General features: G+C 40.2%; 1 protein-coding gene across 4 annotated transcripts; it reads right to left on the reverse strand.

Annotated features, from left to right (window-relative positions):
* Positions 1 to 7724: 7724 nt before the first annotated feature.
* Positions 7725 to 48359, reverse strand: LOC120108582 (ABC transporter C family member 2-like). Of its 4 annotated transcripts, XM_039122226.1 has the most exons (20): positions 48091 to 48359; positions 47309 to 47770; positions 46533 to 46711; positions 46038 to 46077; positions 45656 to 45815; positions 45413 to 45527; positions 45244 to 45324; positions 45084 to 45108; positions 43790 to 43846; positions 42887 to 42952; positions 38353 to 38427; positions 35274 to 35381; positions 34647 to 34781; positions 33040 to 33146; positions 32862 to 32955; positions 32529 to 32696; positions 15935 to 16075; positions 9120 to 9326; positions 8938 to 9036; positions 7725 to 8755 (listed from the first exon to the last, which is right to left on the reverse strand). In XM_039122226.1, the coding sequence occupies exons 2-20, from the start codon at positions 47639 to 47641 to the stop codon at positions 8519 to 8521; spliced, it is 2427 nt and encodes an 808-aa protein (XP_038978154.1). In that variant the 5' UTR covers positions 47642 to 47770; positions 48091 to 48359; the 3' UTR covers positions 7725 to 8518. The 4 variants fall into 4 exon arrangements, with proteins under 4 accessions (XP_038978154.1, XP_038978155.1, XP_038978156.1 ...); XM_039122227.1 differs by lacking the exon at positions 38353 to 38427; XM_039122228.1 differs by lacking the exons at positions 7725 to 8755; positions 8938 to 9036; positions 9120 to 9326; positions 15935 to 16075 and adding an exon at positions 21756 to 22295.
* Between the last annotated feature and the right edge of the window lie 23730 nt (positions 48360 to 72089).

Consider the following 72089-nt stretch of genomic DNA (forward strand, 5'->3'; position numbering starts at 1 on the left):
TCTTGAACAGCCGCTATCTAGATACCATCGTTTTTCCACTTTGTTAGCTGCAAGACACCCCTGCAATCAAGATCAAGAATGAGCTTTAGGTACCCAAACTATGTTGGGTCCTTTAGGATTAGTACTTGATGTTCCTTTTGGAACCCAAACTTTCTTGAATTTAAGCTTATGATTATTACTCAATTTGTTTTGACTGGACTTTCTATAGTTACATTCATATGCTTTATGTCCTAATTTATTGCAGCAATGACAAGTAATATTTTCATTTTTAGCTTTTACAAAAATGTTCTTTAAGTATTTTTGTTTCCTATTTGTTTTATATCCTAATCCAGCCTTATCATATACAGCTTTTTGACTATCAAGAATCATATTTAATTTGGTTGAACTAAGTGTAAACTTATCTACTAAGGATTTATATTTTTCAGCATCTTCTTTTAACTTGATATTTTCAGCAATTAGATTCTTGGTTTCATTTGTGAGTTTCCTACTTAATGTTTCATAGTTATGAGATAGTTTTAATTTATCTTTGATAAGAGATTGATTTTCTTCTTTTAGAACTTTATTTTTATTGATTAGTTTTTTATGTTCTTCCATGAGTTCTAAAAATGCATCATGTAATTCATCAACAGTAAAATCACATTCAAGTTCAGAATCTACCTCATCGTCATTGGCCATATGGTATATTTGGGCCGTCTCTTGATGATCTTCCTCTTCCGAACTTGACTCCTCACTTTCACTCCATTCAGCCATGAAGTTCTTCTTTTTAAGTTTTCTTGCCATCCACTTTAATTCCGGGCAATCTATCTTATAATGCCCGGGTTTGTTACACTCATAACAAATAGGTGTTTCTTTTTCCTTTTCTTTGTCCTTACCCTTTTCTTTGCTTGAGCTACCTTTGAAGAAGGGTTTCTTCTTACGAAATCTATTCTTACCTCTCATAAATTTTCTGAATTTTCTTCCAAGCATAGCCATTCCTTCTTCATCAAATTCATCATCATCATCAGAATCTTCCGACTCAGTTTGTTGTTTTGCAGTGGTAGACTTTAAGGCAATGGTCTTTCTTCTCTTGACCTCATCTTCTGAATTTTGCCTCATGGTCAACTCATGGGTCATGAGTGATCCTAGAAGTTCCTCTAATTGCAGTGTATTGAGGTCCTTTGCTTCCTGAATTGCAGTTATCTTGGCCTCCCAAACTCTTGGTAGAGACCTGAGAATTTTTCGCACCAATTCAGAATTAGTATAAGACTTTCCTAAACTCTTTAGTCCATTTATAATTTCAGTAAAACGAGTAAACATATCAGTTATGGACTCAGTGGATTCCATTTTAAACAATTCATACTTATGTACTAATATGTTTATTTTTGACTCCTTAACTTGATTAGTTCCTTCATGTGTGACCTCAAGTTTGTTCCAAATTTCTTTTGCAGAGATGCATGTAGATATTCTATTGAATTCACTTACATCTAATGAACAGTAAAGTACATTAATCGCTTTAGCATTTAATTGTGCTAATCTTCTATCACTTTCATTCCAATCCATTTCTAGTTTGGGTATGATAGTGCCCTCTATACTAATTGTGGGTGTGTGAGGTCCTCTAGTTATAATATACCACAATTCATAGTCTAGAGCTTGAATGAATATCCTCATCCTAGCTTTCCAGTATGTGTAATTTGTGCCATTAAATAGAGGAGGTCTATTTGTGGATTGCCCCACTCATAGAACATCCCACTTGGGTTGTCATGATCTTTAACTCTTGATTGTGAGATCAATAAATACTATTGGAGCACCTTGCTCTGATACCACTTGTTGCCCAAGGTGACAAGCCAAGAGGAAGGGGGTGAATTGGTTTTTTTTAATTTTTACTATATTACTTATGTCAATTGATGAGTTAGTGGAATTTAACAAAGCACAATACAAACACATAAGAAGTATAGTGGTTCGGTGCTCTCCTAAGCACCTACGTCCACTCCCCAAGCGACCCCTTGGGAATTCACTATAATTCCGCGGATTACAGTTGGATTGTTTTCCGGGCTCACAATCCAAAAATCTTTATACTTTGGTTTTCCGGGTTCACCAAAAACCTATGTTGGTTTTATGGGCTCACCAACGAACCTATGTTGGTTTTCCGGGCTCACTAACGAACCTTTACAATTGGTTTTACGGGTTCACCAATCAACCTACACCGTTGGTTTTGCGGGCTTACCAACAAACCTTTACAAGGTGATTAATAAAAGAAGTAAGAAGATTTAAGCTCCTAGATGAGCAAATATAACAATATAATCTACAAAGAAGAGTTTAGAGAATAGTTATCGCTTGATGAGACTTCTCTCTTCTTTGTCAAGGATGCTTCACTCTTCAAGGGTTGGTGAAGCTCTTAATGACTCTTGGAATCTGCTCAACCACTTTCTTTTTACTCTTGAATGAAGCACTTGGATGAAGAAAAATTAGGGCACTTGTCTTTCTTGTGTACTCTTTGATATTTTGCAAAAGAATGTTTTCTCTGATGAATAGTGCCACTTTAAATAGTTTCCTTCATCCATTGGACAAGCCCCAATGGTTAGAATTCAAAAACTAGCCGTTACTCACTGTTGGAAGGACAAAAAGTACTTCTGCAGAACTAGCCGTTATGCTTCTGCCCGTGCTTGGGTCAACTCAACTTTTACTGGGGTCGACCCAACTTTCACTTGGGTCGACTCAACCTTTCCTTGGGTCGACCCTCTCATAACCACAGAACCTTGCAATTCAGCCTTCCTTCACTTGGGTCGACTCAACATCTTTTTGGGTCGACTCAAGGTTCAGTTGAGTCAACTCAACTTCCACTTGGGTCGACCCTCTTAGGGTTTCCAGAGAACCTATTTTGAATGTCATTGCCTTTGGGTCGACCCTCTCAGTGTTTGGGTCGACTCAAGTTTGGGTCGACTCAACTTCCTCTTGGGTCGACCCTCAGTGTTTCCAGAGAACTGCTTTCTTGAGGCTTGAGAGGCTTGAGGTTTGGGTCGACTCATGCTTTCCTTGGGTCGACCCAACTACTGTTCATCCGTGCCATTTTTGCAGAAGTGTGCCAGATGCTTTCTTGATGTGCCGGGGTCGACCCAATCAACCTTGGGGTCGACTCAATCCACACTTTGCTGCAACTCAAGGTTAGATTCATCCATATAAACAATGAAATGCATCTTTATCTTATTATACGAATATACTGAGAGTAACAGACTCATAAATGAAGTATCGAATTAACTTGTAACATACTCTTGATTATTGTATTAATCATCAAAATACCACTATCATCCTCAGTCTTGCTTTGCTTGAGGAGAGTGCAAAGAATTTAATTCAAATAGTAAAAAAATAAATAATTAACGAATGAAATAAGTCATGCAATATCAAAGGTTCACAACACATGCTCAAAGAATTTAATATTAACAGGGCTATATTCGGTAAATTTTCAATATACTATACTTGATTAGCAAATTTAAGTAGTATTAGTTAAAATGAAGGTCAAAGAAAGTCATAAGTGATGATGTGACAACAAAACTTTAATAATACCAATTATTTTTATTCTTTGATGATAAATATAAGCGGATGTTAAAGTAAGAAAATATTAATAACTGAAATACTATTACTTGCTTGAAGATTTCTTTGCAAAAATTTGGTGAGAGCGACCATAAAATGCGTCTAGGATGATTATTTCACAGAAAACAGCTATTATATCAAGATTTAGCTGGTATTTAGATAGTTTTTTCTCACAGAAATACAAATACAATTGAATTTTTTTTATACCAAAAACTCTTTTTTCTACCTTAGTTGAGGGGAGTGGTCGAATATTCAATTCTATTTTCCAATTTGAGGCCATAGGGGAGATCTTGCCTAGCAACAAGAAAGGAAAAAAATCCAGAGAGATACTGGCAGAGGCTACCATTCATGATGTAGATCCAATTGCCTTTTCTAGCAAAAGTTTAAAGTAGCAGAGGATTTGACGTGCATTGAAGAGGAAATGGAGATGAAATACAGTGATCCACTTCACAATGACTTTGTACATGACAAGGATTCGATGATTGGTTGGCTTGAAGGCTAGCAATCATTGTCTGTTGTGCCGGTACTGGGCACCGGGCTAGTTGCCAGGTGGGACAGGTCGGTACAGGCCCGTGTCGTGCCGTGTTGAGCCTGTACCGGCACAGTAAAGGCGGGGGGGGAGAGAAAAAGAGAGAGGAAGGCGGAGAGTCGCAGAGGCCGGCAGAGGGCCGATAGAGAGCCGTCGATGGCCGACGACCCGGGCAGGAGGTGGAGAAAAACTCCACGGCCGAAAAACAAGCTGGATTTCCAATTTTGTTTGAAACAGAGGTCTAGCCCCATTTTTTATTTTGCAATTTTTATGTGAAGTCGGCAAATGAAACGAGGTACCCAACCTATTTTTCAGCCGCAGAGCCCAGAGCGGCCTCCGTGCGGCTCGTCAGCCTCCACCTTCCTCTCTCTTCCTTCCTCTCCCTCTCCCTTCCTCTCCGTTCACTCTCTTTTCCTTACTTTCCTTCTCCCCCTCCAGCAACGGATTTCGTTTTCATTGCCGAAACCGTCCCGATCCGCCACCGGAGCAACTTGGTACGACCAAAACCGCCTGGTTCGGAACGGTTCCGCCTGTTAGATTTATGCCCTAGAAGCCAATCTGACTGACACATTATTAATTCTGGAACATAGTTTTGTACTTGACTTTATTATTATTGAATAATAAATGAGCATCTTTTTCATTCATATTGTTTATATGTCTATGAATCGTCCAAGAAATTAATAAGATGATGCATATTCTCAAAAGTTGAGAATTTGAGCCATGTATCATTGGAGATTAATTTATAAATGCTCCTGATCAATGGATCATCACGAGGACAGTGATCGATCCGATGAGATTAGTGCACATATCGCTTTCCTTATGGATGGACGAGTCTCGAGTCCACAATATAGGGACACTGAAGTGCTAGTGCAGGTACTTGTTAGAGAACAAGGGTACTGAGTGTGACCAATACAAGAAGTCACTTGGATGTCTATCCACTCGTCAGTGACTTGCTTTATGTTGCAGTAGTGTAACTAGTCCTTTGACCTGCGGTGCTTCGGCTATTCACAGTGAGTTACTGTAGTTTGACTGTACGTATACATGGTCTCTAGCCATATGAGTCCTTGTGGTGTAGACTGACTGCAGTAGACTCACTGTAGTAAGATATGCACCTACATGAAATCTATCGACCTTGGTAGATGAAGAGTGATCCTATGTAATTTATAAGACTAAGTTCGTAAGACCTCAGCCGGGGCAGTACATACAGTGGAGAAAGTTTTCCACTCACGAATTTAAGTCGAATAAATTTAGTCATATGACAGACGATGGAGTTTGACGAGTTATCCATGACCTCCATTCTGTAGAGATCCATGATAGAAGGACTGTATCACACGATAACTGCACCTAAAGGTTCATCATTCCATTCTGCTGGGTTGCCACTACATGCTGCTAGGTATCACTGGTAGATGGTGAAACTCACAGGGACTATCTGGATGGTCGATAATCCCTGATGAGTTGAGTTGAAATTGTTCCAACCCATTGAAAAAAAAATTTCAATGATATTGTGATAGAGATCGCAATATATCTCACTACCAGACAGAATAGAACCTATGGGATCACGCACATTAGAGGTATTGACCAATCTGATGGTTGAATCGTGATTATGAATCACAAATAATTTGTAATTATCAATTTGATTGATAATTGGTGAAACCTACTAAGAGTTAGTGAGTTGAAGAAGGAATAATTGCAATTGAATTGTAATTTAATTGAATTAATTGGATTTAATGAATTGGGCTTGATTATAATACGAGTCCTACTTGGAGTAGGATTCCTAGAGTGCTAATTGGATTAGGACTTCAAATTGAATTAGAGCCCTACTTGGAGTAGAATTTCTAAAGTCCTAATTTGATTAGGACTGAAATTAAATAAATCCTAATTGGATTAGGATTTCTAAAAGTCCTAATTAATTTTGACCTAATAAATTAAGATGACTCCTAATTGAATTAAGATTGAACAGTTCAATTGAGTCATGATTTAATTGGGTCCTAATTAGATTAGGATTTATAGGGATAAGTCTTGTAGGCCACCTAATCCTCTTTAGAAGAGGATAAACCACCCAAGATAAAAGTGGACCCCACACCCCTCATGAGATGAGGACTTGTGCATGGGCATGAGAGGAAAAGAGGGTACACCCCTCCCTTGGCCCATTACGTGAGGAAAAGGAGGGGCGTACACCCCTCCTCTTGCCTTATAGATAAGTATGGAGCTCCTAATTTTTAGGAGCTCCACACGTCAAGATAGAGGAAAAACAGAGGCGGCTGAAAATAGGCCCTAATGACCCTCTTTTATGTGAGAAAGAGGGGCCTCCTCTCTTAGAGAGCCGTACAAAACAAGAGAAAAAGTCTCTCTTACCGCCGACCTTACCAGCAATAGTAGCTATAGCTAGATGAACCACGATCGCCTCCTCGACCAGCCAATTTTTAGCTAGGAAAGCTAGGATAGATGGAGAAGAATGGGCAAAATGACATATGCCATGCTCATCCAATCCACCAGCCACAAAGGTCAAGAGGGAGCCGATTGTCACAAGGTTCCATATCCAAGACATGTTCCCAGTATTTTGATTGAGAGCTACTGAGAACAAGCCACCACAGTATCCAGTCTAGTCAGGGTGAAGGGCACAGTCGATCCACCCAACAAAGCCTGATAAAGAAGGGCATCCAAAAAAAGAAGGCAGTTGCTCAGGTCAGCAAGAAAGAAAAAGAAAAGGCAGTTGCACATCTATTAGAGAGTCGAGAAGTAACCTGTTCACTCGGATTTTGAGCCTAGATCATCCCATGATAGCAGCAATGTCAATAGCTCGAGCGTTGATGCGTCTAGAGGCCAAGAATGGCACGACAGTTTGACTCAGTCCTAGGATAGTTTATGATTCATTTGTAAGTCCCAATTCATTCATGCCATATAGGATAAGGATCATGGTGCATTACCTACTAGAGCCAGCGAGTATACTATTGCATACAGGAGATAGGCCCATCATGGTCATTCAAGACATGACAATGTTGCTGCAAATGACCTGGTACATTGAGTAGGATCCCTAAACGTATCTAGATTCGAGTCATACACTGGATTCTATTCCACGTTGGTAAGCTATGATCCATATAGATAGTGTCTGAGAAATCGTATTCAAGTATGTACCATCCTTTACAGCCTCAAGCATCTTATGGGTAGGATTTCACTGATGGGGTCTCTGGTTAACCAATCCAGTATCGAACAAATGACTCCTCTCGATGTACCAATCCAGGGTGCATAGATTACTCCTCTTAGGATAACCATCCAACGGGCACAGATTATGGGAGGATACAAATGCCAGACTATGCCGCAATGTTGGAGTCCATATGCCTACCCCAAACTACGAATGCGATTCCAACATCTATAAGGAACATCGACATTCCATGAGATTTTAGATGTAGGTAAATATTTTGTAGTTTAAATACAATAAAGTACTCCATTTGCTGTATTGTACACATTTATTTATAAATACATTAACGGCTCTACTTCATTTCCATTTCATGATAAAAAAATCAAAACAATGATAAAATTACAAATTAGACAACAATAACTATCAAAATTAAGTGAAAATAAAAAAAATGGAAAACAAAAATTTGAAAAAACAAAAGAAAATAAGAAAATGGCATACTGGTCAGCAGATCAGCACACAGGATGTACGATGTGTCACTACGGTACTAAACAGACACAATACCGCATTGGTGGCCAATTGGTATGGGCTCCGTTACTAGTTCGGCAATCATTACCTGATATTGCTACATCTTTTAGAAAATGTGGTCCTAAATAGAGTAGAATGGAGGAAAAGTATTCATGTAGCCAACCCCAACTAGTTTAGGATTAAGCCTTAGTTGAGTTGAGTTGACTTATCAAAGGTGATTTAAAGGATTATGTAACAATTGCTGTAAAGACCAAGCAATAGTTAGAAAAGCAAAAAGAATTTTGTTTCACATAATTATTAAATTGGGCAGAGCATACTATTTTATTCTTTGGAAGCACTATATACTTTTAAGAATGAGTGGAATCAGTTTGCTCACATCAATCTACAGCACTTTGAATGTTAAAGTTCAATTCTAACAAAATTTTGCAATTGCCCCATCCATTTGGGGTTAGCTTTATGGAACAAGGTTTGGCCAATGATGCTCCGGCAAGTTTGGTTTCCAGTTCTCAACTTGATATCAGCCAACTAAATTGGGGCCTAGTTCCTACAGCAACTCCAAGTGAGAGACTGGTTTGCCATGAAACCTGATAAACCAGTTGGCTGGTAGGAAGAATTGGCAATGATGTTTTTGTGACCCAAGCAGGGGCATCAAGGTGGCCTAAAAGCTAAGTCGCACTTTTGGCACTAGTCGCCACCAATAGCATAGGTCGATCTACTTTGGTAATGGAACACTGAGATGGAATTGAGCCATGTTTCTCTCATACCGGCAAGGAACAATACATGGAAAAAGTAATCAGACATGATAAATATAATTCGTATCCCAATTTTTTGACTAGTATTACCTGTCGACCAACATGAGCATCAAGTGCACTCAAAGGATCATCAAATATATATACATCTGAGTCCGAATATACTGCCCTTGCCATGGAAACTCTTTGCTTTTGCCCACCACTAATATTCACTCCCCTTTCTCCAATCTCTGTGAGATCACCTCCCTGATAACACAAGAGAAAGATGTGAAATTCAACAGTGAAAGATGTGAAATTCAACAGTCAACAAAAAACAGACATGGATTACCACTGAAGCATACATAGTAAGAGGATCACACTAGATAAATTTAAGAAGCAGATAGGTTGTTCAGGTTTTTGTATACATGGATTGCAACTTGTATACTCACTGGAAGCAAGTCAATGTCATGCTGTAATGCAGTCACTTCAATTGCCCTCTCATAGCGTAATGCTTGAAAAGGAGATCCAAACAATATGTTGTCACGTACCTATGTTGCACAGAAAAAAGTGTCAACAATAATTTTTTATCATTACTTCAATGAAGAAGACACTTAAAGACACCCGAACTCACAGTAGCATTGAAAATCCATGAAACTTGAGGTACATAAGCAATAGTTCCCCTAACATCAACAGATGTGTTTGTTTCTGGCAGTGGTGGTAATTCGCCAAGCATCGCCGATATTAGAGATGTTTTTCCTTCTCCAGTACTTCCAACAATTGCTACTAACCTACCAACAGGTATATCCAAATTGATATTTGATAATGTGGGCCTCTCTGCCTGCAATGGCTTGCTACATCACATATCGAGTAGTTTCTTGTAAAAGAAAAGATGTACATCTTAAAAGGCAGGTATTCAAGCACAGGAATGATGGATGAAAACCTGCTCATATAAAACTAGCAAGGAATTATTCTAACACACAGAATATGTATTTTTAACAACACAAAATGTTGAATCCAATCATTTTATTTTCATTTGGAATGCTTGTGAAGGATAGACCTTGCATACAAGCAGAAGAGACATACCTACAACAAACACAGAAGACTTGTATGGAGTTGAATCAATCTCATGAGTCAGCATCACAAAAGGTTCAACACTAATGCATATTAGGTGGGGAGGGAGAGGAATATTCTTTTATTATTTTATGTTTCTTCGTTTTCCTAGAAGAAATTTGTAGGAAAAAAAGGCATTGTAAGTGTTATGTGACAAAGCTTTATCAGCCTGATAGAAATACTGAGGATTGAACCCACACCGACTAAGGGTGGGTTAGGTTCGTGCCGAAGCAAGGATCACACCGATAAAGGCTAGTCACGGATATGCATAAATACGCCCCAGATATCCTCGGAACAGCCTTTTTTTGGCCTCCCAAACTTATGTCTTTGTATTTCTTATCATATTTTCTCATCCAAATTCTATGTTTTTGCAAGGTGTTTGTATCACCTTAACCCTAGTAATGATTTTCTCTATGCTAAGGTTCGCCATTTCAATACCAGACCCCATACTAGTACCATCCTATTACAGTATCTGTGAGACCCTGGAACTGGGCCCGGTCCATTTGACCGGCCCAGTCCCAGAGTTCAGCCTCACGTGCGGCGCACGTGAGGCAGCGTGATGGAGAGATCCATCCCGAAGAAGGGGGAGCCCCTGTTTTAGGGCTTCTCCTCTTTCTCCTCTTGTGAGGCCAACCAAGAAGAGCCGCCAGACGCCCCCCCTCCTGGTTTGGGTTCTTCTTCCTTGGGCTACCGGCTGAAAGAGAAGGAGAGAGCCGCTGAAGCCCGCTCCTCTTCGATTCGAGGGGTCTTCCTTTTTCTCCATTGCCGCCGAAAAGAAGCCGCCGGATCTTCGCCGGGGCTGAGGTAAGGGTTTCTACCCTTCATTTCTTTGCTATACCATTTGAAAAAAAAAAAGAAAAAGAAAGAAAGAAGAAGAGAGGGAAGAGGGGACTTACCCGTGTGCGGCCGCGAGCGTCGCCGACGTCGCTGGTCCCCCGCCGCGGGCTCTTCCTCTCTTGAGCTCTCCCTCTCCTCTAGGGGAAGAACAGAGGGTCGGTTGCTGTCCTCCCGAGCCCTCTCTTCTCCACGGGACGGAGAGAGGGTCGGCCACCGCGAGTCGCAGGCACCGCCTACCGGCCTCAGGCCGCCGCCCCTTCCGAGCCTCGGCATGGGGTCACGCCTTCCCCTCCATGGTCACGAGAGAAGAGGGGAAGAGAAGAAGAAGAAAACGAAAAAAAGGAAGGAGAGGAAGCTTCGGGAGAAAGAAAAAGAAAAGGAAAGAAAAGAGAAGAGAAGAAAAAAAAGAAAAGAAAAAGAAAAGAAAAGAAAAAGAAAAGAAAAGAAAAGAAAGAAAGGAAAAAAAATAATAATAATAATAAAAGGAGGGTGGTTTACGGGTATGAACCCGAATCCAAACCCGAACCTGGGGTGCTAGACACTTCGGCAGGGTCGGCCCTGGGAGAATGTTAAAATTTAAGTTTTATATATATTGTGATGAATTTTAAAAGAAAATATGATTTTTGGATATTAGGTTCTGCGAGGAATTTGTGAGATTAATTGGCTTTTTTGTGGATCGCGTTCAATGTAAGTAATGAACTGCCTTTTCTAGACTCTTCATTTATATAATATTATTTTTGCATCGAATAAATTGTTAATGAATTTATATGTGATTTATGAATTTTACGAGATGATGATTTGAATGAAAGATAGATGAATTGGAACAATATTTTTCGGATATATTTACTGTTCTTGCATCGCATATGCATATTTAGATCGGATTATGATATATTTATTATGTTACAAAAGAATTTTGATGTGCATCAGATTTGGAACTCTCAGCTTAACTATGTTCTGGACCCTGCCAATTGGGGGTTATGCATTGGCAATTCTGGCCACTCCGCAGGGTATAAGTGCGGTTCTGTTTCTGGCCTAGCCACAGGGTATAAGTGTGGTCGTAGTTAAAAGCTGTTGAGATGAATGTGATTTGTTTTGAATCAGATTTACGATTATGTATATAAATATTTGAAAGATACAGATTTCAATAAATTTGTGTTTGAAAAATGAATTGATTATGTTATTATATTGATTCATCGTAATTTGTATTTATATTTTATGTTATTATATGAATTGACTAGTTAAGGTGTTTATTACTTACTGGGTTGTCTAGCTCATTATATAATTTCTTATTGTTTTACAGATTCCGAGAACTAACCTATCGGGGTTTCAAAAATGGAAGAGCGACTAGAACTGTGGCACAAGTTATCTTAGATTAGGGTTTATTTAAATTGATGTTTTATCTTAGACTATTGTTAGAAGTGTGAGACATTGCAAAGTTTTGTTATTTAAAGAACCAAGTTTTACATGCTAGAAATTTATTGTTCCGCTGCGTATCTAAAACTGTGAGACTTTATAATTTGTGTCAGTCAACGAAATAAGATTGCATTTATTTCAGCTGAATTATTTTGGATTTATATAATTGAGATGTTTGGTTTAGATGCCTTGCATGCTGGTAGGGAGAGTTTCCTACGGGTGTGCGGCGGTTGGCGTGACCCCCGGCTCGCGATCTCGGGCCGGAGGCGTGACAGTATCGGTATGCGGTATAGTACGAGATGACGAGGCGAACCAAGTATTAGCACGGTACAAGATTGCGTACCGGTTTGATAATAATATGGTATAGTAGCATGGTACGGTACAGTACTAGCTAGTACGGCAAACCTTGCTCTATGCTAAAGTTGGGAACATGCATATTTATCACAAATAATATATCATGTGCTACTTGTATTACATAAAGAACATATATGTAATAAATTTACAATTCTAAGATTAGCATTCAACAAGCAATTAGATTACTATAGATCATAAATCTAGATAGAAGGGGCCTACAGACAATTACAACTAATGGATCGATATATGCTTAAAAAGTCTTGAAATTTTAAATATTTTATAAAAAAGGTAAGAGTGCAAGCAAACCCATGCTCAAAATAATAAATTTTATCGAGTGCGGATTTTTGTCGGTAAAGAGGAAGCAAATGATTCAAGTGGAGTTTCTTGTATGTATCAATAAGATAGTCCCATGCTACAGGTTGTTTCATGTCACAAACAATCATAGACACAATCTATTGGGCAGGCAGATTCACATCTAACTTCAAGTACATTTTTGGAAATTATAAAATTTCCAATATATTTATAAATAATAAAATCAAAAATTGCTATTAAAATTCCAAGAACTATAGAAAATTTTAATTGCAAACATGCTATCAAATTATTTTCTAAAGTTTTACATGTTTATTATCTCTAAAAAATATTTTTAATAAAATTAATATTTAAAATAAACAATAGCTCAAAAAAAAACCAGTTTAGGCCTGTAGAATACACCATTACCTACATCACTTCAAAAAATCAATCTGAACAAACATCACTTGATTGGATTAACTCTGGAATATAGGTATTGGGGCCACCCCAAAAACCCAAAAAAATCACGTTGGAGATCATATTCAAGCTTTAAAGCATGAATCCAAGCACTGCATCACATTTCCATGAAATTCTGATAGTTTCTTCTGTACATTCAGCAATTTTTTGTGATTTCACCCAGGATTTTTTTGAAAAATAAACAAAAAGGAGGGAATAAGCCACATACATTGGGCCTTTGATTGTTTGATCCAAAAAATCCTTGTTGCTTGATGAAAAAGACCTAGGTTTGAAGCCTCCCACCTTGCTTTCTCTCCCTCACTGTTTTTTCTAGCAAAAGAAGGGGAGAATGAAGGAGAAATAAGGCCCAAAAGGGGTCCCAAGTACTACCGCCCATCCCACCATTGAACCGACCTAGTTCGAGAGCAAACCACTCAATCCTAGAGCAGTTTGGTTGATTCGGGTATGATTTGGTTGGTTCCCCCCAACCGTAGGTTGTAAGAACCAAGATGCCCTAATTACACTTGAACCAAGCGGCTTCTGCCGAACCAAGCAGTTCTTGCATCCTTGCTTCAGAGACAGATTGTTAGATGTATTAGACAACTCGGCTAAACATAGATAATCGCGCCCTTGTTCAAATTTGATAGAGACTGCAGGGATCTCTTAAAGTTTTGAGGTATACCTACCAAATTCCATTGTAAGTTACAAAGTCTTTACTGGAGATGATTGGCTGCCCCAACATAAAGTCAAGGATGCTGCAAACAGCATGATTAATCACCCTTTCAAACATGTTGCAGAAAGAATGTCCATCATAACTACTGGATTTTTTAAAATCTTATGGCAGGATGCGCTTTGGCGCTACAAGCATAGACAAAAAGATTGTAGTTTAGTTTCTTCTAGTCATGGTTCTTAATAAATGTAAGGTGATTCTTCTAGTTCTCATTGTTCCTAAATTTGAATTAGAAGATCTCCAACTGATGTAGTAGGAAGAGAAGGAATTTCTCCGTTCAACCTGCTCAAATCAAATCTCACACCAAACAAAAAAGTGAACAAAATGAATTTTATATGAAAATTAAAAGTAGGAATTCTACTTTACTATCTTCAAATCAATATACAAATCTACAGTACATGGCCTCTATTTATACTAGTAAGATCTGAATTCCCTACCATGGTTCACGATTACTCTCCTTGGAGAAAAGATTGAATTTCCTAAAAATAAAAATATACAAAATTGGCGAAATTTTCTACAAAGGTAAATCTCGACTCCTATATCAAATTTGACTATGCATGGTCAAATTCTTCACAAAATCAGGAGATATGCCCCAATCAGCTTTGACTAAAAAGAGTTTTGGTTAAACAGCCTTGAATCGAGGTCATTTCAAACCCAACGAGCTTCGAATGCTTGCCATGTTGTAGATCTTAAGAAGGTATCCAATTTTATTAAGAAAAAGAAAAGATTGCCAAAAATGGATACAATATGTGAAAGTCATTCTCTATAGAAATTATCCTATATGACGAAACCTTGATATGGCTCCCAAACCCTGTCCAAGCCTACCCCCCTACCCAAAGTGGCCAAGATGGCATAGAGTGAGTCTAGTGATCCTCCTGGATCACCTAGGAGGTAAGACCTCACATATGAACATATGGGTACATCAATGCACAAAATCCATTCTTGTAAAAGGTAGGGCCTAACAGGCTGTAACAATATAAATCTGGTAACCACAATGCAACATAACAAGTTCAACTGTCACCTTAAGAATAATTTGGATAGTTTACAATCCTATTGGCAGATTGCTCTGACAATGGAAAACATAATGCCCAAAAGAGGATCCAATCATTTTCAAATTCACCCTCACAACTAGTAGGGAAATATATGGTCTGCACTCTGCACATTTAAATGATCAAGCAATTTTCGATAACAAGAGTGACCTCTAATGTAGAAGTTAGGAGTTCAAGGTGTACTGTTCATTAAAGTCAGGTCATATGCAGTTCATAGGTCAGAGTAATTTGGGGAAAAGAAAAGCTTAAAGGTCAAATTTAGTGAAGAAATAAGCAAGAACCATGCATAAGTGGTATGTTCGATGAATACTAATTAGAAAATTTAGGAAATAAATAGATGATGTTATAGAGTTGTTAAACCTGAGATAACACTAAGAGTTTGTTTTGATGATTGAGCTGAAGATCCTACTAGATTCATAGATTGGCCAGTACAACTAGCAAAATCATAGGATTACAGGCTAGGCTAGGCCTATATTCATAAGGACCCAGGAGCAGCTTTAAAAGAGGGCCGGCCCAAATCCCATAGAGAGAAAAAAAGACCTCAATAAAAGCTATTCCCAGGTACTCATGAATCTAGGCCTGTAATCCTCTGATTTACTAATTGTACTGGCCCAATCCACAAGCCCACTAGGATTTTCAGCCTAATCATCCAAACAGGCCCTAAAGGGTAAATGCAATACGGAAGATGAAAATAAGTAGGGAACTTTAGTAACTCTAAAGCAGAATGCAAAGATGAAAAAAACATACAGAATGGTGAAACATAGACAACTAACAGATTGGCATATTTCATAACAGGTTTATATACATACATGTGGCAGTATGACTTTGTTTATGCTGATTTATACAAGCACAATTAAATTTTCAGCCTACTAGTAAATATGAAAGATGAGTAAATATTTTGTGTTACACCAGATATATGAGCATGATTACGCATATAAAAAATACACCAAATAAGTTACCACAGAGGCACCATACAGAAAATTGAGTATAACTGCACACAAATGTATTAGGTATGATCATTTTAAATATTAGCAGGACCATGAATCGCCCATTACGCCTGTACTACTGTCGATGAACATGAAAATCATCAATTTGTTAACAAGGTCATGACATGCTTTTCAAGGACTAATACCAAGAAAAACCCATCACCAGAGAGAGAGAGAGAGAGAACTGGCTAAAAAGAATAAAAGTTAAAATATGGAAATAAACCTTTGACTCCCAAGAAAAATATCCGTTCCTAATTGAGATAGCTGGAAGCTCTGGGTTGATAGGTGGATTTGGCAACAGTATTCTCTCTTCAGATAGGAACAGCTCCTCCAGACGCTTCAATGATACATTAGCACTCACAACCTGCCAAAGATGAACAGACAAATAATGCACAGTTACAGTACTACATGATTTCTGGAATAACTGCTAGTGCATTATGAATCAAAAGTTAGATTTCCAACAATTCATAAACTACCAGTGAAGGTCAATAAGAATCAGGAAATAGGAGAAGAAATAGTTAGCCTCAAAAAGAGGTATCATTTTCTTAATTCACATGTATTATGATCAACTTCGTGCAGTAAAATCGTTTTTCTTTTATTGAGGAAAAGAGATGTTCGACCACCCAAAAGTTACTGAAAATTTGAGAAATTTAGGAGTCAGAGATTGTCTCCAAGAATGTACATAGAATAAGCAAAGAAAAAAGTAGTTAAAAGGGAAATAGGAAAAAAAAGTGGGAGAACAGATCAAGGTTAACAGGTAAAGGGTGATAGATGAGAAGCTGTCATTTGGTAGGTAGAATTGCAGCACCATTTTATGTGGATAAGCAGCTAGTCCAGTTGATGAAGATGTTGTGCATCTTCTCCACAGCAGTCAGTGAATCAACTCTCTTATGGATAAAAAACCTTTGATTGATTCCAATCAGAGGTGCCAACAAATTGCGCATGCCTGGGAGTCTTTTTTTTTTGTGGTCAATCTTGAAGAAAGAAAAAAATTATAATATTTATTATGCCTTATGAAGTAGTCGAAACTTGTTTTGCTTTCTTTTCGTCAGAAGAAAGTTCTAAAAAGATTGTCAAATGAGAGTGTGGATGCTTCAGTTTTTGGAAATTCTTTGATGATATGTCACATGGACACCCCAGTTCTTTGGAAATTTTGGAGTGTTAACACTTTTGGATACTTGGACACAAGACAAAAGACACTCCAAAATGTTGTCTTGCTTACATTAGTCAGAAGTGTCAGCTCTTGGCATCATTTTTGGAGCATCCCATCAAAAAATATCTTATTGCAATTGATGGCACTTGAATTTTTAATCATATTACTAGTAAACAGTATTAGTTTAAAGCAATATTCACTGTTTTGGTACCGGACCCCGTACTGGTGCCATACTAGCACTACGGTACAGTACAGCAACTTTAAAGTATCTAGACTATTTTAGTGACAGAAAATTTCTTAAACAAAAGTGTTATTAACTAGTAAGCTTATGCCAATGTTCAACATATTTAGGATATTTTCATATTAGTTGTATTGCATGAAAGTGTCCTCATGTTCAGACTTTTGGGGGTTAAGGTCATAGACACTCTAGACACCTGGCATCGGTGCCATGCTTCTATATAACACTGCCATTTTATCATGTTGTAGTTCCTCAAGTGGTGATGATAGATAATAAAAAGGCCACTCCACAGCATGTATTAACTGAGAACAAATTCACATCAAGGAAAGCATTGAAGATTCTAAAGACATGTTGGGAAAAGGTAGAAATAGTACCATCAAAATGTTACTACTATTACAAAATAACCACATAATTATTCACTTTTTAACTAGAATAATTGTTGATTCTTTATATTACGGATAAAAAGAATTGCATTTACAGCATTTGAAGAAGCCAATTGCTTATTTGTGCATCCCATTAATATCATGATAAAAAGATTCAAATGGACTCATGCCTATGGACCTATTGACTGAATTATTATATGCAAACTGTGCGACAGGAAGAACTGAGTCCCAATTACGAGGATTTTCGCCCACAAGGCACCGTAAGAGATTACCAAGATTTATGTCACGCCCCCGGCCCGAGATCGCGAGCCGGGGGTCCGCGCCAACCGCCGCACACCCGTAGGAAACTCTCCCCACGAGCATGCAAGGCATCTTAACCAAACATCTCAATTATATATATATATATATATCTAAAATAATTCAACTGAAATAAATGCAATCTTACTTCATTGACTGACCCAAATTATATAGTCTCACAGTTCTAAATACGCAGCGGAACAATAAAGATAAAACATCAATTAAAATAAAGCCTAATCTAAGATAACTTGTGCTTCAGTTCTTCTAGTCGCTCTTCCATTTTAAATCCCCGATAGGTTAGTTCTCAGAATCTGTAAAACAACAAGAAATTGTATAATGAGCTAGACAGCCCAGTAAGTAATAAACACCTTAACTAGTCAATTCATATAATAACATAAAATATAAATACAAATTACGATGAATCAACATAATAACATAATCAATTTCTTTTCAAGCACAAATTCATTAAAATTCGTATTTTTCAAATATTTATATACATATTCATAAATCTGATTCGAAACAAATCATATTCATCTCATCAGCCTTTAGCTATGACCACACTTATACCCTGTGGCTAGGCCAGAAATAGAACCGCACTTATACCCTGCGGAGTGGGCCAGAATACTGCACTTATACCCTGCGGAGTGGGCCAGAATCAGAACCGCACTTATACCCTGCGGAGTGGGCCAGAATACCGCACTTATACCCTGCGGAGTGGGCCAGAATACCACACTTATACCCTATGGTGGGGCCAGAATTGCCAATGCATAACCCCCTATTGGCAGGGCCCAGAACATAGCCAGGCTGAAAGTTCTAAATCTGATGCACATCAAAATTCTTTTTGTAACATAATAGATATATCATAGTCCGATCTAAATATGCATACACGATGCAAGAATAGTAAATATATCCGAAAAATATTATTCCAGTTCACATATCCATTTTTCATTCAAATCATCATCTCATAAAATTCATAAATCACATATAAATTCATTAACAATTTATTCGATGCAAAAATAATATTATATAAATGAAGAGTCTAGAAAAGGCAGTTCATTACTTACATTGAACGCGATCCACAACAATCCAATTAATCTCACAAATTCCTTGCAGAACCTAATATCCAAAAATCATATTTTCTTTTAAAATTAATCAAAATATATATAAAACTTAAATTTTAACATTCTTCCAGGGCCGACCCTGCAGAAGTGTCTAGCGCCCCGGGTTCGGGTTCGTGTTCGGGTTCGGGTTCATACCCGTAAACCACCCTCTCCCTTTATTTATTTATTTATTTGTTTTCTTTTCTTTTTCTTGCTTTTCTTTTTTTTTATTTTCTTTTTCTTTTCTTTTCTTTCCTTCCCTTCCCTTTTCTTTTTCTTTTCTCCTTCTTCTCCCAAAGCTTCCTCTGACTTCTTTTCTTTCTTCCCCCCTTTCTTTCTTCTTTCTCTTTCTCCTCCTCTTCTCCCGACTTCTTCTCCTTCCCCCCCCCCTTTCTGTCTTCTTCTTTCTTCTCCCACGAAGGGAGGTCGGCGAGCTCGGGAGACGTCCGCCGGCTCTCTCCTTCTTCCCATAGAGGAGAAAGAGAGCTCAAGAGAGGAAGAGCCCGCGGCGAGGACCCGCAGCATCGGCGGTGCTCGCGGCCGCACACGGGTAAGTCCCCTCTTCCCTCTCTTCTTCTTTCTTTCTTTCTTTCTTTCTTTCTTTCTTTTTAAATGGTTTAACAGAGAAATGAAATTAGGAACCTTACCTCAGCCTCGGCGAAGATCCAGCGGCTTTCTTCTTCTCCGGCGGCAAAGTAGCGGAAGACCACCCGAACCGAAGAGGAGCGGGGCTTCAGCGGCTCTCTCTCTCTCCCTCTCTCTCGGCCGGCAGCGGCTCCTCTTCCAATCCCTTCAATGAGAGGAGAAGCCCTAAAAAAGAACAGGGGAGCCGGCTTCTTCGGGATGGCTCCCCCCCTCTCACATGCCCTCACGTGCACCGCACGTGAGGTCGAAATCTTTGGGCTGGGCCGGTCTATGGACCGGACCCAGTTTCAGGGTCTCACATCCTTCCCCCCTTAAAAAAAAATTTCGTCCACGAAATTTTCATACATGCAGGTTCAAGAGTAGAGAATATTTCTTTCAAATCAAGTCATAACACTCTTCAAATCAAAGTCGTCTTGTCTGACCAATGTCATAACAATTCCATTCACCACACTTCCTCTGCACACTCTGATTTAAACCTCAACATACCCGTGTCAAGTCTAGATTTTTTTTTTCTAGAATTACTTGCTTGTTGGTACATTCATTATTATGTCTTAATCCGTATGAACACTTTTGAAATTTAAAAGTTTATATTCTTCTTTTGACAATAAATCAAAAAAAATGTTATGTAACTATTTAATCTTTTCTAGCAGCATAATGAGTTGTCTAACAAAGAGCAGTGGGCATGGCAAGACAATAAATAGAAATAAATATTGGGACTAGATTAATACCTGTCGTCAACACATCAGAAGCCTGTGCATCTTGTTGTGTAAGTGCAAATACTCTTCCTTGAGTCTTTGGCCCCTGGCTTCCTTCCATTACCTGAGTAGGTCTATTCTCGTTTCTTTGTGGGCAGTCTGAAATTTTATGACCTATCTTACCACATCTAAAACAGGCACCGGTATTCCAATGGCAATCCTTGTCAGCATGAGCCTTACCGTATCTGGAACATTTATTGCTATTCATCTGCTTAGGGTTGTCACTCATGGATTTCTTGTTCGAACTTTCGGCGTTTTCATTGCACTGCCCCTGAAATTCATTTGACATGTTCCTCTTCTTTTGATTTCTTTCCCTTTTCAACCGTTCATCATTAACTTTCCTTTCAATTATCAAAGACTTATTTACCACAGCTGCATAGGTAGTCAATTCATAAAGTACCACTTGTTTTCTAATTTCAGTCTTTAGTCCCATCTCAAATTTATGCGCTCGATCTAGCTCATCCTTGACTAACTTTGGAACAAATTTAGCTAGCTCGGTAAATTTAGCTTCGTATTCTGCAACGGTCATACTCCTTTGCTTTAGATGAATAAACTCCTGCTCATGGTCTGCCGTACCGGTCGGTACGGGCCGGTACCGGCCGGTACATACCGGTACCGGACCCTACCGGTACGGTACAGCTACATATTTCGGTACCGAACCGTACCGGCCCGTACCGACCCGTACCGACGCGTACCGGCCCGTACCGACCGGTACCGGCCCAAACCGACTCGGTACCGGCCCATACCGAACCGGTACCGGCCCGAACCGACCAGTCCATACCAGCTCCAATTTTTTTTGGTTTTTAGCCCCATCGGTACAGTACCGGTTCGGCTCGGTTTGGTTCGGCACCGTACCGGTACCGATGCCCACCGGTACGTCGGTACAGTCGGTACCGCATACCTTGCTCCTGCTCTTTCTGCGTCCTTACACTCCGAGGAAAATACTTATCATAAAATGCTCCTCGAAATCTTTCCCAAGTGAGTGGCTCCCTATCATGCTCATATTTATGTTCCAACATCCGCCACCAGTTGAATGCCTCACCTTGCATCATGTATAATGCAAACAAAATCTTTTCATCATCCTGGCATCTCAAGACAGCAAATGCTTTTTCCATCTCTGTAAGCCAATTGTCTGCTTCCAACGGTTCTGTAGTCCCCTTGAAAGCTGGAGGAGTCAGCCTCTTAAATTCAGCTATACTGCTACGTTGTTCACACTGTTCCCCTCGTCCTTGCTGTGGTTGTGTCTGGGGCAACTGCGCTTGTTGTTGGAACAACCGCTGTTGCACCCGTTGTTGCATCTGCATAAGGCCCACTATGGTCTGCATAACCTGGCCTAGGCCCAGTTCTTGTTGTCCTGTCTGAGTATCACTAGCAGGATTGACGACTCTCTCCTACTGAGGGGTGTTACCAACTTGTTGGGGTGTGCTGTCATTTTGCGGGTTGGGTGCCTTATTAGTAGCTCTGCGAGTAGTCTTTCTCGTCCGACGTGGAGGCATCCTGACCTATGTCTATCATATAGCAGCATGCCAATAATAAGCTTACCAGTTCATTACAAGTACATAGAATGGTTGTTACAATCATCATAAACTAACGTCCCAATGTTCCTAGTGTCTACCCACCTACACTCATGTCATGTCAGATTTTCTTATCTCATAATTTATCCAATTATGCTCTGATACCATAAAAGTTGTCACGCCTCCGGCCCGAGATCGCGAGCCGGGGGTCCGCGCCAACCACCGCACACCCGTAAGAAACTCTCCCCACGAGCATGCAAGGCATCTTAACCAAACATCTCAATTATATATATATATATATCTAAAATAATTCAATTGAAATAAATGCAATCTTACTTCATTGACTGATCCAAATTATATAGTCTCACCGTTCTAAATACGCAGCGGAACAATAAAGATAAAACATCAATTTAAATAAAGCCTAATCTAAGATAACTTGTGCTTCAGTTCTTCTAGTCGCTCTCCCATTTTAAATCCCCGATAGGTTAGTTCTCAGAATCTGTAAAATAACAAGAAATTGTATAATGAGCTAGACAGCCCAGTAAGTAATAAACACCTTAACTAGTCAATTCATATAATAACATAAAATATAAATACAAATTACGATGAATCAACATAATAACATAATCAATTTCTTTTCAAGCACAAATTCATTAAAATTCGTATTTTTCAAATATTTATATACATAATCATAAATCTGATTCGAAACAAATCATATTCATCTCATCAGCCTTTAGCTACGACCACACTTATACCCTGTGGCTAGGCCAGAAATAGAACCGCACTTATACCCTGCGGAGTGGGCCAGAATACCGCACTTATACCCTGCGGAGTGGGCCAGAATACCGCACTTATACCCTGTGGTGGGGCCAGAATTGCCAATGCATAACCCCCTATTGGCAGGATCCAGAACATAGCCAGGCTGAGAGTTCTAAATCTGATGCACATCAAAATTCTTTTTGTAACATAATAGATATATCATAGTCCGATCTAAATATGCATACACGATGCAAGAATAGTAAATATATCCGAAAAATATTATTCCAGTTCACATATCCATTTTTCATTCAAATTATCATCTCGTAAAATTCATAAATCACATATAAATTCATTAACAAATTATTCGATGCAAAAATAATATTATATAAATGAAGAGTCTAGAAAAGGCAGTTCATTACTTACATTGAACGCGATCACAACAATCCAATTAATCTCACAAATTCCTTGCAGAACCTAATATCCAAAAATCATATTTTTTTTTAAAATTAATCACAATATATATAAAACTTAAATTTTAACATTCTTCCAGGGCCGATCCTGCAGAAGTGTCTAGCGCCCCGGGTTCGGGTTCGGGTTCGGGTTCGGGTTCGGGTTCATACCCGTAAACCACCCTCTCCCTTTATTTATTTATTTATTTTTTTTCTTTTCTTTTTCTTGCTTTTCTTTTCTTTTATTTTCTTTTTCTTTTCTTTTCTTTCCTTCCCTTCCCTTTTCTTTTTCTTTTCTCCTTCTTCTCCCGAAGCTTCCTCTGACTTCTTTTCTTCCTTCCCCCCTTTCTTTCTTCTTTCTCTTTCTTTCTCCTCTTCTCCCGACTTCTTCTCCTCCCCCCTTTCTCTCTTCTTCTTTCTTCTCCCACGAAAGGAGGTCGGCGAGCTCGGGAGACGTCCGCCGGCTCTCTCCTTCTTCCAATGGAGGAGAAAGAGAGCTCAAGAGAGGAAGAGCCCGCGGCGAGGACCCGCAGCATCGGCGGTGCTCGCGGCCGCACACGGGTAAGTCCCCTCTTCCCTCTCTTCTTCTTTCTTTCTTTCTTTCTTTCTTTCTTTCTTTTTTAAATGGTTTAACAGAGAAATGAAATTAGGAACCTTACCTCAGCCTCGGCGAAGATCCGGCGGCTTTCTTCTTCTCCGGCGGCAAAGGAAGTAGCGGAAGACCACCCGAACCGAAGAGGAGCGGGGCTTCAGCGGCTCTCTCTCTCTCCCTCTCTCTCGGCCGGTAGCGGCTCCTCTTCCAATCCCTTCAATGAGAGAAGCCCTAAAAAAGAACAGGGGAGCCGGCTTCTTCGGGATGGCTCCCCCCTCTCACACGCCCTCACGTGCGTCGCACGTGAGGTCGAAATCCTTGGGCTGGGCCGGTCTATGGACCGGGCCCAGTTTCAGGGTCTCACAATTTATGTTGACTACTTCTGTTTGACCATCAGTTTGTGAATGATAAGCAGTGAAAAATTTAAGTTTCGTACCAACTGAGTGCCACAAAGTTTTGCAGAAGTAACTCATGAAACGGACATCCCGGTCAAACACGATGGTTTTAGGAAGGCCATAGAGCTTGACAATCTCATCGAAGAAGAGTTTGGCCACTTTAGAGGCCTCCGAGGTTTTGAAACAAGGAATAAAGTGGGCCATTTTGGAAAAACGATCCACGACGATAAGAATGGAATCATGTTTTCTAACGGTACAGGGAAAACCAAGCACAGAGTCTAAACTAATTTCATGCCAAGGACGATCGGGTACCCGTAAAGGGGTATATAGGCCGGTGTTCTGTTTTCGGTGTTTAGCCAATTAGCAAGTTCGACATTGGGCAATGATTTTAAGAACATCCTGTTTGACGCTAGGCCCGAAGAATTGATGTTCCACCTCTTCGATGGTCTTATCCCGTGCTAAGTGCCCGAAAAGACCATCGACATGTACTTCCCACACCAAGAAATCTCTTACTATGCCCATGGGATACAGAGCTTAGCCACCTTAAACAAATAACCATCTTGAAGGTGAAATCCATCGAGCGAGGATCTTCGCCCATTAGCGAGGGCATTGTAGAGTTCCCCAAAATCAGGGCAAGAAAAGAAGTCCTCGATGAGTTTGTCGAATCCCGTAACATGCATAGACATGGTTGAGTGTATGGTTACTCGACAGCTCAGTGCATCAGCAGCAGTGTTAGAGGCACCTAATGTGTGTTTGAGGACAAAAGTGTATTCTTGGAGGAACGCAACCCATTTGGCATGCCTAGAGTTTAATTTCTTTTGGGAATAGCGAAGAGCTTCATGATCAAAGTAAAGGACGAATTCATTGGGCAGCAGATAATGGTGCCAATACCGAAGAGCCTAGACGACGACATAGAATTTCTTGTCATAAGTAGAATATTTCTGCTTAGCCTTGTTTAACTTCTCATTAAAGTAAGCTACGGAATGGCGTTCTTGGCTGAGCACCCCACCTATACCCAGGCCAGATGCATCACACTCCACTTCAAAAGCCTTGCTAAAGTCGGGCAGGCGCATAGCTGGCGCCTCCGTCATCATCTTCTTGACATCATGAAACGCTTTAGCAGCAGCGCTGGTCCAATGGAAATCGCCCCTTTTGAGGCAATCAGTAATAGGGGACATAAGCGTGTTAAACCCCACAATGAAGCGATAGTAGAAAATGGCCAGCCCATGAAAACTGCGAACCGCACTGAAGGTGTTGGGCTCGGGCCATTCGGCTATCGCAGTGACCTTATCAGGGTCGGCAGACAAGCCCTCCGATGAGACAATGTAATCCAAGAAGTTGACATGAGAAGTGAAGAATGAACACTTCTTAAGGTTAGCATACAGTTCCGCATCTCATAGGGCGGTGCATACTTGTCGCAAATGAACGAAGTGTTGCTCTCTTGATTGGTTGTACATGAGGATGTCATCAAAGTACATGCCATGAAAGGTCGTAGTACTTGTGTCATCACCCTCATAAAAGTACTAGGAGCATTCGAGAGACCAAAAAGCATAACCAACCATTCATACAGGCCATCTTTTGTTTTAAAAGTCGTTTTCCACTCATCACCTGGGCGGATTCGAATTTAATGATAGCCACTCTTTAAATCAATTTTGGAGAAGATCGTGGCGCCTGCCATCATATCCAACATATCATCAAGGCGAGGGATGGAAAAACAGTATTTAAACATGATTCGGTTGATGGTTCGATTATTGTCGACACACATCCTCCATGTGCCATCCTTCTTGGGAGTGAGGGCAGGTACGGCACAAGAACTTAAGCTTTCACGAATAAACCCTTTTTGTATTAGCTCGTCAATTTGCATTTGCAGTTCAGCATGCTTAGAAGGATTCATTCGATAGTGGGGTAGATTAGGCAGAGTAGCTCCCGGAACCAAATCAATAGCATGTTGTATGTCACGCAAGGGCGGTAGATGATCCAGGAGGTCCTCAGAAAAAACTTCCGGAAACTCCTGAAGGATAGAATGGCTTTCAGATAGGAACTCGCTCGGCGTACTCGGATGGTTTTCTGGGGCAAGTACAACAAACACCATGGAATCACGCAAGACTTCCTTTTCAAATTCGGCAGGGCTCAGGATATGGAGTAACTTGCTCATTGGCTCAGTTTTCTTACCCTTGTCAAGTGTCTTGGGCCTTAAGGGATTAAGTTCAATCCCCGTGCCCTCAAATATAAAAGAACAAGAATTAGAACAACCATAGATGGCGACATCAAGGTCGAACAGCCAAGGTCTGCCCAGTATTAGGGATTACGTCACACCAGATAATGTCTGTATAAGAAAGAATTTGAATTGGTACGAGACACCTTTTTTTGATTTGGATAGAAGACGTATCTACCCAGGAGACCTTGTAAGGTCGGGTCTGAGGAGCAGGAGTCAAGCCCAAACGAAAAACAATGTTTGAAGATATTGAGTTAATACAACTTCCACTATCAGGGGTAACCTTACAGTCCTTGTCCCCGCACGTGAGATAAGTGTGGAAGATCGAAGTGCGTCTCCAGTCATCAGGTACTGTAGGTTGGGCGAGAGCACACCGTCCTATATGCAAAGCGGACTAAGCAGAGTCAGTCACAACTGGTGGAGTCGTGCGGATACAACCTAAATTGTCAGGTCGTTCTTCCTGGTCATCATCGACGTTGTGGATGTCATCCAGATTTGGTTCATAGATTTGTTCTTCCACTTCGCTAGAGTTACCCTCTTGGTCTTGTGCCTTAATCACAAGAGATGTATTCGCACATTGTGATGCGACATGTCCAAAACCCTAGCATTTAAAACATTGAATTCGAAAACTCGACTTGAATGGCGTGTTGTAAGTCACGCAAGGACGGTAGATGATCCGGAAGGTCCTCAGAAAAAACTTCCGGAAACTCCTGAAGGATAGAATGGCCTTCAGATAGGAACTTGCTCGGCGTACTTGGATGGTTTTCTAGGGCAAGTACGACAAACACCGTGGAATCGCGCAAGACTTCCTTTTCAAATTCGGCAGGGCTCAGGATATGGAGTAACTTGCTCATTGGCTCAGTTTTCTTCTCACCCTTGTCAAGCGTCATGGGCCTCAAGGGATTAAGTTTAATCCTCGTGCCCTCAAATATAAAAGAACAAGAATTAGAACGACCATGGATGGTGATATCAACGTCGAACAGCCAAAGTCTGCCCAGTATTAGGTGACCCACATCCATCAGGATTACATCACACCAGATAGTGTTTGTATACGAAAGAATTTGAATTGGTACGAGACACCTTTCTTTGATTTGGATAGAAGACGTATCTACTTAGGAGACCTTGTAAGGTCGGGTTTGAGGAACGGGAATCAAGCCCAAACGGAAAACAATGTTTGAAGATATTGCGTTAATACAACTTCCGCTATCAATGATAACCTTACAGTCCTTGTTCCCGCACTTGAGATAAGTGTGGAAGATCGAAGTGCGTCTCCAGTCATCAGGTATTGTAGGTTAGGCAAGAGCACACCGTACTATATGCATAGCGGACTAAGCAGAGTCAGTCACAACTGGTGGAGTCATGATGCGGATACAACCTGAATTGTCGGGTCATTCTTCCTGATCATCGACGTCGTGGATGTCGTCCAGATTTGGTTCATAGATTTGTTCTTCCACTTCGCCGGAGTTACCCTCTTGGTCTTGTGCCTCAATGACAAGAGATATATTCGCACATTGTGATGCGACATGTCCAAAACCCTGGCACTTAAAACATTGAATTCGAGAACTCGACGTGGGGGCTTCACCAAGAATGCCCTTGCCCTTAGGGCTCGTTTGGTTCGCGGGAAGCATTTTCCTTCCTAGGAATATGATTCCTGGAAAACAAATTCCTAGGAAGAGGATGCCTAGGAAAGTACTTTTGGCATGTTTGGTTGACCATGGAAAAGTGACAAATTTCCAAGGTGCTTATGTTTGGTTGGCCATCCACTTTCCTAGGAAAGTTATATATAATTTCTATTATGCCCTTAATAAAAATTAGGTTTTTAATGCCTCTTTAATGCTTCTTTAATGCTGAAGGGACTTTTTGGGAAAAAGTAAAAATAGAGTGATTCCCGCCTCATGGGAAAGTAACTTTCCCATGTTTCTCATGGGAAAGACTTTCCCATGAAATGTGGGAATCACATTCCCATGGGAATACAACTTTCCCTTCTCTCTCCTTTGAAAACTCCAACCAAACAAGAGGCATCTCATTACTTTTCCGTTGACCACACTTTCCCCCCTTCTTTTCCCGCGAACCAAACGAGCCCTTAGTGTCCCGGCTAGGGGTAGGGGTGGAGAAAACAGGTTTAGAAGGCGTGGATCCCAGCGAAGGTCGGGATCCAGAAGGGAGAGCACTGAAGGGTGGCCCCCGAGGTCAAAACGTCGAGCAAATGTAGACCTGGTTACCTGCTCATAATTCTGGACGAATGTGTAGGCCTAGTCGAGGGTGGATATTTCTCGAAAGACGAGTTCCTTCCTAAGCTCATCATTAAGACCTCGTCGAAACTGGCTCAGGACCATACGTTCACTTTCTGCCACATTACATCGCATCATAAATTCGTCAAACTGGGTGATGTAATCACTAGCGGACCGATTACCTTGTCGCAAAGTATTCCATCAGTCGAGAAGATTATCTTGGTAGCTTAAGGGTAGATATTTCTCCTTCAGTTTCTCTTTCATCTCTACCCAATCGGTTATTGCATGCTAATGTCTTCTAGCTAGCGATTGTTCGGTGCTTTGCCAAAAAAGTTTAGCTCGACCAATGAGCTTCATCCTGGCAAACCAGACCTTCTTGTCTTCAGATAAATTATACCACTCAAAGAAGTCCATTTCATGCAACCAATCTGAAAAAACCTTTAGGTCTAAGTGACCATCAAAGGTGAGAGCCTCAACCCGAATGTCTTTCATCACATCATCATCATGGTCATGAGGGTGTCTAGGATTCACGATATAGCGATGACCTCAGTCAGCATTAGGAAAAGTGCCTGATCCTCTAGGGCAAGGGCAGGCATGGTGACGGCCGAATAAAGGTATATTGTCAAAATTGACCTGCCGAACAAAGCCGTGGGCAAGGTATGCTGAACCGGTACTCATCGATACATCGATACAGTCGGTCTGGCGAACCTTGGCCATGGGGTTCTAGGGTTTCATCAAAGTCTAGACCTGAAAAGTGGGTTTCGCTATCATCTTTGGCTTCAATGAGTCGCTGTAGGGAGGACTCAACCGACTCGAGGCGGGCATCGGTTTGGGTAGACTTAGTGGTTAAGTCTTTGACTGCTTTCAGGAGGGCTTCGATGCGGACATCCATGGTAGACTAGGTGTCGGAATGTGGGATGACAACCACTCCGAAGGTGCATATGATGACTGAATGTAATTACTTGCTAGCCTAGCAAAGGAGGACAATAATGACGTAAGGTTGTCCTAATGCAAGCAAGGACGATGAAAATGCAATGTGTATGCTCAATATAACACAAGACTACGCCCTAGTAGATAAGTATGTCAAACTGGAAACCAGTAGGTGATGCAAGCCAACAAGCAGCTGTAGTCTAGTACAGATATCCAGTGGGTTGCCGGGTATCACGGAGCCTTGTAGGTCTCCCAGCAAAGGTTTAGCTCTACAATTAATAATAAAGAGGGCTACAAAGAGGCTTTCGGTGTGTATTGTGTGGTGGGTGAAAACATGTGTTTCAAATGTTCAGGGTGTAGCACCAAGCACAAAACAACTAGTATATGCCAAATTAAAGTAAGCAAACTAAATTTTCAGGAGAGAACAAACCCGATCTAGCGAAGGGCGACGACCCAAGTGTAGCAAGTCGGCTCACGCAAATCTGGTTGCATCGCAAGAGAGAGGAGGAAGGGGCTGCATAGGCCTGTAGGATCTGCCTGCCGGGCCATGGTCCAAAGAGAGAAGGAAGGCAGGTTGAAGTGGGCTCTGCAGGGGATTTGCAAGCCAGCGGGCTTGGGCCCATGAGGAGCAAATCGGGATGGGCCCAGTGCGTAGGGACTGAAAAGCGAGCAGGGTACGATGCGGGTTCGGCCTGGTGAGGTGAGCGGCCCGTGATAGAGAATGAAGGGTATGGTGAAGGGATTGGGGTTTTGTGAGAGGAGATCGGGGTGTGAGGTGGTGGGTGCAGATGGTGGGCGACGGTGGGAAGGCGACGGTGGGGAAAAAGAGAGAGGTTGGTGGTGAAGGCGGCAGTGGGGAGGGCGACGAGCAGCGGAGCTCGGAGGGAAGGCGGAGCGGAGGCGGTGGAGAAGCGGCGCGATACAGGCGGATGCGAAGGAGAACAGGAAGTGGCGAGCGGCTGGGCGGCGCGGTGGTGGTGCGGCGGAAACTGGAGGCGGTGCAGCAGAGCCGTCTGAGCGGCTGCGCGTCAAAGGCAGCGGAACAGCGGAAACCCTAGCTCTAGAGTTTCTTCTTCGTTGGGAACAGAGGTAAGCAATTTTTTTCTTTTTTTTCTTCTCTTTCTTTTTTTTTGGGGACAGCACATGCAGGTCACATGCTTCCTCCTGTATTTTTTCACGTGCGGCTCAACACGTGCGGGAGTCACGTGCAGGTCACGTGACTCTGTGGAATTTTTTTTTCCGGAACGAATCCGAGTTACCAACCCCCCCCCAAAAAAAAAGGTTAACGGGTCTGGTCCTTACCCGTTAACTGATTTCAAACTTCTAGATGGTTTTCGAGAGGTCATGTTGAGATTTGCACCGGCGTTTGCAAGCGGATCTCCACGGACTGCAGAGGCAGCCAGCGGCCGGTCACCGAATCCGGCCAGTGGTGGGGACTTATCTTCCCCGCGACTGCTACAGCAGATCTGAGGCCGCAAGTTCCTCTTTCTGCTTTCAGTGGGACTGAGGGACAGAGACGATAGAAGAGAGGTGAGGCTCCCTCTCTTATTGGCAACACGAGTAGCGCGCAGCCCTTCAACATGCTCCAGCGTTCGCGGCGCAATGGATACAGCAAAGACCTCGTGTGGCAGCCAGAAACGTGGAAGCGGAAGCTGCTCTGCCACACACCAGGGCCTGTTGCTTTGGCACAAAGGCAAAGCACGGGCTCTGATAATAAGTTGATGCAGGACGACAGAGAAAAGAAAGGGGAAGGAAGAAGAGAAGAAAGGAGGCCGTTCATTTTGTCAATCATTCATTTATCCTAATCAAATGAATGAACCCCTATATATAGGGTTACAAAATAACAAAAGACCCCTCCAAATAGAATAATCCTATAAAATTCTAAAATAACAATATGCAAATAAACCCAACCAACATAAAATAAAATAACATGAAATCAAATTAGTCCAGCCACAACGAAAGTGGCTGGACCATCCTCCTGCGACCGCAGTAGCCCCGCGTAACAGGCGGTCTGGTACTGGTGTCCGTACCAATAGTTTTCTGCAGAAAAGTCCAATTTAGTTGTAAGAATGGTTGAGGAGTTCTAGGGCCATTAGCTACTATGATGAAGTCGATCAAGGATCTTCAAATATGGGAATACATCAAGATATGAACATTGTAAGCTAACAGGAGTCATCTTTGGACTCAGATCAAATAGTCCAGACACACAATGCTTGGCAAAACTCAAAAATAAAGGTGAAGCCCTTTGTAAGAGTAATCCTACCTTCTGAAGGAATATAAAATGTTAGCAATCATCCTTTATTAGCTCTTCTTAATACCATCAACTTCTCATATTTGGTTCCTTTTCCTACCTAAATGCATCACATATTCATCCATATTTTCCAGCAAAATTTACCATTCTTACCAAATAAAAAAGGCTCCTGACTATCAAATGACTAAGTGCAGTCCATGGTTTTAACCAAAAATAAATCGAGTAATAAAAGCAATCACATCGCCTTCTCCAACATCAGTTCAAACAACTTTGCTTCTTTTTCTTTTTCTTTTTTTTTTAATCTGGGACTGGAGAAAACCTGGCCCAAATCAGGTGAGAACAGGACAAATGAGATAAATGTGGGACTCAGTGATACACTAGTTATTGTGAAAGATTACTAATCTACAGTTCATTTGAAACTAGAAATTTTACAAAAAGATGCATTTCTGACATAATGTAAAGGAACCCTCCCAAAATTGGCTGGTAGAAAAGGTTCTTCATTTGCACTTTGTTATATGGTACTCTGCAATTATTAATCCAATATCTTTTTTACAAGACTAAGAGTTTTGCTTTCTTATAATGGAAATATTTAGGTATACAAAGCGAAAAGCCAAATCGGCCATTTCAGAGATAGGATGCCAGTCTAGCTAAGCCCAAGTACAAAGATAAAATTTATATATATTTGATATTAGGTCAGCTTGCAAAAATTCACTTAGAATCCCAAAATTGCAGAAAGTATAATTACTGAATTCAATTGCTCACCAACAGGAACCCACGTTATTTCTTCAAGCTACAACCAATGATAAATTGTTTGCTGTAGTTTTATAACCACACAAAAAACAAAATAAAACTTGCTTCACCATAATTTTTCCACGAAAACACAAAAGAATAATGAGGAAGAGTATTATACCTGAGTTATCACATTAGGGAGCATGAACAGAGGAAACCTTAATACCGAAAACAGTGACAGTGACGTAAATGCTTTTGCAGGTGTCAGATCCCCCCCAAGTAAAGAGTACATCCCAAATGATGAGACTGTAACAACAACTGGTATGCTATTCAGAATAAAACTATTGAACTGCAAAAAAAACAAAACATGCCAATTAGTCATAAACAGTTCTGTAAGTCGTAACTATGTTAATCAAAAAAAATAAAAAAAGAAATAAGGGATAAGACCAACATGGCCAATATTAGATTCTGTCATTCCATTACAAGCAATAAATAAAGAATGCTTTGGACTTACTGCTGCTAATAGCTGAGCCCTACGGAACCATGAGAGCTCATCATTGCGAATGCTCTGCACTTCTGACTGGAAACTTTGCTCCCACGCATAACATCTGCCCGATAAAAGATTAAGAGCGCACTCACTCAAGGATTAAATTTAAACAAGAGCAAGATATCACAATCAAATGGCAGCATACTTCACGGTATCCATAGCAGCCAATATCTCATTCATAAGACCAATGCGCTTGTCAGTACATTGCAAGCCCTCCTTTGACAGTTTCTTCATTTTGCTTATTACAAATGTCTGATGCCAGAAAGGAGCCAAAAATCAGAAACTGCAAGAATATGATGCAGGATGTATATAAATATGAAGGATTTTAGCAATATAGCGCAGGTTGTATATAAATCTGAAGGAAATTGTATTCAGGGACTTTGCAAAAAAAATTTGTCTAGCAAAAGAAAATGGCTGGTTACCAATCATTCTAGACATAGGACAAGGTGTAGCCTGGAGATACTTTAAGGTCTAAAGTTTAAACTCACTATTTTGGCTATCGACAGAATATATATATCGCTTAGCTTCCTTATTATGTTAATATAACACTACTGATTTTTGCTTACCTCTGTCTGTCAGGATTTGGTTCATGTGTTTAAGTGGAATCTGAAAAAAAGATGAAACAATTGGCAAACAAAAGCCAGAAAACGAAGGAACTTGACATTGAATCTCCGAAAAGAAAAAAAGTTCCTCTTCAGATCAAGGTTCAAAATATCAAGTATTAAACCTATAACTACCAAGGGTTGGCATGGTGTACACCGTACCAATGACCCGTATCGACAAAGCGCATCAACCAATACACTTTGACCATGATAACGTAGCCCAATTGAGCTAACAGAAAGCTGGGCTTGGTCCACTTGACCAGCCCAAATATAGGAAACAGCCCAGAACGAAAAAAAAAAGAAGCACATGCTCAGCACGTGCTATGAGAGAAGACTCTCGATAGGAATCTCCTTCCTCCTGTCTTCACTGGAGGAAATTTGATGCCGAGGCAGATTCCTAGCGCCCACCTTTGAGCGCCTCCTCCAACTCTTTAATGACCCCTCAACTCCCTTCGAGCCTCACTACCATCCACCACCAAACCATCACCAAAGAAACCCATCTTTTCTTCTTCTTTCAGAAGTCCATCACCGTGCCCGCCAGAATCGCAGCCACAACTCGCCGAAAATAAGGTACAAACCCCTCAACCTTCCAGCAAATCCTCCTCCACATACTCCATAGTTCTTAAACTTGGGATTCCGACCAGATTGTCACCGAATTTTATTTGGAAAGGAGGGGCTTTGTTCCAATTTGGATTACCCTGTTATCAGCCATTTTCTCTAATTTTTTTCTTCTTTGGTGGCAATTGTCGCTATTGACCGTCAGCACGTACCATACTGGTACCGGCCCCAACCGGTACGGTTCGGCTGTGAAAAACGGTTCCGATTCTATAGAGACCGGAATCGGCCATTTTCCGCTGTGTATCGGTGTGAACCGGGCAAAAGTGTTTTAAGGTCTAGTTCTAGAAAGATAATAGCACTAAAGTCCTTAGTCTGATGAAGGGCAAGGATCAAGTTAGACTTTAGGAATTAAGTTCTACATCTGGGTCTAGACAACAAAAATTGTGACCAAACCCTGCCTAACAACAATCCAACCAGATTGACACCATATCCTTCCTCTGCATCAGCACAGTATTTATAGGCAAGAAGATTAATCTGAATAAACAAACTCAAAACAGCATAAATAAAATGAAATCACTAACTAGAGAATTACCTGTATTGGGAACATGAGAACCAGCATAAATGAGCCAACAAGTGATGCAGCACCTAGCTGTTTGTACAACAGTACAATAGCTATGGTAATACGAAAAGGAGCCGACCATACATTGTGAAGCTGTTGGCAGACTTGCTGCAAAAAGAGTGACAAAGTACATATCAAACATGCATTTATTTATATGCCTAAACATGAAGAAAAATAGTTTACTGTGTGTCTCATATATTTTACAACACTAATATCATTTGGAGGGTCCACAATCATCCCATACTAATCAAGTTTATTATTTAAATGAAAATACTAGAAAAATTAGAAGTGAATTATATACTAGTATTGAAGATGTCATGAAGCCAAGAGAAGCACACAGAAGTTTTGAAACTATATTACAGTAATCATGCTGAGCAGTTGTTTATTATTGTATGCTATAAATCTTCAACTGATTTGCATGTTACTCATGATACACCGAATAACAGAGCTAGAATGTGCCCTTTTAATTTACAAAAAAAGTGGCAAGTCATGCATTTATAGTCAAAAGTTACAAACTTAAGTCATGAATAGCTAATTTGGAAATAAGATAGAGCATTTTATTTATGCATAACTATTTGGGAATAAAGTGAGAGAAAATGCCTGGAGTGCTTCTGCATCAGTAGTCATCAAATTTGTTATCTTCCCTGTTGCAAATTTCCTACGACCCACATGTGATAGTTTTAGTGATTTGCGAAAAACAGCTGCAACCTACAAAGGAGATGAATTTACCATGGAAATCAATAATAGCAATCACAGATTGCAACCACATAATCAATAATAAGGGCTAAAGGGAAACATATGATATATTTATTACTCATAATAATTTATAATCTGCCTAAAGCAGCCAAGACTTAATCAACAGAGTATGAGTGATAAACCAAAGGATTTGAGAAGACAAATAGAGAAGGGGAAGGAGCATTATGTAAGCAGCAAGCTCCACATTAGCATATGACCACATTTTTAACTTACCACTTTCATCGCTTGAGTGATGAGGTTAACATGATGTAATCGAGGAAAAAACACTGTCTTTATCTATAAATTGTCATACAAAGTTAAAAAGGGCATAAGAGTGGAACTATGAGGAACTATGACAATAAATTAAGAAGTCAGGCATATATTAGTCTGAGAGAAGGTTTGCTCCATATTTGATTTTTCTTTTTAAGATCAATTTCCGAGGCTATAGAAAGGGCTATCATCATACTATAAGGAGGTTCTTGCATAATTTTTAAAGAGAATACAGATTTTTAACAGCATAATTCAAGGCCAAATTTAGTGGTGTTGAAAACATACAGAAAATTTGAGTCAATTTTTTTTGAAATTATGGTACGCCATACTATGCTGAACTGAACGGTACAAGGCATACCGCACCGGTATACGGTATGGAGAGTGTACCAATAGTCGGGACACCAAACTGGCCCCGTACCTGGCGTACCGACATCGCGACATGGAGCCACCAGTACGAGGCCAACTTCCAAGACGCTGTACCTTGTTTGAAACACTTATTTCCATAAAATCGGGGTTACAATATCCCTTTTATACACCTTAGTTATCTCTTTGTAAGTTGTGGAATCCTGAGACAAATGGTGCATATGGAGGGGAAAAGAAATATATCTACATTTATTTTTTGTGAGTGCACAAAATTTTCTAACAAAAAATGAGGGTCAGGAAACATTAAGAAAACACTCGTGACTAGAACATGAGAGAAAAACAGAAATACATACACAAAATATGAGTTCTGGTAATACTCTAATCATTTTAAAAAGTAGAATATAAAGGAATCTCATATCTTCTATCAAGCTGTAATAAATTATCAAATAGTTGGATTCAATTGTTTTCCAACATAATCTAGGTATGGAAATGCAGTAGAACAAAAATAATATAATATCTTGGGTATACCTACTGCCAAACTGGATCTTTAGTGACATTGGGACCTTCTTCTACATGGATAACTTATTTCTGAACTCCCTGCAGATCTAATAAATCAGCTATTTCCAACAAATCATGTTGGTTTTAAACAATTACTCAAAGTCAGAGGAGTTATACAATATAGTCTTTCTTGGTGCACAAGAAGCAGGTTAACTGTGCTTCTATACTGGGAGGACAGTAAAAGGTAATGCACCAGATTCTGCTAATTCTCATACAAAAGGATTAAATGATATAAGCAATGAGAACCTAATTCTAGCATAATATAATCAAGACCTTCCTCTCCTACTGGTTCTTATCATAAGATCAAAGTAGGCATATGCCTTTGCTAGCATCAATCATGTAATGCAGATAACAGATACTTGAAGCATAAAAATATAGTTTGCCATACCAATTGGTACTAGTGCTGTGAGGACCCGTGCGGGCGTGTGTTTAGTCCCACATCGGTTATTCGCTGGGTAGATCTTGGATACTTATACAGGATCAAGGAACCCAAACAATAATGATATCAGAGCGAAACCGGCCCATAACCTATGTGGACTAGGGGACACTGCAACACGGATCCATTGGGGCTGACCACGGGCCAATCGTGGTGTTTATGATTAAATTTGAACCTTTAGCCTGACGAGGACGTCAGGGCTTAAACGGGGGGAGTATGTGAGGATCCGTGTGGGCGTGTGTTTAGTCCCACATCGGTTATTCGCTGGGTAGATCTTGGGTACTTATACAGGATCAAGGAACCCAAATAATAACTTCCGGCTAGCCATTTTGGCCGAGGTTCTGGGTTGTTACAAAATGGTATCAGAGCGGACCCGGCCCATAACTTATGTAGACTAAGGGACACTGCAGCACGGATCCATTGGGGTTGACTACGGACCGATCGTGGTGTTTGTGATTAGATTTGAATGGATTTGAACCCTTAGCCTGACGAGGACGTCAGGGCTTGAACGGGGGGAGTATGTGAGGACCCGTGCGGGCGTGTGTTTAGTCCCACATCGGTTATTCGCTGGGTAGATCTTGGGTACTTATACAGGATCAAGGAACCCAAACAATAACTTCCGGCTAGCCATTTTGGGCGAGGTTCTAGGTTGTTACAAGTGCAAACCGACCGTACCATACCATACCGCTGCCAAACCAGTACGCAGTTCGAGGGGCATACCGACACTCGGCATGCCGAACCGGATACTGTACTGGCATACCGACACTTTAATAAGATGGTACCAATACGTAATCCAGTACCAAAACGGTGAATCTTGCATAAAATTTTGAAAAAAAATCCACCAGAATGTTTAATATCCTTTCATCTAGATTCATTTGTGACTATAAACTCTATTAAAGTTCATTACCTTGCATCTGTCTTCTATATAGATCAATAGGTGAATTACTGCTTGTATTTGTATCGTAATACTTGTCAAGTATAAGAACAAGTGTGAAGAAACCCTTCCTCGTTTCCATTTCCACAACCTTAATTTGCTGCCACAGCAGCAACCAAGTGAAGCCAGCGACCTGCTCTTCTTACTACTACCATGTAGACTCTTCTTGGTGACTTCAAAAAGCATGATGGTAAGGTAGCATGGACAAATATTGCATTAGATAGGTATAAATGAGAGCAAAGGATTCCTAGGATTATTACGATAAACTGAATGGGGCTTTGCTTTTATCATTACAAAATACTCAAGCAACAAGATTGGCTAATGTACTTAATACGTCTTAAAATATCATTATAGACAGAAAAACATTAAAAACTGAAATGTACCAAGGTAGACCTCAGTCTGAAGCCAACTCGCATAACATTCTGAAAGTACTGTGCTTCAAATAGTGCACCCAATGCCTGATTAGTAAAATTTAGGTCAGAAAAAAGAGCTTAACTTCAAAGTATTCTACAATATACCTGCAAAACTGAAGACATTTGGAAGATTAAAATTTAAAAGTATAGCCAAGTAAAATTCATCCCAACTGCAATATCAGCATCCCACTATTTCAAAAATATTGGATAAGGATTCTGTTGGCCCTTGGCATGAGTGTTATGGTTTTATATTATCACAGGATCACTTACTGAAAGCTACTTCATAAAAGTGATGAAACAACTATAGGTTTTGAAATTTAGGTCCAAAAGCAGGACTAGCAATTTGAAATCGAAGATCTCTTCTCATATAATTTGATCTCTATAAACACAAATTTTTTGGATAGTGATATATTTTCAAGATCAAAACCCCGCGAGTACCAGGACCACTCTCGCGATGCAGGAAGGAAGAAGGGAGAAGGGAGAGGATTATCAGATGAAGCACCTACATGTCTGTTCTCAACTTCCACTTCGGCTGGCAATTTTCTGTATCAAACATCACATTTTTATCTATTTCACATTTCTGTGGCATGAAAATGTCATATTGCTAATTCTTAACATAAGGCTGTTTAGCCGATGCCATTTTTTCCTATTTTTGACAGCCACTTTGAGGTTAGCGAATCAACTGGGGTAAAACAGAGTCTGACAATTGTCATCTTTTGACCTTAACCATTTTGAAATTTGAGAACCTTCTTCCTTCACTTTGATTGGGAGTTATTTCTAATTTTCTTAGTTTATTAACAAAATCTAGTCTTCACCATGGTCCACGTTATGTGTCATAGGCCTGAATTGAATCTATCAGGACATTCAAGCCATGGGAATGAGTACCTATAGGAAGTTTATGATTAGTATTTTCTTGTACCCTCGTTTTTACGGTTATCTCCTAACAAAATGAAGTATCACCATTGCTGGCTCAAGATCACCACATATTAATAATGTTTGCTCCTATTCCTTGTGGTCAAAGAGAGACATACTTCAACTTGGGTGGTCAATTATGCTGCCTCTGATTCTAGCTAAGTACATGCACTATGAGGGGTATAATTATTTTAGTTTGTACGAACACCATTGCTCATGTTTTTGATTTATTCTTCTTATTAACAAACCTCTCTGATCCTTGTGTACAGATCTGAGTTTTTATAATCTCTCTATATGGCATCTTAGTAGGGGTCATTTTGGATCCCTTCTCTTACTCTCTTATCCTTGGGTACAGATATCAATTTGGATCCTTTCTCTTACTCTCTATGTACACCTCATGAATCCTCTTGGTCCATAATGGTGCCTATTTTTGAGAGTTCTCGATTTATTGTCCTAAGCATTTCTACACTTAGAAATTCTCCTAATATTATCTTCTGTTTATGCTCCACTAGACGCATTCCCTGAGCTAGACATTGTATGTCACATAAACAAAGGTCCTCCTGTTGCACAATTAGCCATGCCCCTGAATTTCTAGCCAGCCCCTAACTCTTATACACTCTAGTTTGGTCATTTATCAAAATCATTTATGTTCATCATGAGTGCACTCCAATTATAAGGTAATTCACCACCCTTTCTGGTATGCATGAATGAGAAGATTCAAGCTCTTCAATAACACACATGAATTTCATTTCCCTTCTATAATGAAGGACAACAATTGTTGCATATGGTCTACATGATCATGAGTTATTTCAAAGGTTCCTGGAGATTCAAAAGCAAACTAGTTATTAAGACATATGAAATTAACTAGATAATAAAAGTATCCTTGCCCCATGGTGAAGATGATCATCACCGGTTGTCCCATTCCTCGATAGTCCCTGGTGCATCTATTAAAAAGGCATAAAGAGTGCCTTTCCTCATAGTGATTGTTCAAAGGAGAAGTAGAATCGCCTACTCTATCATGCAAGTTTAAGTGTTTTTCATGGCTTTATTGAAATGCCAACTACTTGGTAGCATTGCATTTCTGCTACTTTTACTGATAAAATGATTATTTTTCAAGTCTGAAAGCTTTCATCGTTTGCAATTGTAAAGCAGCAACTCTATTGTCAGTTTGAGCATGATTTTCTGTTTGATGCACTAATATAGCATCGTCTGAAAATTCTAGATATGGTGAGCCACTTCCAAATCCTACAAATTAATTTCAGCTTCTAGATGGTTTCCTCTACTTGACACTAGCTAAAATTGCTCATAACTCATCTGGTAAGCCATTTATTGGTACTCGGCATTCATGCACTCGAAGAAATCCTATGCAATTTCTTGTAGCTTTAAGTAACCTTAAATAACTGTTCCACTCATCTACTCATCTACTTCTATAGTGAAGCTTCAAGCATTGATTGGGCTAGAGTTTATTCTATTCTATGGTCCACTATTCCCTTTTCTGCCTGTTTGGATGCTTTGCATCTACTGCAGATAGCTTACCATCAGAGTGGATGATGAGGACATCAGAGCCCCTCATTCAGATGATGGAGTCAATTAGTTGCTGGTCGAGTCAATTTGGTTTGTTTTTATTGTAGTCAAGTCAGTAGGTTAGCTGTTGAGTCAAGTAAATAGATCAATTGATCAATGTAAGTTTTTGGGTGTGATCAATTGGTTTAATGGTCTAATGCTGGTAAGGTTTAATTTGGTATGTAATCAATTAATTGACTTAGTCAATTAATTGAAGGATCCAAGTTTGGTTAGTTGTTAATTGTTTGACTTGGTCAATTCATGATGTAAGGCCTATATAAGGGAAAAGCACATTTTATTTAGCCTTGGCTCTTCCTTCTGATAGCCTGGATCAGTGTTGTTTGTAAATTTTTTGGAAAGAGAACCGATACCTGGCCGTTGGGAAGGCCTTCTTCGGCCTTCCCCTTCAGTGGCATTCAGCTTTTAAAGCTGACGCCACCCCACAGCGCCCACGCAGTAGCAAACAACGCCCGCTATGGCATTATTGCCACAGTGGGCCACTAGCCCCCAACTCAAGGCGAACCGGCCGATTCACACCGAGTCCGAGTCAAACCGGACGAGATGGTTTCGTCCGGTTCTGGCTGGTATTATTGAGGTTCCTTCTCCTACGAGGCCAGAGCTGTTTTTCTATAGCAAACCAACCTAGTCTAGGACCGGATCGGCTCGATTCAGCCTGAACTAGGAAGTACGGCCCGGTTCGTCGATCCTTGATCCTAGCCCACCAATTTGCATCTTCCCAAAGAAAGGATGAATGGAGCATGTGAGGAGTGGGTTTCTACATTGACAACATTACCCCCCATTAATTTTTTTGACAAACCCCTAACACTTCTTCTATTTTTCTATTTATATACACTATTTTTAGTTAACTATTCACATAAAATTTATTAACTATTTAAATTAAATTATAAATTAATTAGTTATTTATATGATTAATATATATAAATAAATAAATTCATATAATTAATTTATAAAAATATTCATTAAATTAAATTAAACTTAAGTATTTATATAATTTTTTATATAATTATAAATTATAAAGATCATAAGTTTATATATTGCCCTACTTTAATATAAATAAGTGTTATAAATTGATCATAATAATACTTTTTATCAAAGGGTAGTTTAGTAAAAATGTCATAAAAATATCATCCATCCTTTCCTTTATTCCTCCCTCCTATACCAAACAAAGAAGGAAATCATACCCGTCGATCCTTCCATGTTTCACCAAACAAACGGGAGGATGGATGAAAGACCCATCCATCCTCTCTCTCACCCATCCTTTCCTATCCATCCTTCCTTCAATCCATCCTTTATACGAAGAGGGTTAGAGACACTAATTTGCATATACCTTTCTCATGTACTCACACATTATACGCACATTTATCACACTCATACACTAAATTAATGGGATATAGCCCATTGTAATTGTATTCTCGGAATTCATCCTAACTTGGAAAGGTATAACCTGCCATTTCTTGTGTTCATATAGGATAGTATGGAAATATTAATAGGCACTAGATGCGATCGTATTTCTGTAACATTTCAGAACAACTCAAGCAGCCAATTGCGCAGAAGAGAAGTTAGGTTTAGGTGATAGAATAAAGGAGTCAAAATCAAACGCATGAAATATGGTTTGCACGTCTCTTAGTCCAAATGAAAATCGGCACCATTTCATAAAATAAGCATTTACATAAAATAATGGCTCATAGACACTTGAAATATAACAGAAGTGCCCATGCATTCTCTTAAGACTTTATTTTCTGTTAAATAGGTTTCTGACATATAGAGTAATTTTGACAAAATCCAAAGAATAGTAAGGGTCAAAAAGTTATAAAACTTCTTAGAAATATTTTAACAAGCACTAGCACAAGTATGGAAGCAACTGATATATCAAAAATATGCTGTAAAAACCTTCTAAATATATGTCTTTTCCATTTATTCATAAAATCAATAAGATAGTAAATGAAGATGAAAAGGCATACCAAAGGAGAGATTAAAAATGACACAAATTTTGAATATGGTTCCATACCACTCCAGCAAAAATTCCAAAGGCATAAATGTAGCCATTCCAAGATGGATCTTCTTCTTGCATAGACTGCATATTATAACAAAAACAAAAAGATTCATCACACCATATGGATAGATCTAGTAAATTTATATATAATAAAACTGCATAATTGCATAGGTCTACTACCAGATAAACTTATGACAAATACAAGAATCACAAATGCAATGCATGTCAGGATTCTCAAACAAGAAAATTATCATCAAATCAAAAGTGAGTGTAAAATTTAATAAGATATAGAAAAAATAGCAATTAATATACTGCCAGATTATGTAAGCAGCTAAGGTCCTGGGCACATTTTGATATAATGGATATTAAATTGTTCAAATACCAAAAATAAAATTAGAAAATATAATGAAAAACTAATTAAATTTCTGTGCTGATCAACTCTCATTAGCCAAACTTTTATATTAGTTAACAATTTATCCATTATAATTATTTAGTAAAGATAGAAACGAGAGAAAGATTTTGAAGGGAAAAAACAAAGAGACATGATATTTTACCTATTGATTACATGATAACACCAAAGAAGATTTGCTACCATATTTATGTCTGCATACTGTTAAAACCAAATATATCTAACAAAAAGCTAAATAACTTTTATCTCATGCTTTATGGAGGTTGCACAGATCTAGAATATTAGAATATACTGCAACATAGTAAATATGTGATCAACTGACTTCTCGTCTCCATCCATTATATTATGCTGAATGAGATTTTGGGGCTTAAGCTGTTGGCAAAGAGACAGGAAAAAAAAATATTGCAGAAAAGAGATAGAGGCAGACAGATCTAGGTAAGGTCAGATAAATAAATAAGCAGATAAAGAAGTATCTCATATATTTATTTGTCAGCAGAAAGAGAACTTACCTCCAAGAGGTGATTCAATATTAGTGGGCCCACAAATTGAGAAGCATCATTACCAATCTGCAAGGTGAGTTAAAGGATAAAGTAACAAAATTATTCATGAGAAAACATGAAAACATGAAAAAACGGAAGTAATATTATTCACTAAATGGATAACTACAATTTCTAAAGATTGATTTTAAGGGTTAAAATGTCTAAGTAGAAAAGAATCCAGAAATGCAACCCCTCCAAAATCAACAACAGATTTTCCCTACAGAGAATTAGTACACTCGAGTGAGGTTTCCATCAAACAAACATTATTCACAACAATTGTAATGTGCATGACCATTTTAGTACATGAGTCCCGATAAGACAATCTTCAAGGTTCCATACCATGACAGATCCTGGACGGGTAATAATAATGCAAGAAGTGAAGCGTCCAGAGAAGAACACATTATATACAACTATCGTTCTTTATGCCCTTTCACGTAGCTTATTAAAACAGTACATAACTATTCAATGTAAATCAGTGTCTCTAAAATACAAATAAATCCAGACACTATTATATTATCCCTATTAAAAATTTTGAAACTGATATTCTTAAGTAATGCTATCTTGCGATTTATCCAAATTCCATTAAAACCATATATCTAACATGTTAAGTCTTATGAAAATGCAACCATTTAATTGGCACTAATAACAGGCAAAGCTAGGAGACATTGGCGGCCCTGAGTGAGAGAACTCCACGAGGTGGAAATATGAATTTGCAAGAACCAAACTCCTTTCTTCGAGACTCACCTACCAAGTCTGTAAGCATGAGGTAGTATAAGAAAGTGTCAAAGATTTAGATATCTGTAAAGAACTTAGAGCCACAAGATTGGACAGATCTTCTTGGGTTCCAATAGACAGATCTGGACCGTAAACATCTAGGAGATATTTCAGAAGAACTATGAGCCCCTCCTGGGTGTTTTGTCAATTCGATCCACCACATGCACATATCAATGGGATCTAAGAATGTCAGCATCGTTCGCTCTATAATTTGTACTTGAGGGGCCCTAGAAATACATCTATTTAGACAATCTCAGACTAACTTGTTACATAAAACTAACAGCAGTAAATTTGTAGATACCTAATGATAATACTATCATCCACAAGCTTTTGCACATGCATTAAACAACTAAATTTAACTGATCTCAGCAAATAGATACTACCAAATTTGTTGTACCCATGTTGGTTTCCAGTAAATTCACAATATTAATTTCATAAACCATAAAATAATTAAAAAATGATCTACTAAGACAGTGAATTTATTACTTACCTTGAAAAATCCTCCCAGCCAAAATCTGTAGACAAATTAAAAGTGCAACTGAATGTTTCAGATAGTTGATTTAACATGAAAGTATTTTATAAAATGAAATGAAATGGAACACTTTATCTCCAGGAAATATGGAAGGAAAAATGAAATTATCAGTTCATACCTTCCCCCAAGACTACGATGCAGTGCTCTCAAAAGCCATGGTTTGGGTCTCTGGGATTCTTCAGCCCAGCATTTCCAGAACCTGAAACAAAATTATGTTATAAAGATGACACAATATAGAGATTGGATTTCCAAGAGGAAACTGGTGCAGGAGATGACACAAAAAATACCTGCTATTCAATGTCTCTGTCTGATCCCATGTATCTAATTTCCAAATATCCTTCTCAGTAATAGGCCTTTTATACCCTTGTTGCATGAGGGGAGTCATCCATGAAAACAATATCCCTAACAAAAAATATTGCAGCAAATATCCAAGACAGACACACCAGTTAGTGAAATGAAAATTTATCTTACCTGTTTATCGTAATGGTTAATATTATAAAGCACTTAATCATATCTGTCATTGAACTCACTGGACAATATATTGCCATGCCTCTCGGGACAAATCTGCTCTCCCCCAGGAAGTGCTTCATAACCTGTGTTGTCAACAAACACCTCATTTCTAATTGAAGTATATCCTGGGTAAGGATTCAAACTGGGAATATAGACCAGCATTAGGATTCCAAACAAAATCTGCATTAAGAAAATTATATCCTTAGCGCAATTTTACATGCTTTGAAATAAATATCGAAGAAGTTTGACCTAGATGCTAAACCAATCAAAGGAAATAACATTGTGAACAAAGACATCCAGATTGCAGAGATTAAATTTTTGAATGAATATTGACTCAGGCCCACATAGGCTGTTATCACTAATTATTGTATCAGTAAGATATATCAAAATAAATAGACAAACCTGGCTTGCTATCTCACTAACATACAAATAGAAGATTGACCTGCAAAGACAAACATAGATATCAACAATGTTTCTATTCCACTTAAATGCATAAAAATTGCTATTGGATAGGAGAAGACATGCAGGTCAAAGTCTGCCCTGCTAGTAGAAGAAACTTTGAACAAATGAAATTGGAGTATGGTGCTATGATTCATTTTATAACATGCTTGTGAACTGTGACAGAGACACCAAATACAGTTTCTCTATTACATATGGACTTGTTTTCACATGATGTTAAAATGGTATTGTATGCTGTTGCATGTCAACACATGAATGGATAAATACATAGTAACTACCCAAGAACTTTCTAAATTTTCACTTTCAACAAGCCGAACAGAAATTTTAATTTTGGATGCCATCGTGGCCTATTGCATGATTAAATGGGAAGATAATAGCTGTTATGAAGCAGATATGCTAATGCAGTTGCAAGTAACTAAATATAACCAACTAACGTACCTATCATAATACTCTCTCACTGAGAGAACAAGATTGAACATAGAAATTTGCCCAATCAGAACGTAGATAACTGCAAACCGGACGTACCACCGGAACTCACAGATGTAGATTATAGCCTCTACTCCAATCATAATAAGCACACAACACCAAGAGGAAGCCTCAATGAGCAGTGAAACTATCTGCAAAGTAGGAAGGTGATGACAGATAAAAACAACAAATTATCTAGAAAAATAATCCATGTCAAACTGCAAAACAAAACCAATATAATAAAAGCTCTTTTCACAGATACAAGAATTTTTGAAAGCAAGGGAAGGAATAAGCCAAATGTACTATTCACTTCAGGGCTGTCTCTCAAATAGGTTGGAAAATTTAGGGAGCGGGGAGGGCACGAGTGCAATGCAGGCATGTCAATTTAAAGTAGGACTTGATGTTAGATCATTGCATACTAATTCAGCAGCCACAGCATGTTTAAATTTTAGAAATCCTTTTCAAATCTCATCTATGGTTTCAATTAGGGCCTATTGCAGCCTTCAACAAATACGACTTCTATACTCATCTAATCTATTGAATGGTCCCTTCAGAAACACGTTTCTATCATTTGAATTAGTGGCAAAAGATAGGCCAAATTCATAAACTCTTGTTCGCAAATTTATGATAAAAATGTAGAATACTAACTATTTGGTGAACCACGCACATGGGTTGAAATTTGAACACATACCAACCAAACAAGAGCAGCTTTATGAATCCAAGAGCTAAATTAAATTTTAGTAACCTACCTCAAAGGGAGCAAGACTAGTCTGTCCATCCAGATTCGCAATTGACATGCCCATAATCAGCCTAAGCAAAGGCTCTGCAGTGCAGTACGTGGCCAGCAGCCCCAACATGTAATTGTAAGCCCGGGACCTCAGACAGAATCTCCGAATAGTGAAATCTTTATTGGTCCTCCATATCCGGTAGACACAAGCAGCGAAAAGAACCAGATGGGAGATGCAAACGACCAGGGTCTCGATGCCGCAGGGCGTGTATGCTCCAAAAGCATTCTCCACCGCCGTCGTCCAGACCCCGTCCTCGACCGGCCAGCAGTACCAGGCCAGCGGCTCAAAACCCATAGCTGAAGACACCAACCTCTAATCACTTCAGTACTAACTACTAACACCTAATTCCGTCTCTGCCTCACACTCTCCTCTCACACTCAAGCAGCCTTATACTGCTCTCTCTCTCTCTCTCTCTCTCTCTCTCTGCAAATAAAATAATTAGGAAAGATAGTTAAAAAAACGTTACTCCTCCAATTACATAACTGTAATAAATTCAGCATATAATAAGCACGTATTAATTTACTTCATTTTCCTTTCCAAAAAAAGGACTATGAAAAAGTAAGTGTACAGAAACGACTCAAACTCAAACTGTTATCCATAAAAATACAATCTTTAACCACAAAAAAGGGGGAAAAAATCAAAAGATAGGGTAAAAAAGTCTCTAATCGGAACATCAAATAAGAAACACAAATTCCAATTGGAATAACAAGACTCCTTTATATATCTCCAATTGCTTCATCTACCTTCGGATCAGAGAATGAGTTGGTTTCCATTTCCGGTCCCCCTTCCGAACAGAAAACGGAGCAGCTCTACCAAGAACCGAATCCAGACACCAAATCGAACCATCTCGATCCGCGAGAGAGGAGCAGTCCTACCTCCGTTGGTAGAGAAGAGAGAGCCTTTGAGGAGATTCTCCAAAAAGATCTCCACCCCAACCCCAAACTTTTCTCCTCCCTCTCTCTCTCCCTCGAGCTCTCGCTTGCAATATCCCGGGGCTCTCGTCCAGAAAAGATGGTTGGAAACGGATTTATAATAACAAAAAATGACTTGGCGAAAATAAATGCTTGTTGGCTCTTGTGGGCCCACCCTTCTCCGGAAAGCTAATGTACAGACTATTAACGCATAGTAATCTCCCTGCTATCGTACAATCTACAGCGCAGATGTACTCATATTGGTATTATGAACGGTGGATCTCTTATACGCATATAGATTTTTATGCGAAATTTAAGAAATAGAATGATGGAGGACCCCTTGCACCTAGGTATTGGCGCGAAAATTTCGTCCTATTTAATGCCTTCTTTCATCAGCTGGCTACCATTAATTATTCAACTACTACCATGCCGACATCCAATCGCGGCACTGGAAATATGGCGCATAAGTGGGGAAATGGGTCCCGTGGATCGGTTAGTGGGTGCGGCGGTGGTGCAGAGGAATATGGTTTTAATATAATTTGTGCTTTGGCGATCTGCTGGCTGACTCGCCCTCCTTAGGAAAAACCTAAATGGTGGGGTTTGTGTTTGGGTCTGCAAGGGGGTGGGGACCAGAGATTTTGGAGTTACTTAGGTTTTGTTGGTTTTGTTCGTATTTAATTGTGTCACATCCAATCATGTAAGAACAAGCCCACTGCTGCACGATTTAAAATTGGTTTGATTGGAGATCATAGTAGTCTTAAAATAGTGCCATAGTAAAATATTGGACATCTCGATTTCGAATTGAACTGACCTCTTTAACTCCGGTATAAACCGAGGTGGATAACTTCAGCCCCAAGTAAAAGAAAGAATATTGGACACTTCGACCTCAGATCGGACCGACCTCTCTGACCCCAGTATAAACCGAGGTGAGCAATTTCGGCCCCATCCGAGTATCTGGCCAGCCGAAGAGCGGATCGACTGAGGAGGGGATTGATACGTGCCAGCAAGGACCGTCAATTCTGGCAACCGGGAGTTGTGGGAGCTCTGCATTCGGCGCGTGGTAAGTACCACACACCGCCCACATGAAATTATATCCATGCTATAAACGTATGACTGACCACTAGCACGTATCGTATCAACTCGGGTAACGACAAAATAGACCACTCTATATAAAGAGGTGGTTCGGGAGCCTTCAGGTAAGCTGATATTGTGCTACACAATTCTCATTTAGAGAGCTCTACTCTACTGAATTTTTTTCTTTCATTGTTGCCTCTTTATCCTAACTTAGACATCGAAAAATCTCCAACCGAAAACTCTCTGACAAGCAAACTTCTTGCAGGCCATCCCTGAAGGAGTCAACCCCCGACACCTCGGCCACTTCGTCTAGCTTGGCTTCTGCAGACCTTAAGGTCATCCGAACTATGCTCCAACCTAGGTTTGGAATTTAGCAGCAACAGATTGGCGCTAGAATGAGGGCCTCCTAGCTATACCAAATATCGAGTAAAGGGAGAAATCGCTAATATGAGGTCGCAAGGAGCTCGCGGTGCATCTCATACCTTGCAACATTGCGCTCCGGCCTCACAAGGCTCATTGTAGAGCTTAGAACATGTTTTGCTAGAACACCTAGCCACACCCGTGAATAATGAGCTATTCAACTTGCTCATTAAACTGGTGCAGGCATTGACTACAGTGGTTCAAAGCTTGCAGCATGGTCGGAACCAATCCAACAGTAATCTAGTCAACCCAGCCACCACTCTCAGCATCCAACGTGCCACATGCGCCTAATCAACCTCCATGGTCAAGGCCAGGACTCGGAGCTGTCTCACTAGAGCCGGCACACCCAACGAGGAAGTCTTGGTCCGGATGGAAAACGGCATACTCTAAGCCCCCATTCCAACAAGAACTCCGCTCCAAGCCTCTCGCCTCCTTGCTATGTGAAGCCCCCCGCCTCAGCGGGATGCCGACCTCAATAGAAGAATTGAGAAGATGGGCCGGCAAATTCAAGCCGTTAGGGGACAAGCTCTGAGGGCGAACAATAACCTCAATTTCTCCTCCAAACCCCTCTTCACCTAGCAGATCATAAAGGAACCGATTCTAACTCAGTTCAAGATGCCCTAGGTAGAATCGTACGATGGCACTTTGAATCCTTTAGATCATCTAAAGAATTTCAGAGCTCTCATAATGCTGCACAGAGCCACCGACGCCGTACTTTGCAACGCCTTTCCTGCAACCCTTTCCGAAGCAGCTCGATTTTGGTTCTCATGGCTTTGGGCCGAATCCATCCATTCCTTCATGCAGCTTGGCTGCCTCTTTGTGACACACTTCGTCTCCAGCCAAAGACAGCGTCGTGGTTTAGATGCATAACTCGACATCCGATAGAGGAAGAAAGAGTCCCTCAGGGACTATATTAGCTGCTTTAATGCGGTGACGCTAGAGGTCCACAACCTGAATCAGTCGGTCGCAATGTCAACAATGAAGAGCGGCTTATGGCTATCACGCTTTCTCTTCTCCTTGGAGAAGCGCTTCCCCACCGACTTCACCAAAATGTTGGCACAAGTAGAAAAGTATGCCAATGCAAAGAAAGCCATGGTCTCCCATCACGAATCTGCTGGCGAGAGGTATCTCCCAAGAGGCAAAAAGAGTGTGCGAGGAGCAAGGGAAGTCGAGGAGTGTTTCGCCTTGGCAGAAAAGGGGCTCATGATGGCCCAAAAGCTCTCCTCGGATGTTTGAAATATATACTTCTCTAATTGCCCTAAGGACTCAAATTCTCATGAAAATTGAAGGCCTAGGCTACTTATTCCCTCCACATCGGATGAAGGTCCTAGTAACCAAGAGGGACAAGAAGAAGTACTGCCACTTCCACCAAGACCACGATCATGACACTGAGGAATGCATCCAGCCCAAGGATGAGATCGAGGCACTTATCTGACATGGGCGGCTACACCAGTACATGCATGCTCGGTGTGACCGAGGAGAGCCTACTTCGGCCTCTAATCCACCACTCCTAGAGCCAATCGATAATAGTTCAATAGCCGGCATATCCACACCATTGTCGACAGGTCTGCCAAGAGGCTGAGGTTGTCCTGACAAGATAGTGTACAAAGGACATCATTTTCCTCTCCAACACCGACCTAGGAGGAGTACCGACTCCTCATGATGATGCTATTGTCATTTTTCTTACGATTGCAAATTATGATGTAAAGAGAATCCTTATTGATAATGGAAGTTTGGCCGACATGTTGTTCTACGATGCTTTCCAATAAATGAAGCTACTTGTTGAACAACTTCGAAAGGTCAAGTCACCCCTGGTCAGCTTCTCAAGAGATTTTGTCCTCGTGGAAAGCGTGATCAATCTACCACTCACCACGGGACAAGAGCCTTAAAGCAACACATTGAGGCTGGACTTCCTGGTGGTCCATGTCCCCTCAGTCTATAATAAGATCTTGGGTCGACCTAGCCTCAATACCTTCCGAGCTATGGTTTCTACTTATCATCTGCTCGTCTGGTTCCCCACAAGAAGTGGAGTCGGAGAAATTCGAGATGACCAGATAATGGCTTGCCAATGCTACATGGACACCCTCAAAGAGAAGAAGGTGGTGGAGACTCTACCTATTGAAAGATTAGACACGAGACAAGCTTAAGGAGCAGCGAGGAGAACGGGCCAAAGAATTGGTATAGGTCCCCCCGAGGGAAGGTGAGCTTGATCAAGCTACGCAGATCAGCTCGAGCCTAGATGGAGAAAACAGGCCAAGATGATTGGCTTTCTTTGCACCAATGCCGATATCTTTGCCTAGTCGACCACTGACATGCCTGGTATAAGCACTGAGGTGATGGTTCACGAGCTTAATATTGACCCTGCTCCCCGACTTGTGTGGGAAAAAAAGAGGAACTTCACCATAGAAAGGCATCAAGTCATAAATTAAGAAGTTGACAAACCCTTGAAGGTTGGCTTTGTCTGCGAGGTACACTATCCTGACTAGCTGACCAATGTTGTACTTGTTAAAAAGGATAACGGAAAGTAGGGCATCTGCATCGACTACACTGACATGAATAAAGCTTGCCTAAAAGATAGCTTCTCACTTCCGAAGATTGACCAGCTCGTAGATGCGACCTTAGGATAACAGCTGCTGACCTTCACGGACGCAATCTCAAGATACAACCAAATCCAAATGGCACCTGAGGATGAGGAGAAAATAGCTTTTCTTACTGACAAGTGTCTCTACTGCTACAAAATAATGCCCCTTGACTTAAAAAATGTTAGGACAACTTATAAGCACCTCGTCAATAAGATCTTGAAGGAATAAATTGGTCGAAATATGGAGGTGTATATGGATGATATGTTCATAAAATGCCAAGCAGTGAAGCGACACATAGCTGACCTTGGAAAAAAGTACTATACGAAGCTCAATCCAACGAAGTACGCCTTTAGAGTCACCTCAGAAGAATTTCTATAAGATTCGAGCAGTATAAGAGATGCAGCCACTAAGGACTGTCAAAGAAGTTCAATGTCTGACTGGTCAGATCGCTGCACTTGCGTGTAAGGCTACAAAACCCGTGACCCGACCCGCTTATATCTGACCTAGCCCGAAAATAGACTCGCAGGGCTGGGTTGAGTCCTAAAATTGGACACGTTCTATTTTTTGGGTCGGATTTGAGTATACTGAATCTCGACTTAACCCAGATCCAACTCGATCCATTTTTTTTTAGGTCAATTTTGGATCATTTATCCAACGAGCCAATTCGACCTGACCCAAAATTGAATTATCTATTTAGGCCCGCAGCCCGCAAGCCCACAATTTACCAGTAAAAATCAAGCTAAAAATGTTTTGTATTTAAAAAAAAGGACAAAAAAAGGCAAAAGGAGGTGGAGGAGTGGTACAGCAATACTTGCCCATAGTCTACCCATTTTTTATTCTTACACTCCCCACTCCCCAAGGCAACATCATGTCGCCCTTAATGATGATGGGACGGCCCCTCTTCCCTCCTTCCCATGTGGTGGCCTTCCCTGTTCCGAGTCTCACCATTTCTTTGGGTTTTTTGAGCTGTAGGGCAGTGGAAATGGAAGTTGCTGCAGTGGCTGCTGCTGCTACTTCGATTCTAGGAGGGCAGAGAATTTGCTCAGGCGAAGGACTTGCGAATCTTGTCGGAGAGCATGACATCGAAGGAATCAAGATTCTTCATTGCTACCGTGAGGTGGTTGTTAGAAACTCCGCACATGCCGCAGAAAATTCAAAAAATTCAGATGGCAGCGGAAGAGGCATGCGCGGGATCAACCGTTCATCGCATGAACGTTGTTCAAAAACCGTTCGTAGATAGATAAGGATTAAAAACTTTTTAAAACATTATTAGAAGATCAGATCTTCACCTTGTGCGGGTAGATGATCACCGCAAACTGAAGTTCGTGGTCTAGGATGAAGGTTCGCTTGAAGTCGTTCAAGTGTCCGGCCTCTATGGGTATCCACACGAAGCAGTGGTCCGATCAAAGCTCTCTTGTCTTTCCGGGGTGCTAGCTCCCTTGCAAAGACTTCTTTTGATGGCTGATTTCCTCCCTTTCAATCAACCCTTGATTGTGCTTGGGAGGAGGAAGAAGAAGGATGAACTCAAGGAAGAAGAACACAGCCTTTCTTTTCCCTGTGTTGGAAGAAGGATTGGAGGAAGAGGAGGCGGACAAGGCTCTCTTCTTTTCTTCTTCTTGTTGGCGGCTGAACCAAGGGAAAGGGAGAGGGTGGCGGCAGCAAGGAGAGGAGAGAGCACTTCTTCTATGCCCTAGGTGCCGCCCACAAGTCCCTTTTTATAGACATGTGGAGCTCCTAACATTTAGGAGCTCTTGATATCTTTCCTAAGAGGGGGCGCCGTCTCTTCTCCCTTCTCCATGTGGAAAGGGGAGGGGCTTATCCCCCTCCTCATGGTAAACCCTAATCCATATTAGGTAGGGATTGGAATGCCCTAATGTGGTCAAGCCCTAATCCAATTAGGCTTAGCCCAAGGGTGAACCAATTTGGATCCAATCTAGGTAAGTCCTAATCCAATTAGAACTTAAATCAATTTTGACTCAATTGAACTCTTCAATCCTAATCCAATTAGGAGTCTTATTGATTCATTAGATTAATAATTAATTGTGACTTAAGAAACCCTAATCCAAATTAGGACATATTTAATTTTAGTCCTAATCCAATTAGGACTCTTATTTGAATCTGAAGTCCTAATCCGATTAGGACTCTAGGAATCCTACTCCAAGTAGGAATCCAATTTTGATTCAAAACTCCTAATCTCATTAGGATTGCAGGAATCCTATTCCAAGTAGGAATCCCAGTCCTACTCCAACTAGGATTCCCAGTCCTAATCCAATTAGGACTCTATGAATCCTACTCGAAGTAGGACTCTTGTTTCAAGTCCAATTAATTAATTCCCTTTCCTTCTTCAACTTCTTATCAATCGAATTGATTACTCGTGATTCATAATCACTTTTCAACCATCGGATCGGTCAATACTTCTAGTGTGTGTGACTCCATAGGTTCTATTCTGACTGGTAGTGAGATATATTGTGATCTCTATCACTATATCATTGAAAACTCCTTTCAATGGGTTGGAACGATTCCAACTCAACTCATTAGGGTTTATCGATCATCGAGATAATCCCTGTGAGTCCCACCATCCACCAATGACACCTAGCAGCATGTAGTGGCTACCCAGCAGAATGGAATGATGAACCTCTAGGTGCAGTTAACGTGTGATACAGTCCTACTATCGTGGATCCCTACAGGACGGAGGTCATGGATAACTCGCCAAACCCCTTCGTCTGTCATATGTCAAGATTTATTCGATTCGAGTTCGTTAGTGGAAAACTCTTTCTCCACTTTATATTACTGCCCTGGCCAAGGTCTTAGAACTCAGTCTAACAAATCACATAGGATCACTCCTCTTCTATCAAGGTCGATAGATTCCTTGTAGGTGCATACCCTACTCCTACAATGAACCTACTGCAGCCAATCTACACTGCATGGACCCATATGGCTAGAGACCATGTATGTGTGTAGTCAAACTACAATAACCTCACTGTGAGTAGCCGAAGTACCGCAGGTCAAAGGACCAGTCACACTACTGCAAGATCAAGCAAGTCACTGACGAGTGGATAGACATCCAAGTGACTTCTTGTCTTGGTCACGCTCAGTACCCTTGTTCTCTAACAAGCACCTGCACTATCACTTCAGTGTCCCTACACTGTGGACTCAAGTCTCGTCCATCCAGAAGGAAAGTGATCTGTGCACTGATCGGATCGATCACCGTCCTCGTGATGATCCATTGATCAGGAGCATTTAGAAATTAATCACCAATGATACATGGCTCAAATTCTCAACTCTTGAGAATATGTATCATCATCTTATTAATTTCTTGGACGATTCATAGACACATAAATAATATGAATGAAAAGATGCCTTTTTATTTATTCAATAATAAACAGTCAAGTACAAAATTATGTCCCTAGAATTAATAATGTGTCAGCCAGATTGGCTTCTAGGGCATACATCTAACAATCTCCCACTTGCACTAAAGCCAATCAGTCATATATCTAAGCCCCATCTTCTCAAGGTGGGCTTCAGTCTTTTGCTGACTTAGCTGCTTAGTGAACGGGTCTGCCACATTATCCGCGGAGTCTACTCTCTGCACCTCTACATATTTCTTCTCAACATAGTCGCGTATGAGATGGAAGCGCCGCTCTATATGCTTAGACTTCTGATGAGACCTTGGCTCCTTAGCAAGGGCTATGGCGCCATTATTATCGCAGTAGAGTGTTATGGCATCTGATGTCATCACGTCCAACTCTGCAATGAATTTCTTGAACCAGAAGCCTTCCTTAGCAGCTTCAGAGGCGGCGATATATTCAGCTTCCATAGTAGAATCAGCAATGATCGGTTGTTTAGAACTCTTCCAATTTACCATACCACCATTGCACAAGAACACATATCCAGATGTTGACTTCCTATCATCGACATCAGTCATGAAATCTGAATCTGTGTATCCTTCTACCTTTAACTCTGATGATCCTCCAAAAACCAAGAATAAATCTTTAGTTCTTCTCAAGTACTTAAGAATATTCTTCACAGCTGTCCAGTGTTCTTCACCTGGATTCGACTGATATCTGCTTGTGACACTCACAGCAAGAGCTATATCAGGTCGTGTACATAGCATGGCATACATGAGGCTCCCTATTGCCGATGCATAGGAAATCTTGCTCATGCGTTGAATCTCTTCAGATGTGTTGGGGCACATCTTCTTGGAGAGATGAATTCCATGCCTTAGGGGTAAGAGACCCCTCTTGGAGTTTTCCATGCTGAACCTCTTCAGCACCTCCTCTATGTACATCTTCTGTGAAAGGCCAAGCATCCTTTTAGATCTATCTCTATAGACCTTTATTCCCAAAATATAGGATGCTTCCCCAAGGTCTTTCATGGAGAATTCTTTTGACAACCAGACCTTGACCGAGGTTAGCATGGGAATATCATTCCCTATCAGTAGGATGTCGTCCACGTACAGTACGAGAAATACGACAACGCTCACACTAACCTTTTTGTAAACACACGGTTCCTCTTCGTTTTTGATGAAATCAAACATTTTGATTACGTCATCGAAACGAGTGTTCCAACTTCGAGATGCTTGCTTTAGTCCATAGATGGACCTTTGCAGCTTGCAGACCTTGTGATCTCCATCACTGGAAGTGAAACCCAAAGGCTGTTCCATATAGATATCTTCATCAAGATATCCATTCAGGAAAGTAGTTTTCACATCCATCTGTCAGATTTCATAATCATGAAATGCTGCAATGGCAAGCAATGTTCGGATGGATTTTAGCATGGCTACAGGTGAAAAGGTCTTCTGATAGTCAATGCCCTCGCGCTGACTATACCCTTTTGCCACAAGCCTTGCCTTATAGGTCTCTACCTCTCCATCCGAACCTATCTTCCTTTTGTAGATCCATTTGCATCCAATAGGTACAATACCTTCTGGTGGGTCTACTAAGGTCCAGACTTGATTGGAATGCATGGAGTCTAACTCTACTTTATAGCTTCCAGCCATTTCTCGGAATCGATATCAGATATCGCCTCGTCGTAGGTTTTGGGATCCTGTATGTGATCCCTATCTCCCACTAGGAACATTTCCTCTGTATCCTCTTCTAGTATACCTAAGTATCTATCAGGAGGATGGGAGACCCTACTAGATCTACGAGGTGGTCGAGGGACATCGTGTACTGGCTCTGTATGAATGGGTTCAATAGGATCCATGACTCGTTGCTTTTCAGAGACTTTCTCTTCAAGCTCAATTTTCCTCCCACTGCCTCTATCAAGGATAAACTGGTTTTCCAAGAAGATGGCATGACGGCTCACAAACACATTGTGATCCTCTGAGACGTAAAAATTGTATCCTAATGACTCTTTAGGATATCCTATAAAACGAGCACTTATGGTCCTAGCCTCTAGTTTGTCTGCCTGTAGTCTCTTGACGTGGGCCGGACATCCCCAAATCTTGAGATGACCCAGACTTGGTTTCTTACCATGCCATATCTCATACGGTGTGGTAGGAACTGATTTAGAGAGAACTCTATTCAATAAATAAATCGCTGTGAGTAAGGCATCTCCCCAAAGGAACATAGGTAAATCAGTGAAGCTCATCATGGACCTGACCATATCCAATAGGGTCCGATTCCTCCTCTCTAACACCCCGTTGAGTTGAGGTGTACCCGGAGGTATCCACTGTGAGACTATGCCATTTTCTTTGAGATAGTCCCGGAATTCCCTACTAAGGTATTCTCCTCCTCGATCTGATCGAAGAGCCTTAAGAGGTTTTCCAGTTTGTTTTTCTACTTCATTCTTGAACTCTTTGAACTTTTCAAAAGATTCAGACTTGTGTCTCATAAGATACACATACCCATACCGTGAATAATCATCGGTAAAGGTAATGAAGTAAGAATAACGTCCCCTGGCTAGCACATCGAATGGGCCACATACATCTGTATGTACTAGGGTAAGTATTTCAGTGGTCCTCTCCCCATGTCCTACAAAGGGCAATCTAGCCATTTTTCCTTAAAGACAGGACTCGCAAACTGGATATGATCGGAAGTCAATGAGCCGAGAAGCCCATCTTTATCCATTTTGTTCATCCTATCCTCTCCAATATGGCCAAGTCTGAGGTGCCACAAATATCTTTGGTTTATCTCATCTCTAGATCTCTTGGATCCTTTGGCACTCACTTCTTGCTCGGTAACATTCACAGATACATCCATATGTAAATGATAGAGACTGTCGATCATGAAACCACGTGCGACTATTTTATTTCTTAAATAAATAGAACAGCAGTCTTTGTCAAATGTAAAAACATGACCTTTCTGTGCTAGACATGAAACAGAAATCAAATTTCTGCTAGCAGCAGGTACATAATAGCAGTCTCTAAGTAATAAACTAAATCCAGACGGTAGTCGCAGATGGTAGGTGCCCACAGCCACAGCAGCAACTTTTGCCCCGTTGCCAACCCGAAGGGTTACCGCACCTTCCGCCAGCCTTCTACTTTCCTTTAGACCCTGCATGGTAGTGCACAAATGAGCACTAGAACCAGAATCTATAACCCAACTAGAAGTAGAAGAAACCGTTAGATTAGTTTCAATAATGAGCAAGTCTATACCTTCTGAAGGTATGTCACCTTTCTTGTTCTTCAGGCTCTCGAGGTATGAAGGACAGTTTCTCTTCCAGTGGCCGTCGACATTGCAGTGGAAACATTTTCCTTTGTCGTTAGCCTTTTTCTTTTGAACTTCCTTCTTTGGCTTCTTGTCTTTCTTCTGCCTCTTAGCAGGCTTCTTTTTCTTCCAAGTAGACTTTCTCTTGGAACCAGAAGTCAGCTCAGCAGCAAAGACATTGCCCCTTGAACCTTTCAAGGCTCCCTCAGTAGTTACCAACATGTTTATCAGTTCAGTCTTAGTGCATTCAATCTTATTCATGTGGTAGTTTACTATAAACTGACCAAATGAATCAGGAAGTGACTGTAGGATCAAATCCACTTGTAATTCCTTGTGCATGTCCATACCGAGCTTCTCAAGCTCCTCTAGGTCCTTGATCATGGTCAGACCGTGATCATGGACAGACTGCCCTTCGCGCATCTTTGTCTTCAAGAGCCTCTTGGACACTTCAAAATGAGCTGTGCGACTCTGCTCACCATACAACTCTTGCAGGTGTGCCAGTATGTCCCTAACAGTTTTCATATTTTCATGCTGGCATTGGAGTTCATTTGACATGGATGCCATCATATAGCATTTTACTCTAATGTCATCATCCAACCACTTTTTATGCATCTCACGCTGAACATCAGTAGGACGTGTTGGTAGTGTGGGGATATCTGAATCGAGTATGTAGCCTATTTTCTCACAGTCCAAAACAATTTTGAGATTTCTAAGCCAGTCTTTGTAATTGGTTCCGGTCAGTCGGTTGGTCTCAAGAATACGGGTCAAAGGGTTTGAAGCTGACATTGTATCTGTAGAGAGTAAAGATTCTAGTTAGACTTTTGTACTTGGTCCTAATCTATTCTAAGGTCTTTTAGAACAAATGTAACTCCCGCTATTTTCTCGAATCCCTCACACTCCCCTGATAGGGAAACGAAAATTCCATACGACTAGGGTTTCTAGTGGGTACTGCGGTCCTACCAATTTACATGCCACCTCACCTAACAGTTATTGGTGACACATAAATTGATGAATGTACAACTCTTGTACAATGCTTCTCAAGCATGTTGCAGTGCTACTTGGTCTCTAAGCCATGAAGACCTCCCCTAACAGTTATTGGTCCCATTTCTTAGTTAAGTCAGACCCACCGTATAACCGTAGAAATAAAGTCGTCATTGGGTCCTCACCTAACAGTTATTGGTGCCCAACCCCACCTTTATCCTACAACATCTCATGTCTATAGAGAGGTCCAGCCCCCCGATGCAACTTGACTACTGTGTCCAGCCAAGACAAATCAATATCAGAAAGGCCTTAGCAGCTCTACTACAGGGGAAGACCTATTGACTTAATATTGGTTAATCAGGTCTTAGTGTTTGCAACTTGAGCCCTTCATAAGAGGTAATCGAACAATTGGCCAGGTAAGCAGGTGGGAGGCTCCCCTTACTCAGAGAGTAAGGTCCTAATTAAGTAACCACCTTTCATGCTTTCCTAGACACCAATTAGATCAATTAATCTAATATGACTTGCTCATGTCGGTTCACTCTCGACTTGATTGAGGAGGTTTTGATTTAGGTCTCAATTGGGTTTGCTACATCACATGTGAACCTATCTACCCGACTCACATTCACATCACATGTAAACGGCACATTGCAGGCAGTTATAATCGCAGCAATAATTAAAGCTAAACTTTAAATAGGTGATGATCATGGATTCTAGTTAGGTCGTATTACAAGCACATGCACGTCAATCGATCAACTGGTCTTCAACTCTTGAATTGGTTCCAAGCCTCCTTGATTCGATCCTTGATCAACTCTTGATCCAATCGCCATCAACTGCTTAGATCACCTGTTCATCTCATGCCTTATCTTCAACTTGATTGTTGACGTACATCACATCACACAAATACAACCAGATGTAAAATAAAAATAAAAATAAATTACATCTCCTTTTAGGAGGCACGCAGGCCTCTCAAAACATCAAATAAGATGCATGCAAGCATCTGAAAAAATTACATGACATCGCAGATCACATCGCAGGTCATTACATTTGATACCAAAAGGGTTTGAATCCTATGATCATCACCATATGCAACAATTATAATTTTCAGATCTAAAAACTAACTGATTATATCATGACATAGGTTGCTGATCATGCTAATCATGATTCTAAACTTTGTAATCTCATTAACAATGCAATTAGAATCATCATTTTATCACATAAAAATCAGCATGCAAAAATCAGCACCCCTGAAAAATCTGCATGCAGAAATTTTCAGTATGCATGATCATTCAATTTTCAGATCTAATATGCCTTTAGATAATTAATTCTTACCTTAATCTACGAAGCCTAGGCTCTGATACCACTGTTGGGAACCCGCCCATGCCGCTGATATTTCAAAAAAAAATTCAGATGGCAGCGGAATCGGCATAAGCGGGATCGACGTTCATCGCATGAACGTTGTTTCATGAACCGTTCGTAGTTAGGCAAGGATTAAAAACTTTTAAATTCATTATTAGAAGATCAGATCTTCACCTTGTGCGGGTAGATGATCACCGCAAACTGAAGTTCATGGTCTAGGATGAAGGTTCGCTTGAAGCCATTCAAGTGTCCGGCCTCTACGGGTATCCACACGAAGCAGTGATCCGATCAAAGCTCTCTTGTCTTTCCGGGGTGCTAGCTCCCTTGCAAAGACTTCTTTTGATGGCTGATTTCCTCCCTTTCAATCAACCCTTGATTGTGCTTGGGAGGAGGAAGAAGAAGGATGAACTCAAGGAAGAAGAACACAGCCTTTCTTTTCCCTGCGTTGGAAGAAGGATTGGAGGAAGAGGAGGCGGACAAGGCTCTCTTCTTTTCTTCTTCTTGTTGGCGGTTGAACCAAGGGAAAGGGAGAGGGTGGCGGCAGCAAGGAGAGGAGAGAGCACTTCTTCTATGCCCTAGGTGCCGCCCACAAGTCCCTTTTTATAGACATGTGGAGCTCCTAACATTTAGGAGCTCTTGATATCTTTCCTAAGAGGGGGCGCCGTCTCTTCTCCCTTCTCCACGTGGAAAGGAGAGGGGCTTATCCCCCTCCTCATGGTAAACCCTAATCCATATTAGGTAGGGATTGGAATGCCCTAATGTGGTCAAGCCCAAATCCAATTAGGCTTAGCCCAAGGGTGAACCAATTTGGATCCAATCTAGGTAAGTCCTAATCCAATTAGAACTTAAATCAATTTTGACTCAATTGAACTCTTCAATCCTAATCCAATTAGGAGTCTTATTGATTCATTAGATTAATAATTAATTGTGACTTAAGAAACCCTAATCCAAATTAGGACATATTTAATTTTAGTCCTAATCCAATTAGGACTCTTATTTGAATCCGAAGTCCTAATCCGATTAGGACTCTAGGAATCCTACTCCAAGTAGGAATCCAATTTTGATTCAAAACTCCTAATCTCATTAGGATTGCAGGAATCCTATTCCAAGTAGGAATCCCAGTCCTACTCCAACTAGGATTCCCAGTCCTAATCCAATTAGGACTCTAGGAATCCTACTCGAAGTAGGACTCTTGTTTCAAGTCCAATTAATTAATTCCCTTTCCTTCTTCAACTTCTTATCAATCGAATTGATTACTCGTGATTCATAATCACTTTTCAACCATCGGATCGGTCAATACTTCTAGTGTGTGTGACCCCATAGGTTCTATTCTGACTGGTAGTGAGATATATTGTGATCTCTATCACTATATCATTGAAAACTCCTTTCAATGGGTTGGAACGATTCCAACTCAACTCATTAGGGTTTATCGATCATCGAGATAATCCCTGTGAGTCCCACCATCCACCAATGACACCTAGCAGCATGTAGTGGCTACCCAGCAGAATGGAATGATGAACCTCTAGGTGCAGTTAATGTGTGATACAGTCCTACTATCGTGGATCCCTACAGGACGGAGGTCATGGATAACTCGCCAAACCCCTTCGTCTGTCATATGTCAAGATTTATTCGACTCGAGTTCGTTAGTGGAAAACTCTTTCTCCACTTTATATTACTGCCCTGGCCAAGGTCTTAGAACTCAGTCTAACAAATCACATAGGATCACTCCTCTTCTATCAAGGTTGATAGATTCCTTGTAGGTGCATACCCTACTCCTACAGTGAACCTACTGCAGCCAATCTACACTGCATGGACCCATATGGCTAGAGACCATGTATGTGTGCAGTCAAACTACAATAACCTCACTGTGAGTAGCCGAAGCACCGCAGATCAAAGGACCAGTCACACTACTGCAACATCAAGCAAGTCACTGACAAGTGGATAGACATCCAAGTGACTTCTTGTCTTGGTCACGCTTAGTACCCTTGTTCTCTAACAAGCACCTGCACTATCACTCCAGTGTCCCTACACTGTGGACTTAAGTCTCGTCCATCTAGAAGGAAAGTGATCTGTGCACTGATCGGATCGATCACCGTCCTCGTGATGATCCATTGATCAGGAGCATTTAGAAATTAATCACCAATGATACATGGCTCAAATTCTCAACTCTTGAGAATATGTATCATCATCTTATTAATTTCTTGGACGATTCATAGACACATAAATAATATGAATGAAAAGATGCCTTTTTATTTATTCAATAATAAATAGTCAAGTACAAAATTATGTCCCTAGAATTAATAATGTGTCAGCCAGATTGGCTTCTAGGGCATACATCTAACAGTGGTAAGGGTTGTGGTTGATGACACAAAGATTGATTTAAAGATTGATTTTGATGATCACAAAATCTTGAAGTATAATACTAATGTTTGTGTTGCAAGAAGAAAGATAATTTGTTTTGCAAGGAACATAGCAAGTTGGAAAAATACAAGAAGGCCTCAAAAGCTCTCAAAAAGTTGAAAGAAAGTTATATTTTATTGGCCCAAGTTTCAAGTTCAAAGGATTCAAGTTGGAGGTGCAAATTCAAAGAAAGATTCAAAAGAATAGTCCTCGAGTCGACTCCTGAAAGTTCAGAGTCGACTCTGGCACTCTGAAGTTTCAAGGAACAGTGCTCGAGTCGACTCTGACTGAGAACAGACAAAAAGACAGAGAGTTGATTTCAGCGCTACAGTGCTCGAGTCGACTCCTACTTTAGTGCTACAGTGCTCGAGTCGACTTCCAGCTATAGTGCCGGCAGACTCTTATTCACGAGTCGACTCCTACTTCAACCGAGTCGACTCGAGCATGCTGGAAGGCATAACGGCTAATTTTTTCTCAACTCCAACGGCTCTATTTTTGTCTCAACGGCTAGATCTTTGTTCCCACGCCATCCAAAGCTATAAAATCAAGGGAAGAGCTAGGGAAGAAGTTAAGGAAGTGGGAGAGAACACATAGGGAAGATATTTCAAGAGAAACCTCCCAAAAGCACAAAAGGGCCATTCAAAGCAAAAGAGAGAGAAGAAGAGCATCTGAGTAAATCTCAAGGCTTCCTCTCCAACTGTGTGCTACCTCAGTGATCTTCTACCTCGTGCGAAATCAGAAGAGGGTCAAGTTAAGAAGAAGCCGAGTTCCTTCATCTACAAAACTTGTTTGAGGACTTCTTCTCTTTACTCTATTTGTTTATATTGTTATATCTGCTTGTTTAAGAAGCTTGTATTTGTTTTAAACTCTTGTTTTAATATCTTGTAACTTGATTCAATCAAGGGATTGAATCAAGGGGTTAAGGTTTGTTGGTGAGCCAAAGGAAAAACTAACGGTGTAAGGTTATGGTTGGTGAACCGGGGAAAACCAACTGGGTTTGATTGTGAACCCGGAAAAATAATCGAGTGGTTCTAGTCGGTGAGCCTGTGAAAACCGACCGAGTTCATTGTGATCTCGTGAAAACAACAAGTTAGGTTGTGAGCTTGTAAAACAACCGGCTGTAATCTGAGGGATTATAGTGAAATTTCCAAGAGATCTTGGGGAATGGATGTAGGTGCTGGGGTGCACCGAACCACTATACGTTTGTTGTGTTTGTGATGCTTTCTTTCATTGTTTAATTTCCTCACTTACTTACTTAGATAAATATCTAATTGAATTGCTTGCTTAACTCTTATCTGCGCATCCTTTAGTTGCAAGTATATTCAAATTGTTTAATCAAGTTTCTTTTAATAAAACTGCATTAAGATTCATTATATTGAAATGCTTGCTTGGAGAAATCTAGACTAATTGTTTATTGAGTCCACTCCTTAATAATTTTAATCTTGATCAGATTAGAATCAAACTATTGCTAAGTTTAAATTCCACTGTGCATCTATACAGCTTAGTTTAATTAATTGAAAAGTTTAGAAGTAGTTGAAAAGTTTTAAAAGACCCACTTCACCCCTCCTCTTGGGTTGTATCTACTGGGCAACAAGTGGTATCAGAGCAGGTGCTCTAAGGTTAATTGTTGATCTCACGATCAAGAGCCAAAGATCATGACAACTTAAATATATAGTTTTCTAGGAGAGGGACAATTAATTGATAGACCTCCACTATTTAATGGCATAAACTACACACATTGGAAAGCACGCATGCGCATTTTTATTCAATCACAAAACTATGATTTATGGAATATCATAATAAATGACCTTCACATACTCTATCAAATTGTTGATGAAAAAGACTTAGCACAATTGAATGCTAATGCTATGAATATACTATATTGTGCTATCCATAAAACTATATTTAATAAGATTTCTGCATGCTTATCTGCTAAAGAAATCTGGGATACTTTAAAAAATATTTATGATAAATCCCAGATTAGCTCACATGTGCTTCAATTACATACTAACAGTGAGACTGCAGAAAAAGATGTTGAATCTCCCACATCAGCCGAGTCGACTCCTAGTTTGTCCGAGTCGACTCCTAGTTTGTCCGAGTCGACTTCCAGAGAAAAACAGTCTGAAAGGCAGAGACTCAATTTCGGAGATCCTGTGAACGAGTCGACTCTAAGTGTTTCAGAGTTGACCCCCAAGTTAGCCGAGTCGACTCCAACAAGGCCCGAGTCGACTCCAAGGCAGAACAGTTCAAAAGACAGAGAATCAATTTTTCGGTCTCTGAGAATGAGACGTCTCCCGAAGATCTCCAGTCGTCTCTCAAGTCAGTCGAGTCGAATCCAAGTAAACTCGAGTTGACTCGAGGAAGAAAGAACAACAAATAAAGAATTCGGTGATGAAAACAAGGATCCATTCCCAAACACCGAAAAATTCAAAAGCTTCCTAAAGATAAAGAAGAAGAGGAAGCAAGAAGAAAGGAAGAAATAGATAAAAAGAAAGAAAGCCTTGACCAAGGAAGAGTCAAGCAAGAAAATGAAAGTTAGGAGCAACAATGATGATATTAGCTCCAAAGAGCTACAAGAGGTAACTAACTTATGCTTTATGGCACAAGAAAATAGGGTAAAATCTGAATCTAATTTTACATCAAATGATTTTCAAGAAGAATTCTCTTATGATGAATTATTAAATGCTTTTAATGATTTATATGGTGAATATAGAAAATTAGTTATGAAGAATAAAAATCTTAAAAAGCTAAATCTGGAAATTTCAAAAGAAAGAAATTCTATTGCTGAAATACAAGACAAACTAAATTCTGAAAATGAAAGCTTAAGGTTAAATTTAGAACAATTAATTCAGAAAAATCAGAATTTAATTAAAGAAAATCAAAACTTAAGTGAAGAAATTAACCAATTGAAATCTTTTATTAACAAATTCACTGTAAGTTCAGGAAGATTAAAAATGATGTTTGAAAGCCAACATGCTGATTTTGATAAATCAAAATTTGGCTTGACTCCTTCGCTTAGCAATGAACTCCTAAAGAAAAAGGTTATAAATTCGTCAAGCAAATCATCAAAAAGTATAACGTATTTCAAACATCAAAAGAATGGGCATAACAACTTTACCTATAGTTCTAGTACAATTAAATCGAATGGTAAAGTTATTACTATTAAATAGATTTGGGTTCCAAAAAGAACCATATGTCCTTACCCTCAAGGACCCAAGCAAGCTTGGGTACCTAAATTGAAAATATAAGGGTGTAGATGTAGGTGTGCTAAGCTACCCATGGAACAAATGAAACTTTCATACAAATGGGTGCTGATGAGAGCACAAAAATGCAATCGTCATACCATCTTAATTAGTATTATAGCTAATCATTAATAATAAAATTAACTAACTAATGTTGTATTCGTGTTTGAGTGCAAGTAATCCAAGAAACTCAATAATATCGGGTTTGAGCCCAATGTCCGGCAGCCCGAGCTCAAGTCAAACCAGCATCTTCCAGGGCCTGCACATCCTGACTTCATCCCGCGATACAACACAACATCGCGAGCATCTCCGTGTCCGTATCCAATGATCTAGATCAGCTCCCTCCGGCTTCAGCCTCTCTTCCAAGCCTCCCAAATAAGCAAGCCGCATCAAATCCCCCCTCCTGGCAAGGCAGATCCCAGCCATCCGTGCCTTCCTTCCATGCACCCAAATCAGCCGTCCGCATTCATCTCCCTCCCAGCGAGGCAGACTTCCTTCCTTGCATCCGTGCCAGGCCGTCCGCATCCTCAGCGTCCCCACCGCATGCCAGATCCCGTGCTAGCAATGCATGCCTTCCAAATCCTCCAAGCCATCAACGCGATCGCTGCCAGCGTCCCAGATTTCCGATGATTTCAGCATCCAGCTTCTTCCTTCCGCTTCAGCTCCCAGCATCAAATCCCCCCTCCCAGCAAGGCAGATCCCAGGCGCCCATCAAACCATGATCGTCTCCCCCGGCTTCAGCCCCTCCTCCGCAATCATCGGCGATCCCATTTCTTCTGCCCGTGATGCAGCACCGGATCCGCGTCGCCACCTTCCGCTTCAACTCCCAGCAGCACCCGAAGAAGGAAGCCCGCGTCCCCGCCTTCCGCATCAAGCATTCCGGCGATCCCGCATCCGTGGCCCAAAGAAGCAAGACCGCGCCTCCCTTCCGCGATCCGCCCAGCCGATCCTGCTGATCCCGCCTCCACCACATCTCCAAGGGCCTATAAAAGAGGGGAGGAGGAGCTTAGAGAGGGTGAGCTCGGTTGGGGGTGGAGGCCAAGAGAGGAGAGGGCTCGGCTGGTTCAAAAGAAAAACATAGGAGTTCTGTTCTTGGGAAGAAGAAAGAAAAAAAAAAAGGGAGATTTATTTCATGTTCCACCGTGGGAGAGTTATTTTGAAAAGAGATTTGGGCTTGCTCTGTTTTCAACTTCATTGAAAACAGAGCATTGCAATTTTTTTTTAGTTTTTGGTTTGAGTGTAGTTCTTTTTTTTATTTAAGAGAGCAATGTATTTTTTTTATTTTTTATTGTACTTTAATTGAAAGTTTTTATTGAGCAGTTATATTTTGAGTTTGAGAGCATATTGTTCTTATTTTTAGTTTTATTTTAGGTTTTGTTTTGAGTTTTAATTTTTGAGAGTTTATTTGGGTAGAAAGTTATATTTATTCTGCAATTTTAATTTCTGTTCTGCAATACATTAAAATTCTCTTTCATGCAATCTATATTCCAATCTGCAATTTTCTTAGCACTGTTTTTCATTCATTTTAATTTATGCCAAGATTTTTCTTTTCCATTAAATATATAAATGCTTTTCGAATTTAAGTAACTGTCTTTACGTTAATTTCAAGTTAAAAATCATTCCACATCCCCAACGTAATGTTTTTCTTTTATCCTTAAAAAAAAAAATCGATTTCAAATTTGAGTGAACGTTTTAATTTTTATGTAACTCCAATCGCCTTCCTGTGGATCGACCTCTTACAACCGCTATTCTTCGAGTAGAACAGGTAAGAGTTAAATTAATTTAAACTTTGTTTGTCGGTTATAACAACGATCTGTTTAGCATATTTTTAAGTAAATAGGAATTGGACGAACAGGTGCGTTGACACGTAATTATAAATAAGTTTCAATTTATTCACTAAATCTAGTATAAGGTTTAACATTCTACATCGTGTATTGAGATTATCCTTGTTTGAAATTGCGAAACTCTTTGCATTAAAGTCTTCAATACCTTATATATATGTTAAAGTTTATCTCAGTAATCTTAGCATAAAATTTTTTTAGTGCTTGCCTGATAATAAGAAAACAATGAATGAATATGTATAACCTTCTCCTTTAAGTTTTTTCAAAATCTAAATTCTCTCTCTAGTATAAATATTTGATGCTGATTTCATGCTAAAACTTTATTGAGCATAATACTTATGAGATCTTATTTCATCCTTTGTGAAGGTATGAATGTAATTCATCATGTTATTTTTATACCATTCATTCCTTATATGATTATCTGAAATGCATTATATGTTAAATCATAATCATCTCAAATTGGTTCAATCATAAATGATTAATGTGTTATGCTCATAATGAGAAACTTACGTTAAAGTTTTTATAGTAACAAATCATCTTCCCTCTTACAAGTAATGCTCAAGACTATTCTAAAATTCAAAATCAATAAATCTGATCATTAAAATATTTCATTGAGCATAATCATTGTATCCATGATTAATATCTTTCTCTAAAATTATCTCGAACTCTGCTGATTATTTTTAACCTATCATGTTTAATCTGAGCATAAAAATCTTTTGAAGCATAAATATTAACTATATCTCATAAGTCAAAAATAAGATTTGTATTTGCTCTAAAAGAAGATTGCTTATCTCCCTGTAATATGATTATTTGTTGAAAACTGAATCATAATCAGAATTTTGATAGAAATAACTGTTTAAGATAATTTGATCAAAACTTAACTTGTATATCTTATTGATGATTATCTTTAGCAAATAGAATCCAAGCTAAATTGATTCTGAAAACAAAAAAAATTGATCTGACCTTGGTGAATATTTCTATTGCCTCACATGTTTGTCCTTGAACCATCTTGCTTAATAGAATTGTCTCTTTAGTTCAAGTGACTTGTGCTTGCTTATGTTTAGGCAATCTCTTGAGCAGAGTGACTCAATTTTCAATTGTTGTCATATCCTATGTTGAGTCATCTAGTTAAAAAATATGCTATATGAATGTTTTGTATCTTGAAGAATCTAATGACTTTCATTCAAGAAAGAAAAAGACTTTGCTAATAATGCAGGATCTTGAGCAAGAAATGAGAATTTTCAACTTGAAGGACACCTCGATGTAAAGTATAATAAACATGTGGAGTGATTGGTTATACCTCTATTTGATTTTGATGAGCTCAAAGCATTTGAGTATATTTCATGTTGTACTAATGAATTCAATCCAGTGTTTCAGGCAAATATATGTCAATTTATCTTTAAGAGCATCGAGCTTTTGTTCCAAGTCATTTGGCTAAGTGTCGAACTAAATTAAGCCAAAGTCTGAAGCTCGAGTCGACTCCGGAAGAGTGCAAGTCGACTCTAAGTGTTTCAGAGGTTCTGGCACAAGCTCGAGTCGACTCCGGTACACTACGAGTCGACTCCGACTGAGAACAGACAGAAGGACAGAAAGATGAATTTCAGACCCTATAACCGAATCGACTCTAGAAGGATTCGAGTCGACTCCGATGCTTGCCGAGTCGACTCCCGACAGTTTCGAGTCGACTCCAAGGAGTAACAGACAGAAAAAGAGAGAAGTGTTTTCTGGACCCTGTTACCGAGTCGACTCCAGAAGAATTCGAGTCGACTCCAACGTTTGGCGAGTCGACTCTTAAACAAGCAAGAGTCGACTCTCAGAGAAAAGCAGACTGAAAGGCAGAAAACCAAACAAAGTGACTATGTGAACGAGTCGACTCCGAGAATACGAGAGTCGACCCCAAGTCAGCCGAGTCGACTCCAAGATAATCCGAGTCGACTCCGAGGCAGTTCAACTCAAAAGACAGAGGATCAGTTTTCCGGCTCTGAGAGCCGAGTCGACTCCAAGATGATCCGAGTCGACTCGAGATAGAAATGCAGAAAAATAGATCTCTGGAATCCTGAGAACGAGTCGTCTCCAACATGCCAAGTCATCTCCAGATCTTGGCGAGTCGACTCCAGGACGGGACAGCACTTTAATTCAAATTCTGAACAGTGGGCGAGTCGTCTCCAATAAAGCATGAGTCGACTCCAGCAACAGCCGAGTCGACTCCAGATCGAGCGAGTCGACTCCGACCCCAACGGATACATTGTCAGGAGGTGCAGACTGTGCAGAACGGCCACAAATCAGTGTCTAACGGCTATTTTTCAAGTGGGACTGTTTAAATAGCCAGATTGAACAGTAGTAGACATCAAGAGAGTTACTCCATCTGTGCATTAAGTGTTTTCCATCTACCAAGAGTCTATTGAGACAAAAGACAAGCAAAAGAAGAAAGAAACGCATTCAATACATTCCTAGAAGTCTTTCCTTCGCATTCAAGGCTCTTCCTCTGACATCAGATCTCAAGTGCACTTAAAGAGGAGACTCAGAGTTCGAGAAGCCCCTTCTTTCTCTTCTAAAATCTGTTTGAGGGCTTCTAACTCTACTCTATTCATATTGATTAATATTTGCTTATAAAGAAGCTTTCCTTGTAACTTTTCCCAAACTGTTTTCTTACTTGATTCAATCAGGGGATTGAATCAAGGGTTGTAAGGTTTGTTGGTGAGCCGAAGTTAAAACCAACGGTGTAAGGGTTCGATTGTGATCCCCGAAAAACAATCGGGTGGTTCTAGTCGGTGAGCCTGTGAAACCGACCGAGTTCGTTGTGATCTCACGAAAACAACAAGTTGGGTTGTGAACTTGTAAAACAACCGGCTGTAATCCAAGAGATTATAGTGAACTCCCAAGTGAAGCTTGGGGAGTGGATGTAGGAGCAAGGGTTAGCTCCGAACCACTATAAATTGGTTTGTGTTTGTATTGGTTGCTGTCCTCTCTCTCTCTCTTCATTCACTTCATCTAGTAACTTAACTAGTTTGCTTGCAATAGATTTAGTTAATTACTAATCATAGTTTTTAATTGGTCGAAAATTAATCCAAACCCAATTCACCCTCCCTCTTGGGTTGTCTTCTTGGGCAACAAGTGGCATCAGAGCCGGAGCTCTTATATTAAAAGAGTAAAAGATCAAAATGACAACCCTTTTTGGATCTTCTCTTAGTGAGGGGCAATCCACCAATAGGCCTCCATTCTTCAATGGAACTAACTACACCTATTGGAAGGCTAGAATGAGGATATTTATCCAAGCCCAAGACT

The sequence above is a fragment of the Phoenix dactylifera genome, unplaced genomic scaffold, assembly GCF_009389715.1.
Source record: "Phoenix dactylifera cultivar Barhee BC4 unplaced genomic scaffold, palm_55x_up_171113_PBpolish2nd_filt_p 001408F, whole genome shotgun sequence".
NCBI lineage: Eukaryota > Viridiplantae > Streptophyta > Magnoliopsida > Arecales > Arecaceae > Phoenix > Phoenix dactylifera.

Coding starts and splice junctions, on each gene's coding strand:
- LOC120108582 (XM_039122226.1), bottom strand. CDS start 47,641: ATGGGTTTTGAGCCGCTGGCCTGGTACTGCTGGCCGGTCGAGGACGGG. Junction 45,325..45,412: donor ACAGAGACATTGAATAGCAG/GTATTTTTTGTG, acceptor ATTTTGTTTCAG/GTTCTGGAAATGCTGGGCTG. Junction 32,697..32,861: donor GGGCTCAGCTATTAGCAGCA/GTAAGTCCAAAG, acceptor TTTTTTTTGCAG/TTCAATAGTTTTATTCTGAA.